General features: G+C 42.5%; 1 protein-coding gene across 1 annotated transcript; it reads right to left on the bottom strand.

Moving 5' to 3' along the window:
• Positions 1 to 9,559: 9,559 nt before the first annotated feature.
• Positions 9,560 to 35,702, bottom strand: LOC132640825 (phosphoglucomutase, cytoplasmic-like). Its single transcript, XM_060357605.1, has 19 exons — positions 35,408 to 35,702; positions 35,193 to 35,281; positions 33,810 to 33,891; positions 27,426 to 27,481; positions 27,079 to 27,192; positions 26,898 to 26,960; positions 25,918 to 26,037; positions 25,720 to 25,820; positions 25,311 to 25,370; positions 25,114 to 25,213; positions 24,850 to 25,007; positions 24,659 to 24,754; positions 24,477 to 24,540; positions 24,288 to 24,369; positions 24,007 to 24,182; positions 23,836 to 23,912; positions 10,191 to 10,323; positions 9,831 to 9,947; positions 9,560 to 9,751 (listed from the first exon to the last, which is right to left on the bottom strand). Exons 1-19 carry the CDS (start codon positions 35,685 to 35,687, stop codon positions 9,680 to 9,682), a joined length of 2,040 nt encoding a protein of 679 aa, XP_060213588.1. The 5' UTR covers positions 35,688 to 35,702; the 3' UTR covers positions 9,560 to 9,679.
• Positions 35,703 to 72,089: the final 36,387 nt, after the last annotated feature.

Genomic DNA, 72,089 nt, shown 5'->3' on the forward strand with positions numbered 1-72,089 from the left:
TTATGTTCGATATGATTTCGAAAAATTATGAAATAAGTTTGGATTTGAAAATGAATGTGTGATTCGGTCTGGGTACCCAGGTAGGGTGCCAGTCGCGGCCCACGGGGCTGGGTCGTGACAAAAGTGGTATCAGAGCGGTTTGTCCTCGGAATGTCTACAGGCCGTGTCTCGTAGAGTCTTGTTTATCGATGTGTTGTGCACCACATCCATAAACGGGAAGCTACAGGGCATTTAGGATGTTACTTTCTTTGGAATCTTAGATCGTGCGATAGAGCTGTGCTATTAGGATGATTTTGATCTGACTCGCCTTTGTGTTTGCAGTGATGCCTCCGAAGAAGGCAACGGCGGCCCAGAAGGGCAAGACGAGGATTGGAGAGACTAGTCAGGCACAGCGAGCTACCCGGGCTCGTGTTTATGATTTGCCTGAGGATGTGCCTCATTCTGAGGGGTCTGCTACACCCCCACTAGTACAGCCTGGAGCAGGACCTTCAGCAGCTCCAGAGGTCCGTGTACCCGCACCCGAGACTCCAGCTCCTCAGCCAGGGGCGGATGATAGGACCTTGAGAGAGGCTGTACAGTTGTTGACTACCATGGTGGCAGGGCAGGCTCGCAGACGCAGGCGGAGGGATGATGATGACAATGACAGGCGGGACAGCCTGAGAGTTCGGGAGTTTCTGTTATGTGGCCCTCCAGAGTTCTTCGGGTCTAAGCCCGATGAGGACCCCCATGACTTTATTCGGGGGATGCGACGCTCACTGGACTTGGTCAGGGCTTCAGAGACCGAGTCAGTTGAGCTGGCTTCGCACCGGCTTCGAGATGTGGCTACCCACTGGTACGAGACTTGGGAGCTGTCTAGGGGAGAGGGTGCCCCTCCAGCCACTTAGGATCAGTTTGTGACAGCATTCACCCGCCACTTTTTGCCACCAGAGTTACGACAGGCACGGGCTGATCGATTCTTACGTCTGCAGCAGAGGGGTCGGAGTGTTCGTGAGTATAACCTTGAGTTTGACTCTCTGGCCCGATATGCACCGGCCGTGGTAGCAGATATGTCCGATCGGATGCACAGATATGTCATGGGATTGGACCGGTATTTGGTAGACAGCTGTATGGCCGTGTCATTGCAGACAGACATGGACATTTCCCGACTTCAGGCCTATGCGATGGGTATGGAGGACCGTCGCAGGTCTGATCCTGCTGGCAGAGATCGAGATAGGAGGCCACCCAAGAGGGCTAGGTCCGCAGGTTATTCTGGAGATTCTCGAGGCGGACAGCCTCAGCAGCAGCAGTCAGATAGGCATTTTCCTTCGTCCGGCCGGATTACTCAGTCAGGCAGCCGGAGATTCGATAGTACAGGACCGTCTGGGGCCGGTCAGAGCTCCAGAGTGGCAGGTTCACAGGTACCCAGGGGTCCCAGCCAGGCCAGACCACCCAGACCCCGTTGTCCTCATTGCGGGAAGTCTCATCCCGGGGAGTGTTACCGAGCGACTGGAGCTTGCTTTTCGTGTGGTGGTCAGGGCCACTTTATGAGAGACTGTCCTTTGACTAGCGGTTCTGGTAGTGCTGCTCAGCAGACAGGGTCAGCCGCCGGTTCTTCTTCTGCTCCATCAGTTGCACGCCCTGGAGGGCGAGGTATTTCAGCACCGGCAGGACGCGGTCGAGGCCGCGGTGGAGCTTCAGGTTCTAGCGGTCCCTCGAACCGCATATATGCTTTGGCCAGCCGCCAGGATCAGGAGGCTTCGCCAAATGTCGTCACAGGTACATTGCTGGTTTTCTCCAGATCTGTATATGCATTGATTGACCCTGGCTCTACTTTATCATATATCTCCCCGCTTGTTGCTAGTAAAATTGGGATAGTGTCTGAGCCTATAGAGCCATTTGAGGTAGCAACGCCAGTTGGGGATTTTGTTATAGCAAGACAGATCTATAGAGATTGTTCTGTGACCATTTATGATCGTAGCACTAAGGCTGATCTGATAGAGTTAGATATGCTTGAGTTTGACGTCATTATGGGCATGGACTGGTTGTCTTCCTGTTATGCTAATGTCGACTGCCAGAAAAAGGTAGTCCGTTTTCAGTTTCCAGGGGAACCAGTCATAGAGTGGTTCGGATCTACAGCATCGCCGAGGGGTAAGTTTATTTCATACCTCAAGGCTAAGAAGATGATCCAGAAGAGGTATATCTATCATTTGGTTCGTGTGCACGATACTGCCGCGGAGGTACTTACCCTTCAGTCCGTTCCGGTCGTCAGTGAGTTTCCAGATGTTTTTCCTGACGAGCTTCCTGGCCTTCCGCCTGAGCGGGAGATTGCTTTTACTATCGAGTTGATGCCGGATACGCAGCCTATATCTATTCCTCCGTACAGAATGGCACCAGCTGAGTTGAAGGAGTTGAAAGAGCAGCTGAAAGATTTGTTGGATAAGGGCTTTATGAGACCCAGCACATCGCCCTGGGGAGCGCCGGTATTGTTTGTCAGAAAGAAAGATGGGTCATTGCGGATGTGTATCGATTACCGACAGCTTAATAAGGTGACTATAAAGAATAAATATCCCCTCCCCCGGATTGATGATTTGTTTGATCAGCTGCAGGGTGCTAGACACTTTTCAAAGATAGATCTGCGCTCAGGTTATCATCCGGTGCGAGTACGGGAGTCAGATATCCCGAAGACTGCTTTCAGGACCCGGTACGGGCATTATGAGTTCAGAGTTATGTCTTTCGGGCTGACTAATGCTCCAGCATTATTTATGGATCTGATGAACCGGGTATTTCGGCCTTTTCTGGATATGTTTGTTATTGTGTTTATTGATGATATCTTGATTTACTCGCGATCAGCCGAGGAGCATTCAGATCATTTGAGGACGGTACTTGGCATTCTCCGTCAGCAGAAGTTATATGCTAAATTCTCTAAATGTGAGTTCTGGTTGACTTCTGTGGCATTCTTGGGCCATATTGTCGGCGCAGATGGTATTCGGGTCGACACGCAGAAGATTGAGGCTGTGCAGAATTGGCCCAGGCCTACTACACCGACAGAGGTGCGCAGTTTTCTGGGATTGGCTGGGTATTATCGCAGGTTTGTGGAGGATGTTTCTTCTATTGCAGCACCACTGACGAGGCTTACCCAGAAAGCAGCAAAATTCCAGTGGACAGATGCCTGCAAGCGCAGCTTTCAGATGCTGAAGGAGAGATTGATTACAGCACCAGTTTTGGCTCTTCCAGAGGGATCTGACGGGTATGTTGTCTATTGTGACGCCTCTGGTATTGGGATAGGATGTGTATTGATGCAGCACGGTCGAGTCATAGCCTATGCTTCCCGGCAGCTCAGACCGCACGAGAAGAACTATCCCACTCATGATCTTGAGTTGGCCGCGGTGATTCATGCTTTGAAGATTTGGCGGCATTATTTATATGGGGTTCATGTTGATATCTATACGGACCATAAGAGTCTCCAGTATATTTTTAGGCAGAAGGAACTAAATTTGCGGCAGCGGAGATGGCTTGAGCTACTAAAGGACTACGACGTTGATATTCTGTACCATCCGGGGAAAGCCAATGTGGTAGCTGACGCGCTTAGCCGCAAGTCCGTGGGCAGTCTGGCTGATGTTCCATCTGATAAGAGAGATTTGGTTCGTGATATCCATCAGCTGGCCAGCCTCGGAGTCCGTTTGGTGGATTCTGGAGATTCTGGGATTTCTGTTCGTCCAGTTGCTGAGTCATCTATTATTCAGGAGGTAAAGCAGCGCCAGTTTGAGGATCCTCTTTTGATTCAGTACAGAGATGTGGCCCTTAATAAAGCAAAGACTCAGTTTGAGATCTCGCCTGACGGAGTATTATTATATGACGGCAGATTCTGTGTACCGGACGTTGCGGGCTTACGGCGGCAGATTATGGGCGAGGCCCATAATGCACGGTATTCTGTTCATCCTGGTTCCACTAAAATGTATCGGGACCTCAGGTGTTTGTATTGGTGGGACGGCATGAAGAAAGATATTGCTGCGTTTGTTAGTCAGTGCCCGAACTGCCAGCAAGTTAAGATCGAGCATCAGAAGCCCGGTGGATTATTACAGGAGATGGAAATTCCAGCCTGGAAATGGGAGATGATTAATATGGATTTCGTTGTTGGATTACCGCGCACTCCATGCAGGTACGACTCTATCTGGGTTGTTGTTGACAGGCTAACGAAATCAGCCCATTTCCTTCCGGTTCGGACTACTTATTCGGCTGAGGACTATGCCAGATTGTATATCAGAGAGATAGTCAGGCTTCACGGAGTCCCTATATCTATTATTACTGACCAAGGTACCCAATTTACAGCAAATTTCTGGAGGTCATTTCAGGAGGGATTAGGGACTCAGGTGAGTCTCAGTACAGCTTTTCACCCTCAGTCCGACGGGCAGGCCGAGCGCACTATTCAGACGCTCGAAGATATGTTGCGGGCCTGCGTTATTGATTTCAGGGGCAGCTGGGACGATCATTTGCCGCTTATTGAGTTTGCCTATAATAACAGTTATCACTCCAGCATCCAGATGGCACCGTATGAAGCCCTGTATGGCAGGAAATGCAGATCTCCTATTGGTTGGTTTGACGTGGGCGAGACTAAGCTGATTGGGCCAGATGTGATCCAGGAAGCTGTAGATAAGGTAAAGCTTATTCGAGAACGATTATTGGCTGCTCAGAGTCGACAGAAAGCTTATGCAGATAGACGACGTCGACCGTTAGAGTTCCGGATTGGCGACTGGGTATTCCTGAAGGTGTCGCCCATGAAGGGTGTCATGAGATTCGGTAGAAAGGGTAAGTTGAGCCCCCGGTACATTGGGCCGTATCAGATCGTGCGAAAGATAGGCGAGGTCGCCTATGAGCTAGACTTACCATCCGACTTGGAGGCCGTACACCCGGTGTTTCATGTGTCTATGTTGCGGAAATGCATTGGTGATCCTTCCAGGATATTCCCAGTTGATGACATTCAGGTGACGGAGCAGTTATCTTATGACGAGCAGCCTGTATCTATTCTGGATCGACAGGTGCGGAGACTACGCACTAAAGAAGTGCCCTCCGTCAAAGTCCTGTGGCGCAACAATAATCGGGAGGAGATGACTTGGGAGGCGGAGGACGAGATGAAGAAGAAATATCCCCACTTGTTTCCGACATCCACAGGTAATCTAATTTCTTTTTTCAGTTTGTTGTGTTGATTGATAAAATGAATTATGTATGTCATTATTAAAAAGGGACACTCCTGCCTTGATCATAAGACCTTATAAGATTAATCTAACATTCGGGGACGAATGTTCTTAAGGGGGGGAGAATGTTATGTCCCGTGTTTTCGTATAATTGGAAACCGAGAAATAATTACGACTTGTGTGCTATAAGGACATAATTTGATTTTAGTGAATGTGACTATGTTGGTTGGGGAATCTTTAATGCTAAGACATCGGGAAAGGCCGAGGGTAAATTCGGAATTTTGAAAATTAGTTTCGGGAATTACAAAACGAGACTTTAACTAATTGGGCCAAGGAAAATTATGACCCAAAGTTGAAGCCCAACAATTGAAGGGGGCCGGCCTTGTCAATTGGCCCAAGCCCACTTTAAAAGGGTCATGTGCTATGCACATGACCCCTAAAAGGATATATACTATGTATGCTTGGTAATTATCAAGATCAAAAGTAAAAATCCAAGAACACCCCATAAAAAGGGCTCTCGGCCGAGAATAGGAAAGAGAGAAAAAGAAATTGTGCTAGCTTGTGTTGTGATCCAAAAATCTTAGTGTCTACATAGTTGTGAAGTGCTCAAGACCCTCTTCAACGGGGTATAATTAGTTTGGCACAAGAGCTACGTTTGCGACAAGTCGGGGTTTCAAGAAAAGGTGAGAATTCTTACACTTTTGTGTTATAGAATTGATATGAATGTGTTAAGGATTGAGAATAGACGAGAACCCCGTAACTTTGATGTGTGAATGAAGCCGTGGGTGTGTGTATATTTTGCAAGGTGGCCGTGTGCCCTTAGGAAGGAGAAATAAATGTGAATTGATCTTGTTTAGTTTGTTTAATGCGTCGTTGTGACCTTTATGTCGTAAGTGAATGATTAATGAATTGAAGTGGCATTGGAAAATGATTTCGGAACGTTATCGGAAAGTATATACCTTTGGTATATTTGCGTATATCATTGTGTATCTTTGATGCTAAAGACTTTAAATATGATTTATGGTTGATATTAATGAATTCGGAATGAAACGATGCAAGTTAGAACGTTCGTTGTAAGTTTTGATGTTTTGAAAGAATTATGGAAAGTAATGAATCTTGGGCAATTTCGTATATGGCTTTGAATGTGCTTGGAATGTGATTGAATAATCTTGAATGAGTGAATGAATACAATTATGTAGATGTAGAATTGGAGTTTTGAAAGTTTGAATGAAAAGTTGCCAACTTAGATAACAAAGTAGATCTTTGAAGCTAGAATGGTTTGATTGTTGTTTGTGTTGTTTGTTGACGTGTGGGCTGTTGTGGTGGATGTATTTTGAGCCGAGCTAAGTCTCGGGGATGTTAGATTTATAGGGGAAATGCTGCCGAAATTTCGGTAGGCAAAAATTGAAGTTAAAGGCATTTTTAAGCCTAAGAATCTCAATTGGTAACTTTGACCATTTGCAGATTTTTGACGAAACGGGACTGGACTTTCGGGAGAGCTTACGACATCTGTGAGGTATGTAAAGCTTCCCACTCCTTCATTTGGCATATCCTAGTATGTTAGTCGAATATGAGACCTTCCGGAGCATTTCTGTTCCTCGAAACCCGATCCACAGAAAAGTTACTATTCATTCAATTCAATTGAAGCTTAAGGGCTCTATTTTGGCTAGAATGCCACCATTCGTCCGAAACCTATCGAAATGTGGTCGGGTAATCTAGAAATGATTATGTATGACCCCTGGCATATAAATGTTCGTAAAAATATGTTCTCCACCTCACTTTGACTCGAGGTGGGCCCGCTAACCCCGAGACGCCCTATTTGTCTTATTGGGCTGTCCTTTTGAATAACGTTTGGAATGGCACCTTCGATGTTGGAATTCCCGTCTATGGGATATGTTTCGACAATTTCGATATGTTAAGCTACGTTCTGAGCTACACATATTATTTTGGAAAAGTTTTGATAAATGAAACTTTATATCGGCTAAGTATCCGACTATTTTGCATTATGATATGACTTATGGGTTTACTTCGTTTTGGGAAACTATTTTGAAGTACGAATTGCATTGGTTTGCTCACGAATCTGCTCGTGCCTTATTATGACTTCGTTCACCGGTTCCCGGGCCGGTTTTGATTCGTGCGCCTTATGATAATTCGGTCGTATGCTGTGTTACGGTTCCCGAGGCTTCGCCATAGGGCCGGGTTCCGTTTGGAGTTATGCTGTGATATGGCTCGTGATGCGATACGCTCACCTATGATTATGTTTGTGTTCGGGGATGTACGGAGATTTGAAACCTTCTGGTGTTATGCTGTGTGTGGCGCCAGCGTCGGAGTGGCGACCACGTTCCTAAGCGTTTGCATGATTTCATTTGCATTATGTATACGTATATGATTTCGATATAGATTTTGACCTACCCATTTGTACTCCACTTTGACATTTGATTTGCTATCGGTTTTGATCCATATTTCTGTACTCCGTGCTTTACATACTCAGTACATATTTCGTACTGACCCCCTTTCTTCGGGGGCTGCGTTTTATGCCCGCAGGTGCAGATATCGGTGATCCTCCGCAGTAGGCTTCACTTCTTGCTATTCCGGAGTACTCCTATTTGATCCGGAGTCCACTTTTGGTACAGACTCCTTTTGCTTTGTATCTGTTTTGTATATTTGACTATTTGGATACGGCGGGGCCTTGTCTCGCCATATGTTTTTATTTCGAACTCATAGAGGCCTGTAGTCATATATGTGGGGTAAGGGTCCTGTATATGTTGGTCTGATTTTGTTTTCTGGTCTTAAAGCGGTCCGTTTGTCATGATGGCCCCAAACGGCCCCTACGCTTATATTTGCACTTTTGACCGGCGATGTCCATTCCGCCGCTCAGTTTGTATTTGATGTGATATTTTGATTTGGCACGACCGCTTAAGACATATTTGATATCAATTATGTTCGATATGATTTCGAAAAATTATGAAATAAGTTTGGATTTGAAAATGAATGTGTGATTCGGTCTGGGTACCCAGGTAGGGTGCCAGTCGCGGCCCACGGGGCTGGGTCGTGACAAGCTATAAGTCATGATTGATGATTCGGTTGATATACCATGACTTGTGTTTGTTTGTGTTTTGGCCTGTATGGACAAGTTGTGCTAGTCCAGAGGACAATTAGCCGCTATGGATCCTAACATATCGCTTTTGAGCATTGTTGTGTCAGTCCAGATGAGGATTGACCTCTGGAAATTAACCCCGGAGCATCTATTGTTGTGCAAGTCTAGAGGACGATTAGCCTCTATAGGAAAATAACCCCGGTGTATCTATTGTTGTGCTAGTCCAGAGGACGATTAGGCTGCAAAGGATGGTAACCCCGATTAATAGATTGATTGTTCGCCCGTGAGTTGGCATGTGTTGATTATTTGGTTGCCTATAAGGTGGCTTGTTGATGATTCTGGATTCGTAAGTGAATACTTAATATAGTGAAGGGTAAATGAGCTAAGCTTGTTTTGTTCTTTGTTATTAGTTTCTTCCCATATGACTTTCGCTAAGTTTACTGGCTTACTCTATCTTTGGATTTCAAACTGTTTTTGAAGAACTAAAGTTAACGAGAACGACTTAAGGATTCAAAGTGATTATTTCTTCATCATTGACTTATACTGGATATTCGTGAGATGTTATCATTTGTTTTGAACCGTTTCTCAGTATTGTTTTCAATTACACTTACGACTTATATATTTTGCTATTAACTATTGCCCCTTAGACACTCACTAAGACCTAGTACTCAGGTATACTATTATTGTTTTTGATAATATGTAAGGTAACAGAGAAGAGCAAGTTCATGATACGCATACAGAATAAGAAAACTTGCTGCTTTCCAAACTTATTGGTGAGCTCACATGTTTATTTAAATTTATTTCTTTTAGTTTCTGGGTTGCGTCCCAAGTTAGTTCATTCATTTATTTATCTTAAAAGCTCTATAGATAGTTGTTGTTGAAGTCTCGTTCAACTTATGGAGGCGGTTGCCACATTTCATAATTGATTATTCATATTAGACTTTCTCTGATTTTTATAAGTATGAGTATGCTTTCAATTAGCCGTAAATGATTGTTTTAAATAAATATTAAAAGACTACTGAAAGAAAATAGATGTTTACTAATTTTATAATGTGCTTCCAGTGTTGTTCATAGCATCGGATGCATGTTGCGCCTAGGGTGGGTTTTGGGTCGTGACAACCCATTTCTATCATTTCGGATCGAGGCACTCAGTTTACATCTCATTTCTAGCGGTCTATGCAGAAGGAGTTGGCACTAGAGTGGAGCTTAGTACAACTTTTCACCCTCAGACTGATAGACTTTGGTGGAGTTTGCTTAACACAATAGTTACCATCCTAGTACTGAGATGAGGTTTGGGAAGAAAGAGAAGTTGTCCTTACTGGTGTTTATCCAGTAAGGCCAGTATGATTATTCAATTATTTAGTTCTTAAGGTACAAAAGCAAGTAACCATACACAAAAAGTTCAAAAAGTTTATGTAATAACAGTTGGGGCAGAACGGCCAGTGCATTCCTGCATTTTTGATAGCTTAAGAGCAACCTCCACCTGTAACAAGATAAATCTCGTTTAGCAGAAACAGAGAAAAATAAGAGGCGTGGACAAAAAACACTCCAACGTTACTTACCAGGGGAGCAAGTGCTTTCTGAGAATCTCTTCCTATCTTGGATGAATCCTTCTCGTACTGCTCAATATAGAGACGGATAGTAGCACCCTCCGAGCCAGTTCCAGAGAGACGGAACACCTAGCACAGTACCAAAAGTTACACTCAAAAAGTCATTATCATATGCACCCAACAACAGTTTCCATAAAAGCTTTTCCTTCACTCCACTTTATAAGGTAGTTAATTCTTTATATGCTAGTTAATTTTTTTAATAAAAAGGAAATCAGCTCAGAACATAATTTGAATCCCCAATTAACTCTATATTTTTCATTCCTAAGCAAAATTCCCATATTTTGAGTAATGCTAGAGCAGGAGCTTCCTTACCAATCGTGATCCATCTTGAAATAGATATCTTATACCCTGATGCTTTGAGACCGAACCATCAACTGGGTCCTTGTACTCAAATTCATCAGCATGCACGACATTCGAAACATCTGAACGGATTCCCTTTAGAATCCTGTATAGGAATTTATCTCAAGGTCAAGTATTACACATTGAAAAGACACATCAATGGCATTGAATCTTTATGTTCTATAATAAGTACCTACATGACAACAGGACATCTTATAATAACTGTTGCCACCTTTAAAATTCGCCATAAAGGTCCAAGAGAGAAAATCCAAGGAAAAAGAATTCTACTGACATTGGAAAGTAATCTTACTTTTAATATGGTAGACATTAAACGGAAAAAAAAAAAGCATGCCAATGTTTTCAACTTCAAAAAGTTTGGTCTCTAATGAGGAAAATCTAACAAATAAAAGTTGGGCTCTCACATTCTTCTAATTATAAAAGGAGGTATATTTTTTTAGTGTCACATTTCTTGTTCTTCGGTAACGCTTGAAACTATCACAATCTTGAATTAGAATATATGCTCTCTAGATTTGGGTTTCAGATTACAAAAGATTAAGCTTCTAACTAAAAGAACATCTATCGCAGTAACATCATTTTCTCCTTTTGATAAGTAGCATAAGAGTAAGGTGATAATGCTGTATGAGTTGGAAAAAGATTAGAACTTTGCATGTATCTAGCATGAAGATCTGGCATAAATTTGTGAACTCGGCAAAATAGAAATGATCAAGCAGCTATCATTTAAGATATTAAATATGGAGAACGCCTAGCTCTTACATACCGGGCTACCAGCAATGGGGCTATATAGATGAAAATGGAAAACTACCAAAAGCATGCCAAGCTGGCAAGCTGCCGATATCTAAAAAGGATCCCAATAAAGCAAGCAAAGAAACCAGACACCTTAAGTCACCATTAAGCAGAGACCACTATAGTGGAAGAACAACCATAGCAAAACTTAATAGACATGGAAACTCAATTAGAGATTAAACCATTCCCGGTCCATTGGTGCAGCTAAATTTGAATAGGGTGAATCTACCACAGAGGAAAAGATGGCCCCTTGGCTGGTCGAATTTGGTTTGGCAGCACCCAAAATCAATCGAAAGCTTATCGATTTGACTCATCACATTTCATTTATTTGGCGCAGGAGATTGTGAGTCATCTGGACAAAGGTTTGCATTGGTTTATTCACAAAATCACCCCTTAGAAAAAAAACCAAGATCTAAACGATTCTTCATTATAGGGGAGAAGGGAGGTGCGGGGCTTAAATGAAAGACCAAACAATGCAACCGGTGCCCACATGTAATAGATTTCTGATTTCTCCTTTTCATGGTATGTATATCATGGAGTAAAAACAACCCCTTTTCATGAAATCCCATTATTTGACATGAGTAGAAGATTATGTTTATGATGACAAAACTATAATACAAATGTACTAAAGACGGTCAAAGATTTGACTCGATGGCCACAACCATGAACCAAGTTTTCAAAAGTAAAAGGTGCTGCAGTTGTCAAACTAATCTATAAAAGGCCTAGGCTCTAAAGTCATCCTGTCAGTTAGAACACTTGATGAAATTAGGGAAGGCATGCAAAAGATTATGATTCGGTATAAAGGGTAGAGGGGCAAGCCAATTATCCACCGAGCTTTGAACTATGCGCCACTGGCCCTCTGGCATTTCTTGGTTATAAAAAATCACTATTTGGTATAGGAAATTCTCCTTTATTTCCTACTACAGAAGGACTTCAGTTTGTAGGAAGGAGTCATAGATCGATTGGGTTATGGGGCAAAACCTCGTCTCCCAAATGACACAGTAGCTCTCAAGTAAATAATAGCACTAGATTTACTTTTTTTTTAAATGGAAAAAAAATACACAAATTCGTTACTGGTCTTTTTGCTATATTCTACCACCTTCGGGTTAAAGGTGCTACAACTGTCAAACTAAGCTAGAAATAGAAGGCTGTGGCTCTAAGATCATCCTGACAGTTAGAACACTTGATGAAAAGTGGAAGACACGCAGAAGATTACAATTTGGTATAGAAAATTCTCCTGAAACTCCTACTACGAACGGCTTTCAGTTTGAGGGAAGGAGTCATAGATAGATATATGCTGGTAAGGGGCGAAAAATCGTCTCCCAAATGACACATCAAGGTCTCTATTAAATAAAGGAGAAGCACTAGATGAATCAACAAAAAGATTTTATTTTTTTAAAAAAAAAAAAAAAACAACACCCACAAATACATTGTGGTACAGGTAGAGCTCTTAGATGATGCTACCTATAACCGCTCCAAGTGTCATTGGGTGCACAGGATCAGTCTAAAATCTCATTGTGTTATTGTTATGTCCCGTGTTTTCGTACAATTGGAAATCGAGAAATAACTATGACTCGGGTGTTAGAAGGACATAAATTAATTTTTGAGAATATGACTATGTTGGTTGTGTAATCTTTAATGCTAAGACCTCGGGGAGGGCCGAGGATAAATTTGGAATTTCGGAAATTAGTTTCGGGAATTACAAAACGGGACTTTTTAAGCATTGGGCCAAGAAACCAAAAATGCTATTGAGGCCCAACCATGGAAGAGGGGATCCGGCCATGTCATTGGCCCAAACCCATTTTTAAAAGGGTCATGTGCTATGCACATGACCCCTAAATAGATATATATGAGAGTACACTTAGTTGTATTCACAAAAACAAAATCATAAGTCAAGAACACCCAAAAGGGCATTCGGCCGAACCACTTAGGAGAAAGAAAAGAAAATTCCCAAGTTTGATTAGTGACCAAAAATCCAAAGTTTTCACATATTTGTGAAGTACTCAAGACGCTCTCCGAAGTGGTATAATTAGTTTAGCACGGGGACGACGTTTTCGACAAGTCGGGGTTTCAAGAAAAGGTATGAATTCTTACCCTTTTATGTTATAGAATTGCTATGAATGTGTTAAGGATTGGAAGTAGACGAGAATCCCGTAATTTAGACGTAAATAGAAAGTCGTGGGTGTGTGTTTGTAGTGTGTTTGGCCGTGAGCCATAGATAGGGAAATTGGTGTGAATTAATCTTGTTTAAGTTGGTAGAATGTGTTGTTGTGGCCCTTATATCGTAAATGATTAATTGGTGAATGAAATTGGCATTGAAAAATGATTTTTGAATATTATCGGAAAGCGTATACCTTCGGTATCTTTATGTATATCAATGTATATCTTGGGTGTTATAGACTTTAGATATGAATCTATATCGATGTTGATGAATTCGGAATGAAACGACGTGAGTTAGAATGTTCGTAGTACATTTTAGATGTTTTGAAGAATTTGGGAAAATAATGGATTTCTATGCAATTTCGTGTATGGCATGGTTTGTAATTAGAATGGGATTATACAAGTTTGAATGTGGGAATGCATACCATTATGTAGATATAGAATTGGAGTTGTGAAGGTTTGAATGAAAAGTTGCCAACTTAAGAAATCATGTAAAACTTTGAAACTAGAATGGTGTTATTGTTGTTTGTTTTGGTTGTTGATATGTGGGCTGTTGTAGTGGATGAAATAGGAGCCGAGCTACGCCTCGGGGATGTTAGATTTATAGGGGAAGTGCTGCCGAAATTTCGGTAGGCAATTATGAAGTTAAAGGCATTTATAAACCTAAGGATCTCATTTGGTAACTTTGACCATTTGCAGATTTTTGACGAAACGGGACGGAACTTTTGGAGGAGCGTACGACATCTGAGAGGTATGTAAAGCTTCCCAATTCTTTATTAGGCATATCTTAGGGTGTTAGTTGAATATGTGACCTTCCGGAGCATTTCTGCTCCTCGAAACCCGATCCACAGAAAAGTTACTATTCATTCAATTCTATTGAAGCTTAAAGGCTCCAATTTGGCTAGAATGCCACTATTCGTCCGAAACCTATCGAATTGTGGTCGGGTAACCTAGGAATGATAATGTATAACCTTTGGCATATAAATGCTCGTAGAAACATGTTCGCCACCTCACTTCGACTCGAGGTGGGCCCGCTACCCCAAAATGCCCGATTTGCCCTTCGGGCCACCTTTGATAATAAATTTGTACATATTACTTCGGATCTTTGGAACATCCTCCTACGGGGTAGGTTTGGGCAATCCGATACGCTAACCTACGTTTTGAATTATATGGACCATTTTGGAAACGTCTTGCGAAATGAAACTTTATGTCGACTAAGTATTCGACTATTTTGTAATATGGTGTCATTTATGAATTTACTTTGTTTTGAAACACTATTTTGAAAGACGATTTGCATTTGTTTGCTCACGACTCCGTTCGTGCCTTATTATGACTTCGTTCGCCGGTTCCCGGGCCGGTTTTGATTCGTGCGCCTTATGATAATTCGGCAGTATGCTGTGTTACGGTTCCCAAGGCTTCGCCATAGGGCCGGGTTCCGTTTGGAGTTATGCTGTGATATGGCTCGGGATGCGATACGCTCACCGATGATTATGATTTTGTTCAGGGATGTACGGAGATTTGAAACCTTCTGGTGTTATGCTGTGTGTGGCGCCAGCGTCGGAGTGGCGACCACGTTCTTAAACGTTTGCATGATTTTACTTGCATTATATATATATGTATATGATTTCGATACAGACTTTGACATCTGATTTGCTTTCGATTTTGATTCATATTTCTGTACTCCGTGCTTTACATACTCAGTACATATCCCGTACTGACCCCCTCTCTCCGGGGGCTGCGTTTTATGCCCGCAGGTACAGATCTTGGTGATCCTCCGCAGTAGGCTCCACTTTTTGCTTCCTCGGAGTACTCTTATTCGATTCGGAGTCCACTTCTGGTATAGACATATGTTGCTGTATATATTTTGTATATTTGGCTGTGCGGGTACGGCGGGGCCCTGTCCCGCCATATGATTCTGTCGGTCTGATAGAGGTCTGTGGACAGGGTTGTGGGTTATGGTCCTTAGGTTCGGTTATGTGAACAGGTCGTTGTGTGATTCTCATATACTGAGGCGGCCAGTCCGCATGTTTTGATTAGGCGATTCTATACGCCGAGGCGGCCAGTCCGCGTTTGATATATGTATATATATATTGTCCTGTTAGCCCTGAGTGGCTTTTGTTGGTATTTTCTGCGTGCAGGATATACTGGGTAGTCCGTAAATCAGAGGAAACTCTGCCGAAATTTTTCCTGGAAATGGTCCAAGTCTGTTTATGTAGCCTTACTGGCTTTGGCTAATCGTTTGTATGTAACTGGAACATGTAACCAGGTCTGGGTGCCCAAGTAGGGCGCCAGTCGCGGCCCACGGGGCTGGGTCGTGACAAAAGTGGTATCAGAGCGGTTTGTCCTCGGAATGTCTACAGGCCGTGTCTCGTAGAGTCTTGTTTATCGATGTGTTGTGCACCACATCTATAAACGGGAAACTACAGGGCATTTAGGATGTTACTTTCTTTGTAATCTTAGATCGTGCGATAGAGCTGAGCTATTAGGATGATTTTGATCTGACTCGCCTTCGTGTTTGCAGTGATGCCTCCGAAGAAGGCAACGGCAGCCCAGAAGGGCAAGGCGAGGATTGGGGAGACTAGCCAGGCACAGCGAGCTACCCGGGCTCGTGTATATGATTTGCCTGAGGATGTGCCACAGTCTGAGGGGTCTGCTACACCCCCACCAGTACAGCCTGGAGTAGGACCTTCAGCAGCTCCAGAGGTCCGTGTACCCGCACCTGAGACTCCAGCTCCTCAGCCAGGGGCGGAGGATCGGACCTTGAGGGAGGCTGTACAGTTGCTGACTACGTTGGTAGCAGGGCAGGCTCGCAGACGCGGGCGGAGGGACGATGATGACGATGACAGGCGGGACAGCCTGAGAGTTCGGGAGTTTCTGCTATGTGGCCCTCCAGAGTTCTTCGGGTCTAAGCCCGATGAGGACCCCCATGACTTTATTCGGGGGATGCGACGCTCGCTGGATTTGGTCAGGGCTTCTGAGACCGAGTCAGTTGAGCTGGCTTCACACAGGCTCCGAGATGTGGCTACTCATTGGTATGAGACTTGGGAGCTGTCTAGGGGAGAGGGTGCCCCTCCAGCCACTTGGGATCAGTTTGTGACAGCATTCACCCGCCACTTTTTGCCACCAGAGTTACGGCGGGCACGAGCTGATCGATTTCTACGCCTGCAGCAGAGGGGTCGGAGTGTTCGAGAGTATAGTCTTGAGTTTGATTCTCTGGCCCGATATGCACCGGCCGTGGTAGCAGACATGTCCGATCGGATGCACCGCTATGTTATGGGATTGGACCGGTATTTGGTAGACAGCTGTATGGCCGTGTCACTGCAGACAGACATGGATATTTCCCGGCTTCAGGCCTATGCGATGGGTATGGAGGACCGTCGCAGATCTGATCCTGCTGGCAGAGATAGAGACAGGAGGCCGCCCAAGAGGGCTAGATCCGCGGGTTATTCAGGGGATTCTCGAGGCGGACAGCCTCAGCAGCAGCAGCCGTCTGACAGATATCTTCCTTCTTCCGGCCGGGGTACTCAGTCAGGCAGCCGGAGATTCGACAGTACGGGACCGTCTGGGGCCGGTCAGAGCTCCAGAGTGGCAGGTTCGCAGGTATCCAGGGGTCCCAGTCAGGCCAGACCACCTAGACCCCGTTGTCCACATTGCGGGAAGTCTCATCCCGGGGAGTGTTACCGAGCGACGGGAGCTTGTTTTACTTGTGGTGGTCAGGGCCACTTTATGAGAGACTGCCCATTGGCCAGTGGTTCGGGTGATGCGGCTCAGCAGACAGGGTCAGCCGCCGGTTCTTCCTCTGTTCCATCTGTTGCACGCCCTGGAGGGCGGGGTATTCCAGCACCGGCAGGGCGCGGTCGAGGCCGCGGTGGCGCTTCAGGTTCTAGCGGTCCCTCGAACCGCATATATGCTTTGGCCAGCCGCCAGGATCAGGAGGCTTCGCCAAACGTTGTCACAGGTACATTACTGGTTTTCTCCAGATCTGTATATGCTTTGATTGACCCTGGCTCTACTTTATCATATATTTCCCCGCTCGTTGCTAGTAAGATTGGGATCGTGTCTGAGCCTATAGAGCCTTTCGAGGTAGCTACGCCAGTTGGGGATTTTATTGTAGCGAGGCAGGTCTATAGGGATTGTTCTGTGACCATTTATGATCGTAGCACTAAGGCTGATTTGGTAGAATTAGACATGTTCGAGTTTGACGTCATTATGGGTATGGACTGGTTGTCTTCCTGCTATGCTAATGTCGACTGCCAACAAAAGGTGGTCCGTTTTCAGTTTCCAGGAGAACCAGTCATAGAGTGGCTCGGATCTACTGCATCGCCGAGGGGTAAGTTTATTTCATACCTCAAGGCTAAGAAGATGATCCAGAAGGGTTATATCTATCATTTGGTTCGTGTGCACGATACTGCAGCGGAGGTACCTACCTTTCAGTCTGTCCCGGTCGTCAGTGAGTTTCCAGATGTTTTTCCTGACGAGCTTCCTGGCCTTCCGCCGGAGCGGGAGATTGATTTTTCTATTGAGTTGATGCCGGATACGCAGCCTATATCTATTCCTCCCTACAGGATGGCACCAGCTGAGTTGAAGGAGTTGAAGGAGCAGCTGAAAGATTTGCTGGATAAGGGTTTTATCAGGCCCAGCACGTCACCCTGGGGAGCGCCGGTATTATTTGTCAGAAAGAAGGATGGGTCGTTGCGGATGTGTATTGACTACCGGCAACTGAATAAGGTGACTATTAAGAATAAATATCCCCTTCCCCGGATTGATGACTTGTTTGATCAGCTGCAGGGTGCTAGACACTTCTCCAAGATAGATCTGCGCTCAGGCTATCACCAGGTGCGAGTACGGGAGTCTGATATCCCGAAGACTGCTTTCAGGACCCGGTACGGGCATTATGAGTTCAGAGTTATGTCTTTCGGGCTGACTAATGCTCCAGCGGTGTTTATGGATCTGATGAACCGGGTATTTCGGCCTTTCCTGGACATGTTTGTTATTGTGTTTATTGATGATATCCTGATTTACTCGCGATCGGCCGAGGAGCATTCAGATCATTTGAGGACGGTACTTGGCATTCTCCGTCAGCAGAAGTTATATGCTAAATTTTCTAAATGCGAGTTCTGGTTGACTTCAGTGGCATTCTTGGGTCATATTGTCGGCGCAGACGGTATTCAGGTCGATACACAGAAGATTGAGGCTGTGCAGAATTGGCCCAGGCCTACTACTCCGACGGAGGTGCGCAGTTTTCTGGGATTGGCTGGGTATTATCGCAGGTTTGTGGAGGATTTCTCTTCTATTGCAGCACCACTGACGAGGCTCACCCAGAAGGCAGCAAAATTCCAGTGGTCAGATGCCTGCGAGCGCAGCTTTCAGATGCTGAAGGAGAGATTGATTACAGCGCCAGTTCTGGCTCTCCCAGAGGGGTCTGATGGGTATGTTGTATATTGTGACGCCTCTGGTATTGGGATAGGATGTGTATTGATGCAGCACGGTCGAGTTATAGCCTATGCTTCCCGGCAGCTCAGACCGCACGAGAAGAACTATCCCACTCATGATCTTGAGTTGGCCGCGGTGATTCATGCTCTGAAGATTTGGCGGCATTATTTATATGGGGTCCACGTTGATATCTATACGGACCATAAGAGTCTCCAGTATATTTTTAAGCAGAAGGAGCTAAATTTGCGGCAGCGGAGATGGCTTGAGCTGCTAAAGGATTATGACGTTGATATTCTGTACCATCCAGGGAAAGCCAACGTGGTAGCTGATGCGCTTAGCCGCAAGTCCGTGGGCAGTCTGGCTGATGTTCCACCTGATAAGAGAGATTTGGTTCGTGATATTCATCAGCTGGCCAGCCTCGGAGTTCGTTTGGTGGATTCTGGAGATTCTGGGATTTCTGTTCGTCCAGTTGCTGAGTCATCTATTATTCAGGAGGTAAAGCAGCGCCAGTTTGAGGATCCTCTTTTGATTCAGTACCGGGATGCGGCCCTTAATAGGACAAAGACCCAGTTTGAGATCTCGCCTGAAGGGGTACTATTGTACGACGGCAGATTCTGTGTACCGGACGTTGCGGGCTTACGACGGCAGATTATGGGCGAGGCACATTGTGCCCGGTATTCTGTTCATCCTGGTTCCACTAAGATGTATCGGGATCTTCGGTGTTTGTATTGGTGGGACGGCATGAAGAAAGACATTGCTGAATTTGTTAGTCAATGCCCGAACTGTCAGCAAGTCAAGGTTGAACATCAGAAGCCCGGTGGGTTGCTACAGGAGATGGAGATTCCAGCCTGGAAATGGGAGATGATTAATATGGACTTCATTGTTGGGTTGCCGCGTACTCTACGCAGGTATGACTCCATTTGGGTTATTGTGGACAGGCTGACGAAATCAGCCCATTTCCTTCCGGTCCGGACTACTTATTCGGCTGAGGACTATGCCAGATTGTATATCAGAGAGATAGTCAGACTTCACGGAGTCCCGATATCTATTATTACTGACCGAGGTACCCAGTTTACAGCAAATTTCTGGAGGTCATTTCAGGAGGGATTAGGGACTCAGGTGAGTCTCAGTACAGCTTTTCACCCTCAGTCCGACGGGCAGGCCGAGCGCACTATTCAGACGCTCGAAGATATGTTGCGGGCCTGCGTTATTGATTTTAGGGGCAGCTGGGATGATCATTTGCCGCTTATTGAGTTTGCCTATAATAACAGTTATCACTCCAGCATTCAGATGGCTCCGTACGAGGCCCTTTACGGCAGGAGATGCAGGTCTCCTATTGGCTGGTTTGACGTGGGCGAGACTAAGTTGATTGGGCCAGATGTGATCCAGGAGGCTGTAGATAAGGTAAAGCTTATTCGAGAACGATTATTGGCTGCTCAGAGTCGACAGAAAGCTTATGCAGACAGACGACGTCGACCGTTAGAGTTCCGGATTGGCGACTGGGTATTTCTGAAGGTGTCGCCCATGAAGGGGGTCATGAGATTCGGTAAAAAGGGTAAGTTGAGCCCCCGGTACATTGGACCGTATCAGATCGTGCGAAAGATAGGCGAGGTCGCCTATGAGCTAGACTTACCATCCGACTTGGAGGCCGTACACCCGGTGTTTCATGTGTCTATGTTGCGGAAATGTATTGGTGATCCTGCCAGGATATTCCCAGTAGATGACATTCAGGTGACGGAGCAGTTATCTTATGACGAGCAGCCTATATCTATTCTGGATCGGCAGGTGCGGAGACTACGCACTAAAGAAGTGCCCTCCGTCAAAGTTCTGTGGCGCAACAATAATCGGGAGGAGATGACTTGGGAGGCGGAGGACGAGATGAAGAAGAAATATCCCCACCTGTTTCCGACATCCACAGGTAATCTAATTTCTTTTTCAGTTTGTTGTGTTGATTGATAAAATGAACTATGTATGTCATTATTAAAAAGGGACACTCCTGCCTTGATCATAAGACCTTATAAGGTTAACTTAACATTCGGGGACGAATGTTCTTAAGGGGGGGAGAATGTTATGTCCCGTGTTTTCGTACAATTGGAAATCGAGAAATAACTATGACTCGGGTGTTAGAAGGACATAAATTAATTTTTGAGAATATGACTATGTTGGTTGTGTAATCTTTAATGCTAAGACCTCGGGGAGGGCCGAGGATAAATTTGGAATTTCGGAAATTAGTTTCGGGAATTACAAAACGGGACTTTTTAAGCATTGGGCCAAGAAACCAAAAATGCTATTGAGGCCCAACCATGGAAGAGGGGATCCGGCCATGTCATTGGCCCAAACCCATTTTTAAAAGGGTCATGTGCTATGCACATGACCCCTAAATAGATATATATGAGAGTACACTTAGTTGTATTCACAAAAACAAAATCATAAGTCAAGAACACCCAAAAGGGCATTCGGCCGAACCACTTAGGAGAAAGAAAAGAAAATTCCCAAGTTTGATTAGTGACCAAAAATCCAAAGTTTTCACATATTTGTGAAGTACTCAAGACGCTCTCCGAAGTGGTATAATTAGTTTAGCACGGGGACGACGTTTTCGACAAGTCGGGGTTTCAAGAAAAGGTATGAATTCTTACCCTTTTATGTTATAGAATTGCTATGAATGTGTTAAGGATTGGAAGTAGACGAGAATCCCGTAATTTAGACGTAAATAGAAAGTCGTGGGTGTGTGTTTGTAGTGTGTTTGGCCGTGAGCCATAGATAGGGAAATTGGTGTGAATTAATCTTGTTTAAGTTGGTAGAATGTGTTGTTGTGGCCCTTATATCGTAAATGATTAATTGGTGAATGAAATTGGCATTGAAAAATGATTTTTGAATATTATCGGAAAGCGTATACCTTCGGTATCTTTATGTATATCAATGTATATCTTGGGTGTTATAGACTTTAGATATGAATCTATATCGATGTTGATGAATTCGGAATGAAACGACGTGAGTTAGAATGTTCGTAGTACATTTTAGATGTTTTGAAGAATTTGGGAAAATAATGGATTTCTATGCAATTTCGTGTATGGCATGGTTTGTAATTAGAATGGGATTATACAAGTTTGAATGTGGGAATGCATACCATTATGTAGATATAGAATTGGAGTTGTGAAGGTTTGAATGAAAAGTTGCCAACTTAAGAAATCATGTAAAACTTTGAAACTAGAATGGTGTTATTGTTGTTTGTTTTGGTTGTTGATATGTGGGCTGTTGTAGTGGATGAAATAGGAGCCGAGCTACGCCTCGGGGATGTTAGATTTATAGGGGAAGTGCTGCCGAAATTTCGGTAGGCAATTATGAAGTTAAAGGCATTTATAAACCTAAGGATCTCATTTGGTAACTTTGACCATTTGCAGATTTTTGACGAAACGGGACGGAACTTTTGGAGGAGCGTACGACATCTGAGAGGTATGTAAAGCTTCCCAATTCTTTATTAGGCATATCTTAGGGTGTTAGTTGAATATGTGACCTTCCGGAGCATTTCTGCTCCTCGAAACCCGATCCACAGAAAAGTTACTATTCATTCAATTCTATTGAAGCTTAAAGGCTCCAATTTGGCTAGAATGCCACTATTCGTCCGAAACCTATCGAATTGTGGTCGGGTAACCTAGGAATGATAATGTATAACCTTTGGCATATAAATGCTCGTAGAAACATGTTCGCCACCTCACTTCGACTCGAGGTGGGCCCGCTACCCCAAAATGCCCGATTTGCCCTTCGGGCCACCTTTGATAATAAATTTGTACATATTACTTCGGATCTTTGGAACATCCTCCTACGGGGTAGGTTTGGGCAATCCGATACGCTAACCTACGTTTTGAATTATATGGACCATTTTGGAAACGTCTTGCGAAATGAAACTTTATGTCGACTAAGTATTCGACTATTTTGTAATATGGTGTCATTTATGAATTTACTTTGTTTTGAAACACTATTTTGAAAGACGATTTGCATTTGTTTGCTCACGACTCCGTTCGTGCCTTATTATGACTTCGTTCGCCGGTTCCCGGGCCGGTTTTGATTCGTGCGCCTTATGATAATTCGGCAGTATGCTGTGTTACGGTTCCCAAGGCTTCGCCATAGGGCCGGGTTCCGTTTGGAGTTATGCTGTGATATGGCTCGGGATGCGATACGCTCACCGATGATTATGATTTTGTTCAGGGATGTACGGAGATTTGAAACCTTCTGGTGTTATGCTGTGTGTGGCGCCAGCGTCGGAGTGGCGACCACGTTCTTAAACGTTTGCATGATTTTACTTGCATTATATATATATGTATATGATTTCGATACAGACTTTGACATCTGATTTGCTTTCGATTTTGATTCATATTTCTGTACTCCGTGCTTTACATACTCAGTACATATCCCGTACTGACCCCCTCTCTCCGGGGGCTGCGTTTTATGCCCGCAGGTACAGATCTTGGTGATCCTCCGCAGTAGGCTCCACTTTTTGCTTCCTCGGAGTACTCTTATTCGATTCGGAGTCCACTTCTGGTATAGACATATGTTGCTGTATATATTTTGTATATTTGGCTGCGCGGGTACGGCGGGGCCCTGTCCCGCCATATGATTCTGTCGGTCTGATAGAGGTCTGTGGACAGGGTTGTGGGTTATGGTCCTTAGGTTCGGTTATGTGAACAGGTCGTTGTGTGATTCTCATATACTGAGGCGGCCAGTCCGCATGTTTTGATTAGGCGATTCTATACGCCGAGGCGGCCAGTCCGCGTTTGATATATGTATATATATATTGTCCTGTTAGCCCTGAGTGGCTTTTGTTGGTATTTTCTGCGTGCAGGATATACTGGGTAGTCCGTAAATCAGAGGAAACTCTGCCGAAATTTTTCCTGGAAATGGTCCAAGTCTGTTTATGTAGCCTTACTGGCTTTGGCTAATCGTTTGTATGTAACTGGAACATGTAACCAGGTCTGGGTGCCCAAGTAGGGCGCCAGTCGCGGCCCACGGGGCTGGGTCGTGACAGTTATATTAACAGTTTAAGGAAAGACCTACTACCCCCTGTTTAAGCTAGTTTCTTCTGGAATTTCCCATAAGAAGGATGGACATCATCAAAATGTAAAGATAAAGAATAGAAATATATAATGAGAGAAAAATTGCCTAAGTCATGCTTTAGAAAAACTGGGTATTCCAGAGGGAAACTTGAAACTAAAGGATAGCTTACTTGTTAACTTCTTCGATGGAAGATTGCAGCTTCACCAAATGAGCCATAAGCTCCTTAGCACCACCAGCATCAACGTTCTGGAAGAAACAAATGAAATTGATTGGCATGATTTAAGTTAAGCCAACACAGAAAAGCTCATTTTACATTAAATAGGAACTGTCGAGCAAAAACCTCATAGTCATATCGAGTGTAATAGTGGCGTCCATAGGTTGCCCAGTGTTGGCGAACAATATCTTCAACAGACACAAGGTTACCTCCCCCGAGGTTGTCCTTATTCTTATAGGCAAGGATAGATAACCAAGCCAAAACAGCCCATATTCCATCTTTCTCTCGAATATGGTCTGAGCCTGTGAAGACATAATTAACAAGATTTAACGCATTCATGTGTCCAATTACATTGGCCAACCTACTTGTATCAAATTAGAAACAAGAATTAAGTCCAGAAAGCCAACCAGTTCCAAAACTTTCTTCTCCACAAATTGAACACATTCCAGCATCCATCAAGTTGCCAAAAAATTTCCAACCAGTGGGTACCTTAACAAAGGCAGATATGGAAAACATAAAATCCAGCATGCCATCAACCCTCCACCAACAAAAGATGAAATAAATAACATATAGAAGTCAATGGAATAATATAGTACCTCAAAAAATTTCAAGTTCAGATGTTTAGCAACTACATCAAGAGCAGCAGATGTGGGCATACTCCTGTAGAAAGGTTAGCATTGCATCACATTAAACTCACAGAGTTCATCACAAGATAAATAGCTGTTGAACAGAAATATTAACAGCATAACAATCATGTACAGCTCAAAGCTATACAGACCTGGCAACACCTTTCAAACCTCCAGAAAAATAAGGAATAGCTTGTACAGCGTTGGCAGCAATTATAGCGACAGAATCAGAAGGAGTCACAAAGAATCTAACAAAAGAAAAAACAGAAAAAACAAAATTCAAGATGCAATTTCAGGCAAGTGACAAGTTGTAGTTCAAAAAAGAATATCAACAAGATGTTACCTTTTCCCTAGGACCATGTTACGGTCTCCATCTCCATCAGCAGCTGCCCCAAATTCTGGTGGATTGGGTTCAGAATGCGTTTTAGACAATCCCATACGTGCAACTAACTCCTTTGCATATGTCAGATTGGGATCGGGATGCCCTCCACCAAAGTCCTCCTATTAAATTACTTATACATGTCATAGAAAGAAAAAAGGAGTCCTAAAATATAGATTTGAAAGAACAGAAAGTCGATCGGTTTAATGCAAAGGAAAACGAGAAGACCTTAGGAACACAATTTACTAGAAAGCTTTCATTTGCACCAAGCTCCTCCACAAATATACGCTTTGCATGTACACCAGCAACACCGTGAAGTGCATCATAGCTACAGGGGGAAAAGATGTGAGTACATAGCTGATACTCCTAGCAGGAAAATGAATTGACTGAGGAATGTACATCAAAAAGGTCTCCTACGTGCATACCAGAAACTAAATTTTGGAGAGGAAAGCAATTTCTGGATAGATGGGAAGTCAAATATTGACCTGGAAACAGATATGCAATGTCAAATTTCGAAAAGAATAACCAAATTAAAGTAACAATCAAAAAAATAGAATAACAAGATGAAAGTTAATAAAGATGAAAATTAGCTGTGGAACAAGGTCCAAAGACAAATGCATGAAGCAATATCCCTTATAAGTGTTCAGTCAAAAACAAGCCCTAGACTCATCACAGATCCCTTACAAATTGGAAGGGAATGATACTCAAAGTTCAGCAATAGCTGAATAGTGCCTTTGCAACAAATTGTTGATTGACCTTTCCATATCGAAGGACATATTTACATGTATAAAGAAGAAAGACATTTATTTTTCCACATAAGAGAAACATTCATACTTCATCAATTTCAGATAATCACTAGTTGAATCAAAAACGTCTACGTCAAATTTCCCCTCTGGACCATCAAAGCTCGATACACCTGTTGTAGATATGTCCACCTACGTTCAAGTTGGGAGATATCAAAACGTTACTTCATCAATCAAATTAAGAACTTCAGGAAAATCAAAAATGTACTAGGGAAGCAGTACATCTTACATCAGGCAGGCCCTCGGCAATCAAGTACTCCTTTATTGTCGTGGTGTTCTCATAGATCTTGTTTGTTACACCTTCTGGAGCAGGTCCACCATTTTCCATGTTGTACTTAATTCCAAAATCCTACAGGTGAATACATATGAGAAACTGTACACTTCAGGAAGAGCTGACAAAATTTATCACCTAGGTATTCTAAAAACTCTAACAGGTATTCCGAACAAGGTAGTCTAAACACTAATAAGAATTCTGAAAAATCTGATAGGATATTACCCATTTTCCCACCACATGCGTTGTCCTCCAAATAAAGCACCTTTCGAGGCTAATAGTTAATTCAAAGGCATTCCAAACTCTCTAATAGGTATTCTATATAATCTAAAAGGAGACCTACAATCATTTCATCAACAATATAGTATTCTCCCACCGTAACTTTTGTCCCCCAAATAATAAAACACGTTTAAAGGGCAAGTACATAGATGTGTGTATATACTTATAGGTTCTTAATCAGCCGCAACAAAGGAATATTTCATCATCTGTCCTCCCCCCCTCACAAAAAATTTAAAAAATAAACGCTAACTCCCTAGAGAATACAAAACAGAACGTGTAAGTTTTGTTTTTCATCTTTAAAATGCAGATATATATTTAGTCCAAACAAGCAATAAACAAAACCAGTTCTTTATCAAAAAAATAGAAGCATACTAATTTTACGAACCTAAAAGCTAAAGGAATGGCTCTGTATGTAGCATGATTTTCAGGTCTCTTAAGAGTACAATTTAGAAAGGCACAAGCCGTAAATTGAAAAGAAAATACTACTTTTTAACTGTGAATGAAACAAGAGCTCATAAAAGGACCATAACATCAATTAATCCTAGAATAGAAATTTAAAACCTTACAATTCAACAATTGGTTATCACATAATGTTGGAGAGATACAGCAAGAAAGCATCAAAAGTAAGAAACTGATTAAGAAAATATTGCCGGTAATACCTCATGCGGGCCTCCTGGGTTGTGACTTGCTGTCAATATAAATGCCCCGGTAGCTTTGGAACCCTGTATCGAGTATAACGTATTATGTTAACAGATACTTGAATCAAGAAAAACAATAACATCGAAAAGGAAAGGAAAGGGAAAAAGAAATTTGATGTAGCTCTAGAGCCAAAGTACTTACATCAGCCCCAACTCTCTCACGCACAACAGCTGATACAGCAGGAGTGGACAAAAGTCCATTTTGACCAATCCAAACACGTCTTACTCCGTTTGCTGCTGCCATTTTTGCAATGATCTGCGATGAAAAAAAGAAAAAAAAAAAAGCGGTTATATTCTTAATTATACCCTTCAATTAAGACATAACCATTAAGCAAGTTAAGTATCGGCCTTCATAAAAACATGAAAAAGAAACTGTTTTGTTTCAGAATGTCCCTTACGCATTAGGGAATTTTTATATTATTGATTGAGTTAAAGCAAACAAACAATCCAAACTAAAGAATTGCATAGGAAAAACTTGATTAATAGTACTTGGATGGCATCCTTCGAATAGTATCGGCCATCACCAGAAACCACAAGCGTAGCACCTACACAACAAAAGTGCGATTAGAAGAAGGGACAAGACAACAAAATCAACAACTGACCCCCCAAAAAAGGGGTATATCTATCAGCTCTTCCATTCAGAGGCGGATCTATGTAAAATGATGTGGGTTCCATGCCACCGGACGCATCGGTTGAAACTGTGTACATATGTATAAGAAATATAATAAACACTAATCATGCCACCCGGAGTAATAGTTGTAAATATGGTGCCAGTAATGAAGGGTCAAATTTCGCTATCAAGGGACGCGATTTTGGAACCCATCTTGTGCACTTTTTCATAAGCTTTTTGTAAAACTTTTAACTTGATCTTTGTTGACCTTTTTTCTATTCTTAATTTTTGCTGACTTTATTTTTCTTCCTTTTTTATTTTAATTATAAGATATAAGTAGTTTCCTTCTTCCAAGTTGTACGTTCTGCGTTAAGTTGTCAATTTTTTTTTATTTTATTTTTTTTGAAATTGGTAACTGTATCTATATTCCATAATGAGCAAAACAGTACATAGGCTGTACTAAAACCATATTTACAAGAGTACTCCAAAAATCTACTGTCATGTTCTATATTGAATCTAAAACATCAATGATAGAGACAGAGTCATTTGAGTATATCTGATTGCACCAAAAACATAGGATCAACAAACAATTCAATTTGACCTTCTGCATACTATTCTCCACATTCTCAAAACATCTAGAATTCCTCTCTTTCCAAATTGTCCACCAGATGCAAGCAAGGACAATCCTCCATCTACCTCTGTTCTTAGCCAGCAAACCTGCTTCCTCCCAACTCTGAAGTGCTTCTGTAATCTTTCCAGGCATAGTCCATGATATGCCTTTAAGATTTAAGAATAATCTCCAAAGTTGTCCTGTAACCTTGCAGTGTAGGAATAGATGGTTAACTGTCTCTGCTTTTTCACCACAAAAGAAACATCTGGAACATAGAAGTATCCCTCTCCTCATCAAATTGTCTTGTGTCAGGACTGCTTCCTTAGCCAGAAGCCACACAAAACATGCAACTTTGTGTAGGATTTTGGTTTTCCAAATGTTTTTCCAAGGTCAGTTATTTAGTTGTTGATTGCGGTGGTTCATCCTGCTATAAGCTAAATTCACCTTGAAAGAGCCCTTATTATTATCCTACCACCATAAAACATCTTGCCCTGTCTCTATTTCATTGAACTGCTCAATTGTGCTGAAAAAATCAGCCACTCTTTGGATTTCCCAATAATTAAGTTGCCTTCTGAAACTAAAGCTCCAACCTTGAGGTGTCCACAATTCTGCTACAGTCCTTTGTCGATGTAAGACTAGACTGTGTATGTCTGGAAAAAGCAATTCCAGATTGCCTGCCTCATGCCAATCATCCTTCCAAAAGTCAGTCTTTTCCCCATTAACCACTTTGATCCTGGTATGCTGCTTGAATTCATCCCACAGGACTCTGATGGATCTCCATAAGCTAACTCCATAAGGTGTAGTAACCTCCTTGGTCATCCAACTATCTTCCACCTCATATTTAGCTCTTATGACATTTCCCCACAAAGGTTGATTTTCATTAGTATACCTCCACAACCATTTCATTCTGAGTGCCTTGCTCTGTATATTCAGATTCTTGATACCCAATCCCCCATATCTCTTTCCTGTCAATAGAGATTTTCACTTGACCAAGTGGTATCCTTTCATTTCTTTGTTCCCTTGCCACAAAAAGTTCCTCCTGATGCTATCCAACCTCTTAATAATCTCTGCTGGTATAGGAAACAGGGACATCATATATGTTGGAAGAGCATCAAGAACTGAGTTAATGGGAGTCAATCTACCACCAGAGACAAATACTGAGTCTTCCATCTTGCAAATTTCTTTTCACACTTCTCAATCATATTATTCCATATTTCTGTGGATTTAGATTTAGCTCCTAGAGGCATTCCAAGGTATATGGTTGGTAAGGTACCAACTTCACCGCCTAAGATTGCATTTAGAAGCTCCATATTTGGTACATCATTGATGGGATACAGAAAACGTTTCCTCCAATTGAAGTGTAAGCCAAATATCCCTTCAAACAGGACCAAGATCAGTCTAAGATATTTCAGTTGCTCATCCTCAGCATCACAAAAAATAAGGGTATCATCTGCATACTGAAGATGAGTTACTTCCAAATTATCTCTGCCAGCTCTAGCAACATCAAACCCTTTTAGCCAACCATTCACATTTGTTGTTTTTACCATATTGTTTAGGCCGTCCATTGCTAATAAAAACAAAAAAGGTGACAAAGGGTCTCCTTGTCTAAGGCCCCTTTGTGCACTGAAAAATCCTGCTGGAGAACCATTTATAAGAACTGAGAAACTCACTGTTGAGATGCAATATTTGATCCAATGGATCCATTTCTATCCAAAACCCATCCTCTCTAGTAAATTCAAGAGATATCCCAAATTAACATGGTCATATGCTTTTTCAATGTCAAGCTTGCACAAAATTCCTGGTATCTTCTGCTTCAATCTGGAATCTACTGCTTCATTGGCTACTAAGACAGCATCCATAATTTGCCTTCCTTTAATGAATGCCATTTGTTGAGAGTCTACAAGTTTAGCCATCACACCTTTTAACCTTTCTGTTAACACTTTTGAAAATATCTTGTAAATGCTGCCTATCAAACTAATAGGCCTGAAGCCCCTCAGTTCTTTAGCACCTTTTTTCTTTGGTATAAGAGCTATGAATGTGGCATTGAGGCTTCTTTCAAATATTTCTTGATCATAGAAGTTCTGGAAAGCACTCATGATATCCTGCTTCAACATCTCCAACACTTGATGAAAAAACCCATAGTGAAACCATCTGGACCAGGTGCTTTGTCAACTGCACACAACTTTAGACCCCTCAGCACTTCATTTTCCTCAAAGTTTCCCTGTAAGAACTCCTTCTCCTCCTCTGTTAACACTGGACAGTTTATGAAATTGAAATCAGGTCTCCATTGAACTGTTTCTCCTTCAATCCTGATTGGATCCTGAGTTAATTCCCCCTGAATAAGCAACTGATCTATGTTGTTGTATCTTTTGTTTGCATTTGCCATTTTGTGAAAGAACTTAGTGTTTCTGTCACCCTCTTTTAACCACAAGGATCTTGATCTCTGCCTCCATGATATTTTTTCATTTTTGATCAATTCCTCATATTCCATAAAAATTGTTGCCTTCCTTACTGTCTCCTCTTCTGTCAACCTTCTATCTTCAAGGACTGCATCCAATTCTGCCATTTTTCCTAACAGATTCTTCCTCTGAGAGCCTAAGTTGCCTTGCTCACTTTTATTCCATTCCTTCAGTTTAACTTTTAGAGCCTTTAGTTTGCAAGCCAATATGAAATCAGGTCTTCCAGAGAAGTTGAAAGAATTCCACCATTCCTTAACTCTCTCGGTAAAGCCTACAGTTCCAAGCCACCAATTTTCAAATTTGAAATAGTTCTTGCTCCTATTCCAGGAACCACCTTGTAAAGCTAGTGGGATGTGATCTGAGGTTAGCCTCTGAAGAGGGATTTGTTTCAAATTACTGAAACTATCATCCCACTCTTCAGAGATCAAAATCCTATCAATTCTGGAGGCTATATCATGATTGTCCCCTTTAAACCAAGTAAAATTTGCATCCTCTAATTGCAAGTCAATTAGTTTCATATCCTCAATAAAATCAGAGAATTCCCTCATTCCTCTTGTTCTCCTAATGCAATTTCTTTTTTTTGAAATGAATCTAGTGACATTAAAATCCCCACACACTGCCCAGGGCCCTCCCATTAATCCCCTGACAGAGCCAATTTCCTCCCAGACTAGCCTTCTTTCAATATATTTGTTAGGTGCATACACCCCTGTAATATGGCAAGAAAAATTCTGAAGTTGTGCCTCAAATTTGCAGGTCAGGGTATAGGCACCTACTTCCAAAATCTCTCCTTTCCAGCTCCTACTATCCCACATCATCATTATCCCCCCTCTTGTTCCACTGGCCTCCAAGCACGCAAATCTCACCCATCTGCCTCCCCATATCTGCATCACCAACTCTCTTATATCCCCCTCCAACTTGGTTTCCTGGAAGCAAATAATGTCTGCATTCCAGTCCATCACCAAACTTTTAACCAATCTTCTTTTGTCTATGTCGTTCAGTCCCCTTACATTCCATGATACAAGTTTGAATTGCATCAAGAAGTAGATAAGATGTTCCTCCCCTTGCTTCTATTCCCACTGCACTTGAATTTGACATCAAAGGCCACAAGACTTTTTAATTCTTGTACACCTTTAAATCTTATCTTCTTACAAACAGCTTCAGGTTCCATTCTTCTTGCTTGTCTGCAACTATCAACTTGTAGTAATAATTCCAAATCCTCCTCTTCATGACCTTTAAAATCTGCCCCCAACAATTTTCCCATTTTAATCATATTTTGCTGAACCCAAATAGATGCCCTCCTCTGTTTATCAAGAATCGATTATTGTTGTTGAATAAGCAGAGGTTCTGCTTCCTCTATCTCCCAATCTTCAATTGTCACAATTTCATGATGATCAGCAGTTTTACTTGGACCTTCTTCACCTCTGTTTCTATCATCAACCTTAATTTTCCCTGACCTTCTGCCTCGTTTATCTACTGCACTTCTCCTGCCAAATCCCCATTTATATTCGCCACTTCCATCTCGTTCAGATTTGGTTGTTCTATGGCTTGCAAGGTCTTCTGCGTTGTGTTCTAGAGAAGACGTTGAATAAGTAGAGGTTCTGCTTCCTCTATCTCCCGATCTTCAATTGTCATAATTGCATTATGATCAGCAGTTTTACCTGGACCTTCTTCACCTCTATTTTTGTCATCAACCCTTAATTTTCCCTGACCTACTGCCTCGTTTATCTGCTGCACTTCTCCTGCCACATCCCCATTTATATTCGCCACTTCCATCTCGTTCAGATTTGGTTGTTCTATGGCTTGCAAGGTCTTCTACGTTGTGTTCTGGAGAAGACGTTGCTCTGTCTCCTCTTCAGTGGCCACCCATCCTCCACAGAGTTGACCAATTTCTTGGAAAACTTTGTTCGACCACAAGTGCATAGGGATTCCAACTGCTTTGATCCAAGTTTCCTTGACATCAATGGAATTTGAAACACATCCCACCATTGGGTTCCACCACTCGAAGCTGAATCTGTATTTCTTCCACTTCCATTGTCCTTGGAGGATTCGTTCGACCACATATCTGTTGGGAAATTCAAAAAGGAACAAGTCTCCATACATCTCATATATGTTTACCCCAATAGCTTTCTTCCAGATCGTTGTCGACCATCTCCTTATCTCGGACAAGGTAGGTTTTTCCTTGGCTTCCACTTCCAAATTCCCAACGAGACATCTTTTCAGCAGCCCGTCCTTTTGAGTGCTAGATTGTGTTTTGACTTCAATGTTGCCTTTCTTGCTTTTCACCTCTGTTTCTCGAAGGTTCTTTGATTGTCATTTACTATCTCGTACAGCCTTTGCATATGGGTAGTTAGCTTCAGTTACTCTTAGAGGACCTACCAGTTGCAGCCTTTTGGGACATTTAATGAAATTCTCTATCTTAAATGCAATGTCGCACCAACCAGCATTTAAGACTGGTTCTGGAATGATGAGTAATGATCTCCCCCCGTTATTTAAGGATAGAATGCTCATATATCTCCCATGTTCATTATGTTTCCTGGTACAGAAATGCTCTGCATCACTTTCTGTGGTTTTCCATCTCCTTTTTGGTCTATTGAGGCTTCTTTCAGCGTAAAACATATCCACTCCATGATCTTGTTGCTCATGGATGACCTTCGCATCATTTTACGACTCCTCTCAACCCATTCAAACCAAACTGCAGTGTCCGATGTCCATCTGGTGATGTCGAAAGACTTGAACCCGGCGTTGAAATATATCCTGTTCTCCCCAATTCTTGAGAAGAAAAAACAAAGGATGAAAAAAGGTAGGGAAGAAAAGCTATCACAGAAGGTGGTAACTTAAGAAGGAAGGAAAGAAATAAGGCAAATTCCAGTAGGAGCCCACCAGAAAGAGGTGGTTCTCTCTCCTAGGAAGGAGGAGAGAGAGGGTTCTTGGGAAGTGTGCCTGGGAGCATTTATTTCTTACTAGCTTTTGAGAAATACATTTTTTCATTTGATCAATTTGTCTATATAAATCCGAACCGAAGCATAAATTGATCAAACCGGCCAATGTTTACTTTATTTGGACCGTGTAAATAGCAACAGCTTTACGTTCAAATGAATGCTCAGAACCTCTAAATTCTAGATTCGCCTCGGCTTCCATTACATGCAAGAAATGTAAAGAATTCATCCAGAAAAGGAAAACACAAAATTCCTTACCTTTAACTCTTTCAGCTCCAAGGGCATTAAAAGTTGCCTGAACAAAATTTTGCAAGTAATGAGGTTGTACGAACACCTTCACCTGAAAGAGTCCATCCAACTTTATGTTAGACAAAAAATCCAAAACCCTTAAGATAGCAGTGCACACCCAGCCAAGACACTCCATATAAGCTAAAGATCATGCAGAACTACTATTTCCAGAAGTTCAGGTTTATTCATGAATCGTGAGTCACCTTAACTACAATTTAAACTACCAACCTTGCAATTATTCAAACAAAATGCAGAAAGAGTTGCGGAGAAGATGAACATAACGCAAAAATTAATCTATTGTTCCAGCTGTCTCCGGAAGAACCACATGAATGTTTGAGGCTCCATCCTTACAGGAATGTGAAGGAAAACAAATCAGTAACAAGCCAATTGGCTAAAAGCGATAAAGTTTAAGAACATCAATGCAACTTTTTGCAGGTCCGGATTTGTGTGCCTGTTTGTGTTTTCCTTTTTAAACCACCCACTCCCTCTTAGTATAACTCAAACTAAAAGAAGATATGTAGGGAACTATGTTTCGTTGACATAATTAGCACTCTTTTGGTGGTTCATGAACACTCCACTCCCTCCATCCCAGTTTGATCGGTGTTTCTAGCTTAGAGAAAATGAATTTGACCAATTCACAGAGATATATCGATCTTCATTAAAAAAATCAAAAAATGGATTTTATGTTAGAAAATTACCACATAAAGTACTATATAAAATTTGCAATATTTTTGGTCACACACAACTGAATCCGATATCTAATGTACGTTTGCAAGTTTAGATTCTAGACCTTCCCAAAAACTATATACTGATTGAGGACTGAGAAAGCCATCATAAACTAATCAACTGCTCTTTGTCCTTAACCATAGTAAAGTAAGAATTCCTTACTAGATCTCATTTAAATAGCTTACTTTATGTCGGAAGAAGCATGCATGAGGACATGTCAACATGATACCAGTAATTTCTAAAAGTTGATGACAAGATGATGCATGCCAATTTCTTTAGCAGAAGCACATTAACTTCCACAGCGGCACTCATCCCATCATTTGATATTTTCATTCCATTATTACAAGATCCCATTCGCTCTTGGATCTGTATCTGCTGATTATTACAATTTGTATACATTAATGCCTACTTTAAGGAGGAAAACATAAAAATTGCAAGCAAATCCAATTGGAAAGCGGATCGATGTCGAGATCAAAAAACAAATAAAAGCAGGTGGAATTTTCACTGATTGGGTGAAAGGGGAAGGAGATAAAACCGGTGCTTGTACACAAAATCAAATAGAAAATGTAGCAAAATTGATAAGAACAGTTACTAGGAAGGAACTGTTTGATTAATTTTAAGATTTACCTTCTTACGGAGTCCGGAAGTACCAGGCTTCTGGCCTTCAAACGGAGTCGTTTCTACGCGAGTAACATTGAACATCACCATTTCTTTCACTGGAAAACCAATCAACAGCACACAGAATTACAAGAAAACACAAATAACACAGAGATCCACACGCTTTTACATCTACATTGGATACATGTACAGACAGAGAAAGTTAGAAAGAGGGAGATGCTTACATCTGAAGATTTGGGAAGATGAATGAGTGAAGGACGTGTGTGTTGTGTGGAGCTTGAAGACAGTGAGACTTATATTAGACGCAAAAATAAAGCAGATGAAAAGAAGGCGAAAAAACGGAAATAAAGGGAATATTATTATGACGAAACAGAGGAAAGATAGGATATTCTGTGGGCTATTTTTTTTTTCTTTTGTTTTTACGAGGTCGTCCGTAAATATGGGAGGGAAAAGCTTTTGGTAAGAACTGAACAGCAAAATAGGAATGCAACCATTAAGGTCCATTTGGTGATTATTTAACAAGAAAGGCCTATTTTCATTTCTCAAACTTAAAAATCTATTTAGAATTTCACCTTAAGGCAAATTCTAGATTTTGAATAAGCAGGAGAACTGAGCAATATAACCTGACAACACAATACACTTGGGATTAGAAAAAGCATAATTTCAATCATCAATAAATAAATATGAGTTTGGAAAGGTATTCAATAACCCATGATACTCAATCAAATCTGTTTTATCAAAATCTCATTCTATGAAAATCAAGTTTTAGCCTACTTATGTAGTATTAGATGTCCTAAAAAGTGTTCAGTTCAAAATATTACGACCATGGCAAAGAACTGAACAAAGAAGTCCATGGAAGTGTAGAAAGAAATTATGCTATAAATGAAAAAAAATATTCAAATTATATATACACACACATCAACACTTAAATATTGTCATGAAAAATAATTTTAAAAGCAAGAGGAGATAAATGGACTCCATTTATTTTTCTTTTTTCTTTGGGAGCTTGTGAACTTCACCCCCAGTTTTGAATCAATTTTTCTTTTTAGCTCATTGGGGGCTCTTTTTGGAGTTTATTTGGCCATGAACATCGTAAAATATTTTCTCTTTTTACACATCCCACTCTTTTTTGGCCTTGTCTCGAGGGGGCAAACTGTTATATCCCGTATTTTTGAACCTCAGATTATCTCCTGGGGTGGGGCCCACACACCGAGATTTTTTTGGAACATCTGAAAAGTCATATGAATCTAATATGTAAAGTTAAACATGTCACGACCCAACCCCGTGGGCCGCGATTGGTATCCTAACTGGATACCCATACGTACCTACTTATCAGAATTGGCGTATTATACAAAAAATATTTGTTTTCAAAATAAGTGTTTACAGATTCGAGCTAATACAGATACGGCACGCGTACACATGTGCAAACCTGAACATACTGAAATCCACAGATAAGCCGATGAGGCTAACATACATACGGAGTTGCAAGATCGTTCGTACCTACCTGAACAGATGTAACCCATAACCCACATATCTATCTACAGGCCTCTACAGACATACAGAATCAGATGACGGGACAGGGCCCTGCCGTACCCAGAGTAACCATACATACAGAAAATACAGAAGACAAAAGATATATACCAAAAGTACACGCTCCGGATCAAAGGGAGCTCTTCCAAACTGCAGAACTGATGCCCTAAACTGGCGGCGTATCTCCAGGTGCGTCTGTAGCTGCGGGCATGTAACGCAGCCCCCGAAGAACCGGGGGTCAGTACAAAAATGTACCGAGTATGTAAAGCAGAAATATATCAAACATAATCATGATCTGGACCAGGAGCACAGAAATATAATAGGCAGAATCATAAGTCGGACGGACAGAGCCATAGTCCCGACAGACGGACAGAATCATGGTCCAGACAGACAGAATCAAAATCCATATGGACATACAGAATCCAAACCCATACGGACAGACAAAATCATAACCAGTCGGACAGATAATCTAGATGGACAGACAGAATCATAACCAGTCGGACAGATAATCCAGACGGACAGACAGTATCATAACCAGTCGGACAGATAATCCAGACGGACAGACAGTATCATAACCAGTCGGACAGATAATCCAGACGGTCAGACAGAATCATAACCAGTCGGACAGATAATCCAGATGGACAGACAGAATCATAACCGGTCGGACAGATAATCCAGACGGACAGACAGAATCATAACCGGTCGGACAGATAATCCAGACGGACAGACAGAATCATAACCGGTCGGACAGATAATCCAGACGGACGGACAGAATCACAACCGGTCGGACAGATAATCCAGACGGACAGACAGAATCGTATATAGGGTACAGGAACGTGGTCGCCACTCCTGCCATTGACACCACAACACAACATATATCAGAAATTCTTCTCCGATCTCCGTCATACATCATAACATAACCACGGTACCCGGGGGCGGACAGATAACACAGCACCCCGAGCCCGGACACATCATACTTCATAATATATCCTCGGTAATCGGGGACGGACATATACCACAGTACCCCGAAACCGGACACATCATACTTCGGAATTCACATATGGGGCTCGGCGGCCCATCCGCACGATATACATACCGGCCCGGGATCCGGTGAAAGGAATCATAGCACATGCACGAACTGATTAATGAAAAACCACATACGTACAGATCGTCGTACAGATTCAACGGAACAGAAATAGGCCAACTGGCAGATCGAATCAAAGTATTCAGATAGTTTTCAAACTACGCACCTACACGTCACTTGGTGTTATGTCCCGTGTTTTCGTATAATTGGAAATCGAGAAATAATTGCGATTTGTGTGTTAAAAAGGAAATGATTTAATTTTTGTGAATATGACTATGTTGGTTGTGAAATCTTTAAATGCTAAGACCTCGGGGAAGGCCGAGGATAAATTTGGAACTTCGTAAATTAGTTTCGGGAATTACAAAACGGGGCATTTCAAGAATTGGGCCAAAGAAATTACAACTCAAATGAAGCCCAAAAAGAATAAAGGGGGCCGGCCATGTCTTTAGGCCCAAGCCATTTTAAAAGGGTCATGTGCTATGCACATGACCCCTAAAAGGATATATACTAGTGAACACTTAGTAATATTCAAGAAAAAAAATCACAAATCAAGAACACCCCAAAGAAGGGCTTCGGCCGAACTCAAGGAGGAAGAGAAAGAAAAATTCCAAGCTTGTGTGGTTATTCAAAAATCCTAGTTTCTACATATTTGTGAAGTACTCAAGACGCTCTCCGACGTGGTATAAATAGTTTGGCACGAGGACGACGTTTTTGACAAGTCGGGTTTTCAAGGAAAGGTAAGAATTTTGCCCTTTTATGTTATAGAATTAATGTGAATGTGTTAAGCATTGGAAGTAGATGGAGATCCCGTAATTTTAACGTAAATAGAAAGTCGTGGGTGTGTGTGTGTAGTGTGTTTGGCCGTGAGTTATGGAAGGAAAGAAATGGTTTGAATTGATCTTGTTTAAGTTGGTATAATGTGTTGTTGTGACCCTTATGTCGTAAATGATTAATTGGTGAATGAAATTGGCGTTGAAAAATGATTTTGGATATTATCGAAAAGCGTATACCCTTGGTATCATTATGTATATCATTGTATATTTAGGGTGCTAGATACTTTAGATATGAACTTATAATGATGTTAATGAATTCGGAATGAAACGACGTGAGTTAGAATGTTCGTCGTGCACTTTTGATTGTTTTGAAGAATTATGGAACATAATGGATTTTGGTGTAATTTCGGGTATGGCTTGAATTGTAGTTAGGTTGTGATTGTATAAGTTTGAATGTGGAAATGAATACAATTATGTAGATGTAGAATTGGAGTTTTGAAAGTTTGAATGGAAGTTGCCAATTTAAATAACAAAGTGGAATTTTGAAGCTAGAATGGCTTGATTGTTGTTTGTGTTGTTTGTGTTGTTTGTTGATGTGTGGGCTGTTGTTGTTGTTGTATTTTGAGTCGAGCTAAGTCTCGGGGATGTTAGATTTATAGGGGAAGTGCTGCCGAAATTTCGGTAGGCAAAAATTGGAGTTAAAGGCATTTTTTTTTAAGCCTAAGAATCTCAATTGGTAACTTTGACCATTTGCAGATTTTTGACGAAACGGGACTGGACTTTTGGAAGAGCATACGACGTCTGTGAGGTATGTAAAGCTTCCCGCTCCTTCATTTGGCATATCTTAGTGTGTCAGTCGGATATGAGACCTTCCGGAGCATTTCTGCTCCTCGAAACCCGATCCACAGAAACGTTACTATTCATTCAATTCAATTGAAGCCTAAAGGCTCCATTTTGGCTAGTATGCCACTATTCGTCCAAAACCTATCGGAATGTGGTCGGGTAACCTAGAAATGATTATGTATGACCCTTGGCATATAACTGCTCGTAAAAATATGTTCGTCACCTCACTTCGACTCGAGGTGGGTCCGCTACCCCAAAATGCCCGATTTGCCCTTCGGGCCATCTTTGAGAATAAAGTTGAAAGTACCACTTCTGATCTTTGGGACATCCTCCTACGGGGTATGTTTGGACAATTCGATGCGCTAATCTATGTTTTGAACTATATGGACCATTTTGGAAACGTTTTGCAAAAAAATGAAACTTTATGTCGGCCAAGTATGCGACTATTTTGTATCCTAATATGACTTATGAGTTTACCTTGTTTTGAAACACTATTTTGAAAGGCGACTTGCATTTGTTTGCTCACGACTCCGCTCGTGCCTTAATATGACTTCGTTCACCGGTTCCCGGGCCGGTTTTGATTCGTGCGCCTTATGACAATTCGGCCGTATGCTGTGTTACGGTTCCCGAGGCTTCGCCATAGGGCCGGGTTCCGTTTGGAGTTATGCTGTGATATGGCTCGTGATGCGATACGCTCACCGATGATTATGATTATGTTCGGGGATGTACGGAGATTTGAAACCTTCTGGTGTTATGCTGTGTGTGGCGCCAGCGTCGGAGTGGCGACCACGTTCTTAAGCGTTTGCATGATTTTGTTTGCATAAAATACATGTATATTATTTCGATACAGATTTTGACATACCAGTTTGTACCCCACTTTGACATTTGATTTGCTTTCGGTTTTGATCTATAATTCTGTACTCCGTGCTTTACATACTCAGTACATATTTCGTACTGACCCCCTTTCTTCGGGGGCTGCGTTTTATGCCCGCAGGTGCAGATATCGGTGATCCTCCGCAGTAGGCTTCACTTCTTGCTATTCCGGAGTACTCTTATCCGATCCGGAGTCCACTTTTGGTACAGACTCTTTTGCTTTGTATATATTTGGTATATCTGACTATTTGGGTACGGCGGGGCCCTGTCTCGCCATATGTTTTTGTTTGAGTTTGTAGAGGCATGTAGTCATATATGTGGGGCGAGGGTCCTATGTGTCTATTGTCTGATTTTGCTTTCGGGTCTTAAAGCGGTCTGTTTGATATGATGGCCCCAAATGGCCCTTTTGTATATATTTGTATTTTGACCGGCGATGTCTATTCCGCCGCTTTGTTTGAGTTTGATTTGATATGACTGATTAAGACATATTCTCGATATAAATTATGTTTGATATAACTTCTTGAAAATTCTGAAATAAGTTTGGATTCGGAAATGAATATGCGATTTGGTCTGGGTACCCAGGTAGGGTGCCAGTCGCGGCCCACGGGGCTGGGTCGTGACAAAAGTGGTATCAGAGCAGTTTGTCCTCGGAATGTCTACAGGCCGTGTCTCGTAGAGTCTTGTTTATCGATGTGTTGTGCACCACATCTATAAACGGGAAGCTACAGGGCATTTAGGATGTTACTTTCTTTGTAATCTTAGATCGTGCGATAGAGCTGTGCTATTAGGATGATTTTGATCTGACTCGCCTTCGTGTTTGCAGTGATGCCTCCGAAGAAGGCAACGGCGGCCCAGAAGGGCAAGGCGAGGATTGGAGAGACTAGCCAGGCACAGCGAGCTACCCGGGCTCGTGTCTATGATTTGCCTGAGGATGTGCCTCATTCTGAGGGGTCTGCTACACCCCCACTAGTACAGCCTGGAGCAGGACCTTCAGCAGCTCCAGGGGTCCGTGTACCCGCACCTGAGACTCCAGCTCCTCAGCCAGGGGCGGAGGATAGGACCCTGAGGGAGGCTGTACAGCTGTTGACTACACTGGTAGCAGGACAGGCTCGCAGGCGCGGGCGGAGGGACGACGATGATGACGACAGGCGGGACAGCCTGAGAGTTCGGGAGTTCCTGCTATGTGGCCCTCCAGAGTTCTTCGGGTCTAAGCCCGACGAGGACCCCCACGACTTTATTCGGGGGATGCGACGCTCACTGGACTTGGTCAGGGCTTCAGAGACCGAGTCAGTTGAGCTGGCTTCGCACCGGCTTCGAGATGTGGCTACCCACTGGTACGAGACTTGGGAGCTGTCTAGAGGAGAGGGTGCCCCTCCAGCCACTTGGGATCAGTTTGTGACAGCATTCACCCGCCACTTTTTGCCCCTAGAGTTACGGCAGGCACGGGCTGATCGATTCTTACGTCTGCAGCAGAGGGGTCGGAGTGTTCGCGAGTATAACCTTGAGTTTGATTCTCTGGCCCGATATGCACCGGCAGTGGTAGCAGATATGTCCGATCGGATGCACAGATATGTTATGGGATTGGACCGGTATTTGGTTGATAGTTGTATGGCAGTGTCATTGCAGGCAGACATGGACATTTCCCGACTTCAGGCCTATGCGATGGGTATGGAGGACCGTCGCAGGTCTGATCCGGCTGGCAGAGATCGAGATAGGAGGCCGCCCAAGAGGGCTAGGTCCGCAGGTTATGCAGGGGATTCTCGAGGCGGACAGCCTCAGCAGCAGCAGCAGTCTGACAGATATTTTCCTCCCTCCGGCCGGGGTACTCAGTCAGGTAGCCGGAGATTCGATAGTACATGACCGTCTGGGGCCGGTCAGAGCTCCAGAGTGGCAGGTTCACAGGTACCCAGGGGTCCCAGCCAGGCCAGACCACCCAGGCCCCGTTGTCCTCATTGCGGGAAGTCACATCCCGGGGAGTGTTACCGAGCGACGGGAGCTTGTTTTTCTTGTGGCGGTCAGGGCCACTTTATGAGAGATTGTCCATTGGCTAGCGGTTCTGGTAGTGCTGCTCAGCAGACAGGGTCAGCCGCCGGTTCTTCTTCTGCTCCATCAGTTGCACGCCCTGGAGGGCGAGGTATTTCAGCACCGGCAGGACGCGGTCGAGGCCGCGGTGGCACTTCAGGTTCTAGCGGTCCCTCGAACCGCATATATGCTTTGGCCAGCCGCCAGGATCAGGAGGCTTCGCCAAACGTCGTCACAGGTACATTGCTGGTTTTCTCCAGATCTGTATATGCATTGATTGACCCTGGTTATACTTTATCGTATATTTCCCCGCTTGTTGCTAGTAAGATTGGGATAGTGTCTGAGCCTATAGAACCGTTTGAGGTAGCTACGCCAATTGGGGATTTTATTGTAGCAAGACAGATTTATAAGGATTGTTCTGTGACCATTTATGATCGTAGCACTAAGGATGACTTGATAGAGTTAGACATGCTGGAGTTTGACGTCATTATGGGCATGGACTGGTTGTCTTCCTGTTATGCTAATGTCGACTGCCAGAAAAAGGTAGTCCGTTTTCAGTTTCCAGGAGAACCAGTCATAGAGTGGTTCGGATCTACTGCATCGCCGATGGGTAAGTTTATTTCATACCTCAAGGCTAAGAAGATGATCCAGAAAAGGTATATCTATCATTTGGTTCGTGTGCACGATACTGCCGCGGAGGTACTTACCCTTCAGTCCGTTCCGGTCGTCAGTGAGTTTCCAGATGTTTTTCCTGACGAGCTTCCTGGCCTTCCGCCTGAGCGGGAGATTGATTTTACTATCGAGTTGATGCCGGATACGCAGCCTATATCTATTCCTCCGTACAGAATGGCACCAGCTGAGTTGAAGGAGTTGAAAGAGCAGCTGAAAGATTTGTTGGATAAGGGCTTTATGAGACCCAGCACATCGCCCTGGGGAGCGCCGGTATTGTTTGTCAGAAAGAAAGATGGGTCATTGCGGATGTGTATCGATTACCGACAGCTTAATAAGGTGACTATAAAGAATAAATATCCCCTCCCCCGGATTGATGATTTGTTTGATCAGCTGCAGGGTGCTAGACACTTTTCAAAGATAGATCTGCGTTCTGGTTATCATCAGGTGTGAGTACGGGAGTCAGATATCCCGAAGACTGCTTTCAGGACTCGGTACGGGCATTATGAGTTCAGAGTTATGTCTTTCGGGCTGACTAATGCTCCAGCAGTATTTATGGATCTGATGAACCGGGTATTTCGGCCTTTCCTGGATATGTTTGTTATTGTGTTTATTGATGATATCCTGATTTACTCGCGATCAGTCGAGGAGCATTCAGATCATTTGAGGACGGTACTTGGCATCCTCCGTCAGCAGAAGTTATATGCTAAATTCTCTAAGTGTGAGTTCTGGTTGACTTCTGTGGCATTCTTGGGCCATATTGTCGGCGCAGATGGTATTCGGGTTGACACGCAGAAGATTGAGGCTGTGCAGAATTGGCCCAGGCCTACTACACCGACTGAGGTGCGTAGTTTTCTTGGACTGGCTGGGTATTACCGCAGGTTCGTGGAGGATTTCTCTTCTATTTCAGCACCACTGACGAGGCTTACCCAGAAAGCAGCAAAATTCCAGTGGACAGATGCTTGCGAGCGCAGCTTTCAGATGCTGAAGGAGAGATTGATTACAGCACCAGTTTTGGCTCTTCCAGAGGGATCTGACGGGTATGTTGTCTATTGTGACGCCTCTGGTATTGGGATAGGATGTGTATTGATGCAGCACGGTCGAGTCATAGCCTATGCTTCCCGACAGCTCAGACCGCACGAGAAGAACTATCCCACTCATGATCTTGAGTTGGCCGCGGTGATTCATGCTTTGAAGATTTGGCGGCATTTTTTATATGGGGTCCATGTTGATATCTATACGGACCATAAGAGTCTCCAGTATATTTTTAGGCAGAAGGAACTAAATTTACGGCAGCGGAGATGGCTTGAGTTACTAAAGGACTACGACGTTGAGATTCTGTACCATCCGGGGAAAGCCAATGTGGTAGCTGATGCGCTTAGCCGCAAGTCCGTGGGCAGTCTGGCTGATGTTCCATCTGATAAGAGAGAATTGGTTCGTGATATTCATCAGCTGGCCAGCCTCGGAGTTCGTTTGGTGGATTCTGGAGATTCTGGGATTTCTGTTCGTCCAGTTGCTGAGTCATCTATTATTCAGGAGGTAAAGCAGCGCCAGTTTGAGGATCCTCTTTTGATTCAGTACAGAGATATGGCCCTTAATAAAGCAAAGACCCAGTTTGAGATCTCGCCTGACGGAGTATTATTATATGACGGCAGATTCTGTGTACCGGACGTTGCGGGCTTACGGCGGCAGATTATGGGCGAGGCCCATAATGCACGGTATTCTGTTCATCCTGGTTCCACTAAAATGTATCGGGACCTCAGGTGTTTGTATTGGTGGGACGGCATGAAGAAAGATATTGCTGAGTTTGTTAGTCAGTGCCCGAACTGCCAGCAAGTTAAGATCGAGCATCAGAAGCCCGGTGGATTATTACAGGAGATGGAAATTCCAGCCTGGAAATGGGAGATGATTAATATGGATTTTGTTGTTGGATTACCGCGCACTCCACGCAGGTACGACTCTATCTGGGTTGTTGTTGACAGGCTGACGAAATCAGCCCATTTCCTTCCGGTTCGGACTACTTATTCGGCTGAAGACTATGCCAGATTGTATATCAGAGAGATAGTCAGACTTCACGGAGTCCCTATATCTATTATTACTGACCGAGGTACCCAGTTTACAGCAAATTTCTGGAGGTCATTTCAGGAGGGATTAGGGACTCAGGTGAGTCTCAGTACAGCTTTTCACCCCCAGTCCGACGGGCAGGCCGAGCGCACTATTCAGACGCTCGAAGATATGTTGCGGGCCTGCGTTATTGATTTCAGGGGCAGCTGGGATGATCATTTGCCGCTTATTAAGTTTGCCTATAATAACAGTTATCACTCCAGCATCCAGATGGCTCCGTACGAGGCCCTTTATGGCAGGAGATGCAGGTCTCCTATTGGCTGGTTTGACGTGGGCGAGACTAAGTTGATTGGCCCAGACGTGATCCAGGAGGCTGTAGATAAGGTAAAGCTTATTCGAGAACGATTATTGGCTGCTCAGAGTCGACAGAAAGCTTATGCAGATAGACGACGTCGACCGTTAGAGTTCCGGATTGGCGACTGGGTATTCCTGAAGGTGTCGCCCATGAAGGGTGTCATGAGATTCGGTAAAAAGGGTAAGTTGAGCCCCCGGTACATTGGACCGTATCAGATCGTGCGAAAGATAGGCGAGGTCGCCTATGAGCTAGACTTACCATCCGACTTGGAGGCCGTACACCCGGTGTTTCATGTGTCTATGTTGCGGAAATGCATTGGTGATCCTGCCAGGATATTCCCAGTTGACAACATTCAGGTGACGGAGCAGTTATCTTATGACGAGCAGCCTGTATCTATTCTGGATCGACAGGTGCGGAGACTACGCACTAAAGAAGTGCCCTCCGTCAAAGTCCTGTGGCGCAACAATAATCGGGAGGAGATGACTTGGGAGGCGGAGGACGAGATGAAGAAGAAATATCCCCACTTTTTTCCGACATCCGCAGGTAATCTAATTTCTTTTTCAGTTTGTTGTGTTGATTGATAAAATGAATTATGTATGTCATCATTAAAAAGGGACACTCCTGCCTTGATCATAAGACCTTATAAGATTAGTTTAACATTCGGGGACGAATGTTCTTAAGGGGGGGAGAATGTTATGTCACGTGTTTTCGTATAATTGGAAATCGAGAAATAATTGCGATTTGTGTGTTAAAAAGGAAATGATTTAATTTTTGTGAATATGACTATGTTGGTTGTGAAATCTTTAAATGCTAAGACCTCGGGGAAGGCCGAGGATAAATTTGGAACTTCGTAAATTAGTTTCGGGAATTACAAAACGGGGCATTTCAAGAATTGGGCCAAAGAAATTACAACTCAAATGAAGCCCAAAAAGAATAAAGGGGGCCGGCCATGTCTTTAGGCCCAAGCCATTTTAAAAGGGTCATGTGCTATGCACATGACCCCTAAAAGGATATATACTAGTGAACACTTAGTAATATTCAAGAAAAAAAATCACAAATCAAGAACACCCCAAAGAAGGGCTTCGGCCGAACTCAAGGAGGAAGAGAAAGAAAAATTCCAAGCTTGTGTGGTTATTCAAAAATCCTAGTTTCTACATATTTGTGAAGTACTCAAGACGCTCTCCGACGTGGTATAAATAGTTTGGCACGAGGACGACGTTTTTGACAAGTCGGGTTTTCAAGGAAAGGTAAGAATTTTGCCCTTTTATGTTATAGAATTAATGTGAATGTGTTAAGCATTGGAAGTAGATGGAGATCCCGTAATTTTAACGTAAATAGAAAGTCGTGGGTGTGTGTGTGTAGTGTGTTTGGCCGTGAGTTATGGAAGGAAAGAAATGGTTTGAATTGATCTTGTTTAAGTTGGTATAATGTGTTGTTGTGACCCTTATGTCGTAAATGATTAATTGGTGAATGAAATTGGCGTTGAAAAATGATTTTGGATATTATCGAAAAGCGTATACCCTTGGTATCATTATGTATATCATTGTATATTTAGGGTGCTAGATACTTTAGATATGAACTTATAATGATGTTAATGAATTCGGAATGAAACGACGTGAGTTAGAATGTTCGTCGTGCACTTTTGATTGTTTTGAAGAATTATGGAACATAATGGATTTTGGTGTAATTTCGGGTATGGCTTGAATTGTAGTTAGGTTGTGATTGTATAAGTTTGAATGTGGAAATGAATACAATTATGTAGATGTAGAATTGGAGTTTTGAAAGTTTGAATGGAAGTTGCCAATTTAAATAACAAAGTGGAATTTTGAAGCTAGAATGGCTTGATTGTTGTTTGTGTTGTTTGTTGATGTGTGGGCTGTTGTTGTTGTTGTATTTTGAGCCGAGCTAAGTCTCGGGGATGTTAGATTTATAGGGGAAGTGCTGCCGAAATTTCGGTAGGCAAAAATTGGAGTTAAAGGCATTTTTTTTTAAGCCTAAGAATCTCAATTGGTAACTTTGACCATTTGCAGATTTTTGACGAAACGGGACTGGACTTTTGGAAGAGCATACGACGTCTGTGAGGTATGTAAAGCTTCCCGCTCCTTCATTTGGCATATCTTAGTGTGTCAGTCGGATATGAGACCTTCCGGAGCATTTCTGCTCCTCGAAACCCGATCCACAGAAACGTTACTATTCATTCAATTCAATTGAAGCCTAAAGGCTCCATTTTGGCTAGTATGCCACTATTCGTCCAAAACCTATCGGAATGTGGTCGGGTAACCTAGAAATGATTATGTATGACCCTTGGCATATAACTGCTCGTAAAAATATGTTCGTCACCTCACTTCGACTCGAGGTGGGTCCGCTACCCCAAAATGCCCGATTTGCCCTTCGGGCCATCTTTGAGAATAAAGTTGAAAGTACCACTTCTGATCTTTGGGACATCCTCCTACGGGGTATGTTTGGACAATTCGATGCGCTAATCTATGTTTTGAACTATATGGACCATTTTGGAAACGTTTTGCAAAAAAATGAAACTTTATGTCGGCCAAGTATGCGACTATTTTGTATCCTAATATGACTTATGAGTTTACCTTGTGTTGAAACACTATTTTGAAAGGCGACTTGCATTTGTTTGCTCACGACTCCGCTCGTGCCTTAATATGACTTCGTTCACCGGTTCCCGGGCCGGTTTTGATTCGTGCGCCTTATGACAATTCGGCCGTATGCTGTGTTACGGTTCCCGAGGCTTCGCCATAGGGCCGGGTTCCGTTTGGAGTTATGCTGTGATATGGCTCGTGATGCGATACGCTCACCGATGATTATGATTATGTTCGGGGATGTACGGAGATTTGAAACCTTCTGGTGTTATGCTGTGTGTGGCGCCAGCGTCGGAGTGGCGACCACGTTCTTAAGCGTTTGCATGATTTTGTTTGCATAAAATACATGTATATTATTTCGATACAGATTTTGACATACCAGTTTGTACCCCACTTTGACATTTGATTTGCTTTCGGTTTTGATCTATAATTCTGTACTCCGTGCTTTACATACTCAGTACATATTTCGTACTGACCCCCTTTCTTCGGGGGCTGCGTTTTATGCCCGCAGGTGCAGATATCGGTGATCCTCCGCAGTAGGCTTCACTTCTTGCTATTCCGGAGTACTCTTATCCGATCCGGAGTCCACTTTTGGTACAGACTCTTTTGCTTTGTATATATTTGGTATATCTGACTATTTGGGTACGGCGGGGCCCTGTCTCGCCATATGTTTTTGTTTGAGTTTGTAGAGGCCTGTAGTCATATATGTGGGGCGAGGGTCCTATGTGTCTATTGTCTGATTTTGCTTTCGGGTCTTAAAGCGGTCTGTTTGATATGATGGCCCCAAATGGCCCTTTTGTATATATTTGTATTTTGACCGGCGATGTCTGTTCCGCCGCTTTGTTTGAGTTTGATTTGATATGACCGCTTAAGACATATTCTCGATATAAATTATGTTTGATATAACTTCTTGAAAATTTTGAAATAAGTTTGGATTCGGAAATGAATATGCGATTTGGTCTGGGTACCCAGGTAGGGTGCCAGTCGCGGCCCACGGGGCTGGGTCGTGACACTTGGGGAGGCACGACAGATCATAACCCGAACTAGATTTTCAGATATCAAAACCATATTGTGAGATTTATATAAAAACAGTCATATTATGTTCAAAATGATAGTTCAGATGTTGCCTGTGAAAAACGGACGGAAATGAGGCAATTTAGATCATTCACGGGGTATCGGGGCTCCGTGGGCCCACCTCGGACCAACTCGAGGCAAGATACATAAATTACTGATAAAAGACCTTATGAGGTCATCCATAATCATTCGAAAGTATTCCGACTCCGTTTAGGAAGGTTTCGTACAAAAGCATACTTTAAAGATATTTTATAAGGACATAGTTTCAATCTTACTCAAGGAATTGGAGCAGATTTCCATATCGAATTCCGAGGAACGGAGTCGTATTTAAGGCTCGCGGCCGAGCCTATTATGTTCAGAACATGCCTAAGAATGAAGCGAAAGAATTTACATACCTTAGCTACGTCTTACGCTTGTCCAAATTCAATTCCCGTTTCGCTCAAAATCTACAAATGGTCACATTTACCAATTGTCAATAGTAAGACTTTTAGCATTCTTTAATTCACTATTTGTCTACAGAAATTTGGGCAGCATCTCCCCTGCTTATATGCCTAGCCCGAATTTTTAATTCAGCAGTCAACAACACAACAACAATACCAACATCAATAATATCCTTTTTCATATCAACATATTCCATAAAACAGCCCACACGCTGTTTTCCAACTTTTATAAGTAATTAACTCAGTATACAATTATTTAATCGCGTCTTCTTCGTAAATAAACTAGTATTAACACAAATAGGAAGAGATTCATACCTTTCTCCTTTTAATATTGTTGTATCTTCCCTTTTTCACCTTAGTTTTATGCCACAACGCACTGCCATACGATTCTGCAGTGAAAACTATACGCTATCCGGACTGAAATTGGGAAATTGTACCTGGTTTGGGCTAAAATTTGGTGGTGGAAAGTTGGGAAATTTTCTGGGATTTTTGGGGTGGTGTTCGTGGTTTTGGACTGAAAATGAGGGGGTCTCCCCCTCTTTATAATTGTTTTGGAAGCTGCCAGAAGCAGCTGGAAAAGTGCTCATCGCGATCGCGCTTCCTTCTGGCGCGATCGCGTAGAGTTAAATGATTTCCTTCTGCGCGTTCGCGCCCCCTCTGGGCGCGTTCGCGCAGGGTTAAAATTTCTGACTGGATGTTCGTTCAGTAAAACGGTCATAACTTTTGATCCCGATATCGTATGAGGGCCTACGACCTATGGATGGAAAGATAATTCAATTATCTACAACTTTTAGTTCTGGACGTTTTCCCAAATTTCAAACGTATAATACCGTTTTTGCCCCTAGAAGTCAGATCATCCGAAAATGCTTCCTTAAATTGTCCTTTTGGAGGGCTTGCACTTTGATTTGGCCCAAGGGTCCTTCTTGAGTTGTGTTTAACTTCACATATGTGATTCATATAATTTGTCACATGTCCCAAAAAAATCTTGACGTGTGGGCCCCACCTCAGCTTACAAATAATTCGACGTTCGAAAATGCAGGATATAACATTCTCCCCCCCCCCCCCCTTTTGAACATTCGTCCTCGAATGTTCGATTGACCTTAGGGGGTCTCGTGACACTTCGGGGAGGTTCCTTTCTTTCCTTCAAAATTCCTTTCAACGTTACGATTGCCATCAACATCTTTCACCTCTTGTCACACTTCTCGGTTCCTTACAACGTTATCATAATTTCACGTTACATCAAACAGGTTCATAACTAGAGCCAGACGCACAAAAGCATATCGGACAGATCCATAATCAGAGACAGATGTACTGCACTATGTCGGACAGATTCGTAGTCGGAGTCAGACGTATAGAATTATATCAGACAAATCCACGATCAGAGTTAGACGTACAGAGATGTACCAGACAGATTCGTATCCAGAGTCAGACATACAGAGGCGTGTCAGACAGATTCGTAATCAGAGTCAATCGTACAGAGGTACGTCAAACAGAAACGTGTTCAGAATCAGAAGTGCAGAAGTATAACAAACAGATTTTTGATCAGAATCGGACCACTCTTATTAAGGCTCCAGTGGTTTATGAAAATTTCCCTTATCGATATTTCATTATTAATCCCGACAATAATACCACAGGTTTTTTTTTTTTTTTTTTTTTTTGTTTCCTTCCCAGGGGGGTCACCCATCCCAGAATTACTCTAGCCTTAGCACGCTTAACCTCGAAATTTTCATGCATTTTGATGCGTTACGACTAGTATAATTTCGTCGACCGCCCCGCACGACCTTTGTCACGTAATTTAGGGCAAATCAGGATCTTGGTACATTTTCGGAAAATTCTCGTAGTGGGTCCCACCCCGGGCTAAACCGTACAGTTATCATTTCGCCCTTTCGAATCCTCGGTGTCTATCGAGTTAGACATTACCTTACCCTTACTAGTACCCGGAAGAAGGAAATCACATGACGTAACAAAATACAGACTTGTTCATACTCATATCCCTCAAAAGAGATCAGTAGCATACTTGGGTGTGCACTGGAAGACGCTCCTGGGTCCTGCCGGCCGGTCAAAGCAAATACGCGGTTCGAAGGACCGCTATAACCCGAAGCTGCACCGCGACCTCTGCCACGACTTGCTGGCGCTGGTGCTGGTGCTGGGGCCCCTCGCCCCGTGGGGCGTATGGCTGCCAAAGGAGGGGATGAGCTAGCAACTGACCCGGTAAGCTGGGCTGAACCACCTGGACCACCCCTATATGGACACTCTCTCATCGTATGGCCTTGTTGGCCACAAGAATAGCAGGCACCAGTGGCACGATAACACTCACCGGGGTGGCGCCTCCTGCAATGAGGACACCGAGGTATGGATGGCCCCATCTGACTGAAACTCCCATCTACTCGCGAACTCGAAGCCATGGAGTTCTGTCCCGAAAACTGTGGGGGCGTACTGTATGCTGGCTGGGACGGATACCTGCTACCCTGCCACTGAGAAAACTCACCCTGGAATCCCCCTGAATACCCGGCCGATCTGGCTCTCTTAGGCCGGCTCCTGTCGGGACCCCTATCAGGCACGCTCCCTACGCCGGTCCTCCATGCCCTGGGCATATGCCTGTACCCGGGCAACATGCATCCCTGGCTGGGAAGCCATCGCCAGGAAACCATCAATCAAATAGGGGTCTAGCCCCATCACATACCGGTGCACCCTGTCGGCCATCTCTGCTACTATAGCGGGTGCATACCTAGCCAATGAGTCGAACTCCAGGCTATACTCTCGAACACTCCTACCGTTCTGTTTCAGATGCAAGAATCGATCAACCCTGGCTCTCCGTAGCTCTGGAGGTAGAAAATGCTCAAGGAAGGCCTTAGTAAACTCGGCCCATACTGCTGGGGGAGCTCCGTCGCCCCTGGAGAGCTGCCAAGACTCATACCAGTTCGCCGCTACCTCGTATAACCGATACGAAGCCAACTCAACGGACTCAGTCGGCGAAGCCTTAATCAACCGTATCGTGCTCTCCATCTTTCTAATAAACTCCTGGGGGTCCTCCTCAGGTTTTGTCCCAGAGAATTCTGGAGGATTACATGTCAAGAACTCACGAGCCCTGGAGCTTTCATATCTGTCCGCACGACCACCCCCAAATCCATGTCTACGAACCTGCTCTGCCATCAGCGTGGTCAACAACTGGACCGCATCTCGCATAGCCCTGCCCTCCGCCCCTGCCTGTGGAGCTGGAGGCTCGGGCACTGGAACCTCGGGAGCTCGCGGTGGAGCCGTCTCCTGATCAGCAGCTTCTGCTGCTCCGATATCCTCCGGCAAGGGGGGTGTAACAGATCCAGATGATGGGGGCACATCCCCAAGTGCAGGCTGCACACTGGCCCTGGTAACTCTCTGGGCCCGGCTGGTCTCTCCTGCCTCAACCCCTGCCTTGCCCTTCTGGGCAGCTGTTGCCTTCTTCGGAGGCATCGCTGAAAACATAACAGATCGTTAGGAGAGGATCATCCTACTAATACAGTTCTATCGCACGATCTAAGATCCAAAGAAGGGTAACATCCTAAATGCCCTGTAGCCTCCTGTTTATAGATGTAGTGCACAACACATCGATAAACAAGACTCTACTAGACACGGCCTGTAGACATTCCGAGGACTAACCGCTCTGATACCACTTCTGTCACGACCCAACCCCGTGGGCCGCGATTGGTATGCTAACTGGATACCCATACGTACCTACTTATCAGAATTGGCGTATTATACAAATTTTTTTTGTTTTCAAAATAAGTGTTTACAGATTCGAGCTAATATAGATACGGCACGCGTACACATGTGCAAACCTGAACATACTGAAATCCACAGATAAGCCGATGAGGCTAATATACATACGGAGTCGCAAGATCGTTCGTACCTACCTGAACAGATGTAACCCGTAACCCACATATCTATCTACAGGCCTCTACAGACATACAAAATCAGATGACGGGACAGGGCCCCGCCGTACCCAGAGTAACCATACATACAGAAAATACAGAAGACAAAAGATACATACCAAAAGTACACGCTCCGGATCAAAGGGAGCTCTTCCAAACTGCAGAACCGATGCCCTAAACTGGCGGCGTATCTCCAGGTGCGTCTATACCTGCGGGCATGTAACGCAGCCCCCGAAGAACCGGGGGTCAGTACAAAAATGTACCGAGTATGTAAAGCAGAAATATATCAAACATAATCATGATCTGGACCAGGAGCACAGAAATATAATAGGCAGAATCATAAGTCGGACGGACAGAGCCATAGTCCCGACAGACGGACAGAATCATGGTCCAGACAGACAGAATCAAAATCCATACGGACATACAGAATCCAAACCCATACGGACAGACAAAATCATAACCAGTCGGACAGATAATCTAGATGGACAGACAGAATCATAACCAGTCGGACAGATAATCCAGACGGACAGACAGTATCATAACCAGTCGGACAGATAATCCAGACGGACAGACAGTATCATAACCAGTCGGACAGATAATCCAGACGGTCAGACAGAATCATAACCAGTCGGACAGATAATCCAGACGGACAGACAGAATCATAACCGGTCGGACAGATAATCCAGACGGACAGACAGAATCATAACCGGTCGGACAGATAATCCAGACGGACAGACAGAATCATAACCGGTCGGACAGATAATCCAGACGGACGGACAGAATCATAACCGATCGGACAGATAATCCAGACGGACAGACAGAATCGTATATAGGGTACAGGAACGTGGTCGCCACTCCTGCCATTGACACCACAACACAACATATATCAGAAATTCTTCTCCGATCTCCGTCATACATCATAACATAACCACGGTACCCGGGGGCGGACAGATAACACAACACCCCGAGCCCGGACACATCATACTTCATAATATATCCTCGGTAATCGGGGACAGACATATACCACAGTACCCCGAAACCGGACACATCATACTTCGGAATTCACATATGGGGCTCGGCGGCCCATCCGCACGATATACATACCGGCCCGGGATCCGGTGAAAGGAATCATAGCACATGCACGAACTGATTTATGAAAAACCACACACGTACAGATCGTCGTACAGATTCAACGGAACAGAAATAGGCCAACTGGCAGATCGAATCAAAGTATTCAGATAGTTTTCAAACTACGCACCTACACGTCACTTGGGGAGGCACAACAGATCATAACCCGAACTAGATTTTCAGATATCAAAACCATATTGTGAGATTTATATAAAAACAGTCATATTATGTTCAAAATGATAGTTCAGATATTGCCTGTGAAAAACGGACGGAAATGAGGCAATTTAGATCATTCACGGGGTATCGGGGCTCCGTGGGCCCACCTCGGACCAACTCGAGGCAAGATACATAAATTACTGATAAAAGACCTTATGAGGTCATCCATAATCATTCGAAAGTATTCCGACTCCGTTTAGGAAGGTTTCGTACAAAAGCATACTTTAAAGATCTTTTATAAGGACATAGTTTCAATCTTACTGAAGGAATTGGAGCAGATTTCCATATCGAATTCCGAGGAACGGAGTCGTATTTAAGGCTCGCGGCCGAGCCTATTATGTTCAGAACATGCCTAAGAATGAAGCGAAAGACTTTACATACCCGAGCTACGTCTTACGCTTGTCCAAATTCAATTCCCGTTTCGCTCAAAATCTACAAATGATCACATTTACCAATTGTCAATAGTAAGACTTTTAGCATTCTTTAATTCACTATTTGTCTACAGAAATTTGGGCAGCATCTCCCCTGCTTATATGCGTAGCTCGAATTTTTAATTCAGTAGTCAACAACACAACAACAATACCAACATCAATAATATCCTTTTTCATATCAACATATTCCATAAAACAGCCCACACGCTGTTTTCCAACTTTTATAAGTAATTAACTCAATATACAATTATTTAATCGCGTCTTCTTCGTAAATAAACTAGTATTAACACAAATAGGAAGAGATTCATACCTTTCTCCTTTTAATATTGTTGTATCTTCCCTTTTTCACCTTAGTTTTATGCCACAACGCACTGCCATACGATTCTGCAGTGAAAACTATACGCTATCCGGACTGAAATTGGGAAATTATACCTGGTTTGGGCTAAGATTTGGTGGTGGAAAGTTGGGAAATTTTCTGGGATTTTTGGGGTGGTGTTCGTGGTTTTGGACTGAAAATGAGGGGGTCTCCCCCTCTTTATAATTGTTTTGGAAGCTGCCAGAAGCAGCTGGAAAAGTGCTCATCGCGATCGCGCTTCCTTCTGGCGCGATCGCGTAGAGTTAAATGATTTCCTTCTGCGCGTTCGCGCCCCCTCTGGGCGCGTTCACGCAAGGTTAAAATTTCTGACTGGATGTTCGTTCAGTAAAACGGTCATAACTTTTGATCCTGATATCGTATGAGGGCCTACGACCTATGGATGGAAAGATAATTCAATTATCTACAACTTTTATTTCTGGACATTTTCCCAAATTTCAAACTTATAATACCGGTTTTGCCCCTAGAAGTCAGATCATCCGAAAATGCTTCCTTAAATTGTCCTTTTGGAGGGCTTCCACTTTGATTTGGCCCAAGGGTCCTTCTTGAGTTGTGTTTAACTTCACATATTTGATTCATATAATTTGTCACATGTCCCAAAAAAAATCTTGACGTGTGGGCCCCACCTCAGCTTACAAATAATTCGACGTTCGAAAATGCAGGATATAACAAAACACAACTCATGAAGTGCCCTTGGGCCAAATCAAAGTGGAAGCCCTCCAAACGAATATTTTTAAGAAAACGTTTTCGGGTGACCTGACTTTGAGGGGCAAAAACGGTATTATAAGTTAGGCATTTGGAAAAATACCAAGATATAGAAGTTGTAGATAATTGAATTAGCTTTCCATCCATAGGTCGTGGGTTCCCAGGTGACGTCGGTACAAGGAGATATGAACGTTTTAAGGTGGAAAGGTCAGTGGGCTAGGCCCAACTCGGGACCAACCGAGTTGGCCCAACAAAAATGAAAAGAAAAATTTAGGCCCAAGGTTGAAGGGAGGCCGGCCAAGCCTTGGCCCAACCCACAATATGAAATTGTCATGTGATTAGTCATGTGACAATTATATTAAAAAGGGGTCTTTATCCTTTTGAAGCTTCAAGAAAAATTAGATAAGGAGAAGACAAAAGATGAAGAGCAAGAGAAAGGGGCCATTTCGGCCAAGACCATGGAAATTAGGTGCTTTAAATTTTGTTCCAAAAATTATTTTCTTGTGGTATTTCCACTAATTCAAGGGTCCTTTACAACTTGGTGTAGTTGTTTTGGAAGAAGGAGCACTTATTTCTTCAAGTTGACAACTTTGTCAAGTGAAGAAGATTGGATAAAAAGGTAAGAATCAATTCCTTTTTATTATGTTATGAAGGTTTGTTTGTGTTGTAGTATATGGAAATGAGTAGAAACTATGGAAATATGGAAGTTTGCAAAGTGAGTGTGCATATGTATGTGTGGCCGCGTGTGTGTGTTAATGTATAAGTGTGATGAGTTGAATTTTATGTTGTATTCTAGTTGTGGTTATGGTGAGATTTATATTAGGAATGAAAGTTGAATGAATTTGGTTGAAGTTGGAAATATAGGTGTTAGCCGTGTGGATATGGAAATTGAAATGGAAATGAATTAATGTTGTTTAATATGTTAGTTCTGTTGTGGTGATCCTTGCAATGTAAATGAAGGTAAAATGATATAAGTTTGCATTGTAATGGAATGTAGAAGTTTGTGTCATTTTAGTATGATTTTATGACATTATGGAAATGAAGTTGTTAAGGTGCAAATAATGATGATTTTTGATGTAATAGGAAGATGGAAACATGTTATGAATAAGTATGTTAAAGATTAGAAGTTTTGGATGAATTATGACTTTGGTGGAAAGTTTGTATATTTTGTATATCTTGTGAATATTTTGTGGAAATGATATGAAATGCTTCCAAATTATATTGTGATGACTTAGATTAATGATGAATATGAAAACATTGAGTTTGGTTTGGAAGTGGGAAGTCGGAAGGGAAGTTATTACGTTATGTTGGAAAGAAGACTAGTTGTGTTATATTGTGTTTTATAGTGATTGTTGTTGTTGTTGATGTTGTTGTTGGGTTGTTGTTGATTGTTTTGGCCGAGTTAAATTCTCGGGGAGGCTATATGTATAGGGGAGATGCTGCCCAAATTTCTGTAGGCAAATATGAATAAGGATTGAATACTTAAAGACTTGAAATTGAGAATTGGTAAATGTGACCAATTGCAGATTTTGGGCGAAACGGGAAGTGAATTTGGAAAAAGGTTTAAGGAGCGTATAAGGTATGTAAAGCTATCCCGATTCTTCTTTTGGCATGTCCTAGGTGTACTAGGATCGGATTTGAGCCTCGGAAAATATTCTGTCTATCGAAATCCGCGTTTGAAATTGTCATTTTTTCATTCAATGGAATTGACCCTTTAGGTATGCTTTGTTGAAAGAATTAAGCAAACTTTCATAAATTGTTTAGAAAGTTATGAAATGTTCCTAGGACCCCTATAGGTGACCCCATAAGTTTAAAATACGTAATTTGAGCCCACCGCTTCGTTTGTCCCGAGGTGGGCCCACTATTTCCGATTTTACCCTTTTGTGTTTATGACTTGTCTTTGAGCGGCTTTAAAGGAAACGTTTTAACTGCTCCTCTATCTATTGTTTAAAAATTGTTTTAAATATTCCGTTAAGTCTTATAAACCGTTTTGGATCTTGGAAACGATCTCAGAAAGATTATGCCTCCGTAACCCATTATGACATCCGAAATTCACTTACTATGATTCCGTCCGATTTCATTGCTTTGATTTGTCATTCGATATGCCTCATTGAGTCTCTGGAAATGTATATGGTATTTTATTGCATTTAGTTTCTCACTACTCCATTCGTGGACACCTCAATGTTTCCCACACTGAGCCCGGGCCAGGATATGTTCTCAAGCGTATTCCTCTGCATTGTTCGCCGTGCCTCGATGTGAGGGGGCAGGTATACATGTACATGGGTTGTGGAGTATGTTGTGCCATGTACACACATTATGATATGATATGATCTGATATGGCCATCTGATATGATATGTTATGTTACGGGGTTATTCCCCTTTTTCTGATCCTTATGTGTTGTGGCACCAGCGTCGGGGGTGGCCACGTTCTGTCTGCCGAGTCCCTGGGCAGGGGCCGGATATGATATGGCATATGTTTCTGTACACACTCTTCATGTTTTGAAAATATGCATTTGATACTCTGGATATCACACTCACTTTTCTGTACGTTCTGTTTCGATTATGATTTTGTTCCGTAGTGGGACCAGGTATGACATACGTTTTCTGTAAATACTATTTATGCTTTATGATCAGCATCTTTGCTAATCTGGATATTCCGTTCATTTTCTGTATCTTCTGCTTCGATTATGACTTTGTTTACTACATTCCATGCTTTACATACTCAGTACATATTTCGTGCTGACCCCCTTTCCTCGGGGGCTGCGTTTTCATGCCACGCAGGTACAGACTACAGATTTGCTGATCCGCATATTTAGGACTATATTCTGCCATCTTGGAGTGCTCTATTGTTCGGAGCCTATGTTTGGTACAGTCCTTGCTATGGTACATTTATATGTTATTCAGGGGTATGACGGGGCCCTGTCCCGTCTTATGATTCTGTTATGTTCTGTAGAGGTCTGTAGACATACATGTGGGTTCTGTATATGTTTTGGGTTGCTGTGATCTGTGATGGCCTTATCGGCTTCCACGTGCTATACCTGTTCATCTGCGATATCTAGTAACGCCAACTTACTTTTATTTTGATATACTCTGCTAATATGCTGGTTCGGGTTATTGGGTACGTTTGGGTGTCCAGCACGGACACTAGTCATGGCCTACGGGGTTGGGTCGTGACAAAAGTGGTATCAGAGCGGTTTGTCCTCGGAATGTCTACAGGCCGTGTCTAGTAGAGTCTTGTTTATCGGTGTGTTGTGCACCACATCTATAAACAGGAGGCTACAGGACATTTAAGGTGTTACCTTTCTTTGAATCTTAGATCGTGCGATAGAGCTAGCTGTAGGAAATGAATTCCTTTTTTACTAACCTCTGATTTCAGCTGGAGAACGGTATCGACGTAAGACGGTGACTGATGATATTGGAAGCTACCCAGTACACAGGTAAGCAATTGTGTGGAAGACGTATGCTGGGTAAGGTATTTGAAGTACGATTGACACATAAAGTTGAAAAATTAAAAGGGAAGGTAAACAGGAAAGTCTAACAGGTGCAGTTGAGTTGGGCATGTTAGGTAAGCCTCGGCATCTTTATACTTTTATTTGAAAATGTTAGCCCTGTGTGGCTATGATGCGATATGATATGATATATATATATATACGTATATGTGTTGGCCCTGTGAGGCATGGTTGGTATTTCCTGTGTGCAGGTTTTGGGATAGTAAGAAATACAGAGGAACCTCTGCCCAATTTTTTCTAGAAATACGAAGAGGAAGATGGGATATAAATTCTTAACATGTCTTGAAGGTCGATACCGATAGGGTAAGTCCATTATGTTGGATTAAAGTTTGAGAGGTACCCTCCGTGTCATTCGTAAGAAGTATCATCCTTATTTGGAAAATTTTATCTCGAGAAAGCATATATGAGTAGCAAATTTGCAATTTATTTAAGCGGACCAGAATATGTTCCAACCCCATTTTGCTTTAGAACAGCCTATGTTGACGGGCAAAAGTATGTGGAAGGGCAAAAATGTCCAACGATTAAGTATCCTCTAATTGGAAGAATACAAAGTGTATGGCAGGCCGTTGGGAATTGAGTGGTTCGCTTACGACTCAAAAATATGTATATATATATATACAAATATGGGGGTAATTATGTGAATTAAGTACTGACAGATTCCGCGAAGTTCGTCGGATTCTAGTTTTCTGTTGCTGGTGGTCGTAAGATGCCTTACAGTAACATTTTATCAGTTTTCATCGACTGATTGGAGATGGGACCTGTGGAATAAAAATTTAAACTCGTTAGCTGTCTAAAACTTCATATATACATACATGGAGGATTTGCAGGGGTGACACGGTAACTACATAGTCAGAAAAGTAAAAGAATCCCCTCTAAGTCGGGGTGGGACCCGCTACGAGGGCGTTTTGAAAGTTGTTAAGACCCCGATTTGCCTTAAATTACGTGACCAAGGTCGCGCGGGGCAGTTGACGTGATTATACCGGCCTTAACGCACCTAAATGCATTAAAGTTTTAAGGTTAAGCGTGCTAGGGCCAGAGAAATTTTGGGATGGGTGACCCCCCGGGGAAATGTACCAGAATTTTCACAAACATAGCTATAAGAGACGAATAGGAAATTCAGGGTAACCAAAAGGGAATTAGAATATGTGGAACGGTTAGAAACTTTATAGGGGTCACGTGGGCTGATACGGATTAGATTGGCAAAAAGAAAGAAAAAGCAGCGCAACTCTGAAATTAGAGTAAATTTGAGCAAGTGATTGAAGATGTATTATAGAATAAATGGCAGTGATAGATATACGTATGTGTAGGGCCCCCCATTTATGACTATGTTGATCTATTGGGTGAACCCTATTGGCCAGTGTTGTAATATATGGAAAACATTAACGGGCAGAATTTACGAGAAAAAGGGAAAGGTATGGTACCGATGTTACGAAATAGATTGATATTCATTTTGCTACCGGTTGAGATTGGAAGATTCTAATACAACGATGTTTGGAAAGAAAAGAGAATAATTGAGTGGAAGGTAAGGAGATCAAAATGTCAGAAAAAAGGTGAATCGTGAGAAACGTAGTTGAGCAGAATTTTAAAAAGAGTTGACGGGCAAAGCACGAAGTTAATTGCGAAAACGAACTAAAATGAAATAGTGCAGGGCAAAGGAGAACTTATGGCATGAAATGATGAATCATGTGAATATCAATAATTCGATTATTGAGAAAACAGAACGATAGATAAGGAATGTGTATGAGGGAAGAATGTGATTACTAAGAGATAAACTGCTACGCTAATTATATTACTTGAGTGCCTGCTATCGGATAAGACTTTGTACTACGTAAGCGTGATTATGTTAAGGTCTCGTACGAAGATAATCAAGCTATAGGTTAGAAAGAAAAGACATGGATATGGTATAAGTATAACCCCAAAAGGGGGGGGGGGGGGAGCGGATGAAAGTAAAGTAGGTATAGATGAAAACAATTGACACGTAGAAGATTTATAGAGGACTTTATTTTTACTACGGCACTATTAATGAAGCTAACTCAGAAGGCGGTGAAATCTCAGTGAACAGGTACTCGTGAATGTAGTCCTCGTTGTTAAATGAAAAATTACCAGTTCTAGCTCTCCCTGAAGGGCCAGACGGGCATATTATTTATTGTGACGCTTCCGGTATTGGGACAGATTTTGTATTAATACAGCATGGTCGGATTATAGTTTATGTTCCCCGGCAGCTCAGACCGCACGAGAGGAATTATTTCGTTTATGATCTAGAATTAGCTGCGGTGATTCATGCTTTAAAGATATTGCGGCATTACTTACATGGGGTCTACGTTGATATTTATACGGACCATAAGAGCCTCCAGTATATTTTAAGTAAGAGGAGCTGAATGTGCGACAGAGAAGACGACTTGAATTATTGAAAGATTATGACGTTGATATTTTGTATCACCCTAGAGAAGCTAGCGTTGTGGCAAATGTACTTAGTCGCAAATCTATGGGTGGTTTGACCGGCGTGTATCCGGAAAGAAGGAATTGGTTTAGCTAGCCTTGGAGTCCGTTTGGTCGATTCTGGAGATATTGAGAGTCTGTCCGAGAAATTGTGAATCATTGATTATGGAAGAGGTCAAACAGCGTCAGTCGAGGATTCTGTTCTGGTATGCTACAGAGATATAACCCTTGATAAGGAAAGGACCCAGTTGAGGTCTCACCTGATGGGGTATTATTATACAGAGGCAGATTATGTGTGACTGACGTTGTAGGGCTGCGACGACCAATTATGGGCGAAGCGCATAATGTTCGGTATTCTGTTTAACCTGAATCCACTAAAATGTACCATGACCTCATGTGCTTATACCGTGGAATGGCATGAAATGGGACATCGCAGAGTTCGTTGCCCAGTGACCGAATTGCCAGTAGGTTAAAATTGAACATCAGAAGCCAAGTGGACTTCTGTAACACCCCGTAAATTTGAACTAGATATGAATATGTAAAAAAATAAATCAAGTGTTAAGATTATATTTTATCTATATGAATCCATTCTTGATGAATTCGGGTGGAGGATGGTCGTTTTGAAGTCAAACCAACTAGTGAAGTTCTTGAGGGCTCTTAAATTCGCCTAAGTTTTGGTAGGTATGTCTTCTGGGCGATTTTCGTGAAAATGTATTAAGAATTTGGAAAAACTTCCTCAATGAAAGTTGTACGGCTTTGAAATATAATTCCAACGGTATATTATGGGGGTCAAACGAACCTCTGTGCAAAGAGTTATGCCAGTTTTACTAACGCCTGTCCGCACTGGAAATTTGGTCTGCGTTACGCCCACGTTACGGGCCGTAACTTGGGGCCGTAACGTGCCCAAAATTTCCAGAACCTTACTGGAAATTTGGCCAGTGTTACGCTCCAAGTTACGGGCCGTAACACGTGTTACGGACCGTCCCTTGGGGCGTAACACAGTGAAAACAGTACGTTTTCAGGCGATTCTGACTTCGGGAGGCCATAACCCCATTATTTATTGGGAATTTGGGAAAACTCAAAGAACGAAAGTTGTAGATAATTGAAATACCTTTCCAACCATAGGTCGTGGGCCTCCATGTGATATCGGGATGAGGAGATATGGGCGTTTTAAGACAGGAAGGTCAAGCTGTTGGCCCAACCCAATTCAAAACCGGGTCAGGCCCATTTCCCTTGGTATTTAAGGGAAATGTTCAGCCCTAGCAGCCACATTTCCCCTACCAAACCTTCAAATTTTTAGAGAGAGAGAGAGAGAGGAGATTTAGAGAGAGAAAGTGGTGAATCAATCAAGTTCGAGGCCCCGAATCCCGAGGCTCGTGAAGGATAAAGTGTAGAACAAATTGTTGCCGTCGTTCTAAGCTAAAAATTGAACTTGGGGGAGGTTGTTTTCGTGGTGGCTGCTAATATAAGGTATGTCTAAGTTTTAATGATGTTTTTATCCTTACCATTAATAGATTTGACGAATTAGAATAGAGAAAATGGCATTGAAAGTTCGGTTATAATTTTTGGATACCAAATGACTTGGGGACTGTTTTGGTGTGATTAAATGGATAGTATTAGTTGGATATTGATATGAAATAATTGTGATATTGTTGTGGTTGTTGTTGATAAGTTTTTGTTCTTGAATTTGGAAGTATAAATTTTATTTAAGATCCTTTAATGAATGAAAGGAAAAGCAATCTTTCCATGTTCCTTGAACTCTAATTCATGTCTAAATGGTGGTTAATGTGTGTGAGGGGACAAACCCACATTAAACCTAGTTTGTAACAAACCCTATATATGTATAAGATATTAATAAGGTTTTCCTCTATGAGGGATATTTAGTAATGCTAGTTAATTGTTGGAAATGACCTTCTCATTGGTGAATTGGGACATGACAATCTTTGTAAAGAAGTTGTACGTTTCAAAAATATTTGTTATATCCCGCGTTTTGTGAAATTGGATAATTCAAGATAATCGCGGAGAGACAACAATCAAGGCAATATTTTATGTTGTTTGACACATGGGTTGTTTATGAAAAATTCTAGAAGTGGAGATAATGAGAATGGTTCAGAGCATAAAGGGGAATTCACAAAATGACTTGTGGTAATAATGAGAAGAGTCGAGGGGCAAAATGGGAACTTCACAAAAGTTTTGAAAGTTTATAAAAATTTCCATGTTGGTTGTGTGGCATAAGTATATGCCCACATTGCTTTGGGGGCTAAAGTGTATCAAGAAAAATATTTGGTCTTCTTTGACCAAATAAACCAATCCAAAAAAAAAAGGAGGAAAATCAAGAAAATTGGGGAGTCTTCTAGAGAGGGGCATGTGCCCCTCACATGCATGGGATATATATGGATATATATTTGTATTATCTTCCAATTCAAGACAAGAAAAAGGATAAGAACAAAAAACAAAAGAATAGAAGAAAGAAAAGAAGGAGGGTTCGGCCAACCCTTGGAAATTCAAGATCAAATTGGAGCCATCAAAAAATTAGTGTCTTGGTGCAAACTTGCTAATTGAAAGGTGCTTGTTAACGTGGGAGTGTTGTTAGAAGCGTTGGATTGATCGTTTTCTCTATCTACCACTTTAGGCAAGTTGAGGAGTTGAAGAAGAAAGGTGAGTTTTAATCTTGTTTTGTGTGTTATGAAGGTTTATATGTGTTGTAGTATGCTAAGATGAATGAAATTCATGAAGGAAATAAATGTAGCATGTTGGCCGTGAGGTAGCATATATATATATATGTATGTGTAGGAATCATGTTGTCTAGTGTTTGGTTGTGAATGATATGTAGAAAATGGAAATTTAATGAGTTGGAGAAATTGTAGTGTACATGTATGTGGGAGCTTATATTACAAGTGGAAGCATAATGAACTTAGTAACATATTAGTAGTTGGAAGTTCGTTTCGGAAGGTTATGTGAATCGAATGTTATGTTCTTGCATGTATGAAATGTCATGATATTAGAATGATGTTGTTGGAATGTATATATATAAGGTTGTTATTGACTTTATGGAAGTTGGAAAGTGTTGAAGAAAGTGGTAAATTGATATAATGTATCGTGAGTTGAATATGTGAATTGCTAGGATGATTGTTGATTATGTTAATAGTTTGGCCGGGTTTAAATTCCCGGATTGTGTTTGATGAGAATTTGGCCATGTTGAATATCAAGGATGGCGTATTTACAGAGGAAATGCTGCCGAAATTTCGGTAGCAGAGTGTTTCCTCAAGATTCTAACTCAAAGTATACTAATGAAAGTTTTGGTAAAAATGACCAATTCGCAGATTTTGACGAGATTGTGACGCGAATTTGGAGTAGCTAAAGGAGCGAAAAGAGGTATGTAAGGCGTCACCCTTCTTTCTATGGCATGTCTTGGTTGTAATAAGTCGGGCGCGAGCCTCGGGGACAACTTGGTTCCCCGGAACCTGCACCTAAAGTTTTCAACTTTTCGTTCAATTGAATTGAAGTAGAAAGTGTGCAAAATGATGAAAAGACCTTCTAGACCCTTATAACTTGCCTAAATGGGACCCGATCACCCTAAGAACCATACAAGTAACGTTATGACACGTAATATGGGTAAATTGTATACGCTACCTCATCCGGCCCGAGGTGGGCCCGTTACTCTCGAATCTTTCTATAGCCTTGGTTGACGTACTTGAAGTGAATCCAAAGGGGGCCTCTGATCCCGATTTCGTCACCAAGTGATAAGTACTATGGCTGCTCCAACGAGAGTGTTTCTATGACGATAATGATAACGGCAATGTCAGATAAGAGAAGGTAGCTATGATAAGTACGACCGGAACGACTCTACGGCTAAGCCAAGTACCTAATATAAACATGAAAGCGATAAACTAATTTTTGAATGATATTTATATTTTCTAGTTATAACTTTATTTTCTAAGATTCCAAAACCTATGACTGTCATCTAAAATGCTTAAGATTTCGTTTTCGGTTACTGTAACACTATTCTCCGTTGATAGTCTCGCCTTAAAATACTTGTTCCTTCAAGGTGAGACGAAGCTATCACTAGCATTCCGTAATGTAATCGGAGGTCTCCGACCTTATGTCACTCCGATGGATACATGATTTTCCTTGGCTCTCTTGTGTACTTATATGATATAGGTACATAAAACGGGTATACGTGTATGGGTATGTATATATATATGGTAAAGTAAATGTATATAAGACATGTATATGCATAAAAGATGAGTAAATGTATATGTATGTGTATGTGGGGAAAAAGGGAAGGGCCACTGTTATATCACCACCTGATTCAGCTGGATTCCATCCTGGACGCGGGATGCCCGGACGCGGGATATTGGATGAGCCGTACGCGGCGTCTGTATATATATATGTATATATATAATGTGTGATACATATGTGATGTAATATGTTGGGTCATCGTTGGGGAGGGGGTTGGGAGAGCCGATTGTATTCGGCGTCTGTAAATGTAAATGAAAGATACTGTCTACTGAATTGTACTATTTTCTGTATACATGAATAAGGGACACCGAGGGGGTTGGGAGAGCCGATTGTATTCGGCGTTTGTAAATGTGAGCAAAAGATACCGATACTGAAATGTACTATTTTCTGTACACGAGAATAAGTAATATAAAAATGTTGACTCCTATGCCTATGAAAAGAAATGTTTCAAAGACGAAAAGGCAAGCCTATACGATAGCCAGCCTGAAAAGGGGCCTCCCTATGTACAGGTTACGTTCTTGCCTCGTTATACGCCCTATGGCTCCGTGATATTATTATTGATCGCACTCTATGTTACTGCTTGCATTGTTTTCCATGCCTTACATACTCGGTACATTATTCGTACTGACGTCCCTTCTTGTGGACGCTGCGTTCATGCCGCGCAGGTCAGCAGGTATACGGACCGGGTTTCTAGGGCTCTATCTGCAGCATTGGGCAGCGCTCCAGTCGTTCCGGAGCCTCATATCATTGGTACTATTTTGTGTATGTATTTTCGGGCGCGACAGTACTCGGCCCTTTCTCTGTATAAATGTACTATGTCTAGAGGCTCGTAGACAGATATACACAGACAGTTATGTACAGTCAGTTAAGTACAGTTAGATATATGGTGTTTTGGCATGTTAATGTTGATGTATAAGTGATAACGAAGTTTGTTAGTCTATGTTCAGAATGACGCCGCTAATGTTAATGTTAAAAAAAAATGGCTCTGTTTACATGGCTTGCTAAGAGGTAAAGGTAAAACGATAGACAAGGGGTGCTCGGTACAAGTATCGGGTACTCGTCACGGCCCCTAGACGGGTCGTGACAATATTGCTTGGAATGACTTATCCTTTCGGCATGCATAATGAACTTTAAGTTTATTGATGGTGTGACTACTCTGAGATGAATTGTGAATCGGCTTCTATGCCATAGACTTTGTTGTTGTGTTTGCCTTGCTATTCGGGAGGATGAGTAGCCACTATGGATCCTAGTGTATTAATTGCCTTGCCATTCGGGAGGAAGAGTGGCCACTTCCGGGTTTGCTACCTGGGGTGCATTAATTGCCTTGCTATTCGGGAGGAAGAGTAGCCACCGTGAATCCATATTCCGGTGTATTGCGCAGTGTGCCTTGCTATTCGGGAGGAAGAGTAGCCATCGTGAATTCATATTCCGGTGTAATACGTAGTGTTGTTGATATTGAGTTGGGCTTATATGGGCGGTTGTGATATCCATCTTTATTATGGAACTAAGCATAATTGAAACTGGGATTTTGAAATAGCTTTATAAACTGTGCAATAGGTGATATTAAGAATCATAAAGTGAAATGACAGTTTTTATACTATCTTTTTTTGGAACTGATTTCTTTATGAATTATTATATTTTATTTTTATATTACTTATTTTCCCCGAGGCACTCACTGAGTACGAAGTACTCAGGCATACCATTGTTGTTTTTTATGGTATGTTAGGTAACGGAGGAGAGCAGGTTCTTGGCACTTCAAGCGTCTAGAAAGGACTTGCTGTTGTTGCTGATTTGGTGAGCCCACACGTTCATTCGTGGGATACCCTTTTATTTTGTTCATTTATTATTAGTTTTGGGCTGCGTCCCGATGAGTCAAGCTATTACTTCTTTATCCTAGAAGCTCCCTAGTATACATTCTTGTGGGTAGTTGTTGAGTTTTGTTAACTCTTGGGCGTTTGTCACGTTTTGATTAACTTTTATGATATTAAAGACTTCCGCTGATTTAATTCATGATGTGTTACATTTAATTTATAAACATGTTGGAGGCGAATGTTGAACTTGGCAGGTTCAAGTATTATTATTGTGTTGTTTAGGTTCTTCCGATGTTGTTCATGACGTCGGATGCCAGTCACGTCTAGGGTGGGTTTTGGGGCGTGACAAGCTTGGTATCAAAGCCTAGGTTTAAATACATCCTAGGATTATTGCTGGTGTCTGTGGAGCTGTGTCTAGTGGAGTTTTCCTTGTGCAGCCTGATCACCTGCATGATTGAGAAACTCCCAGGACATTTATAGGTGTTTCCTGTTCTTCTTGATTCTAGATTGTGCTGTAGAGCTTAAAGTCCTTCTTAGGATCGTTCTAATTCGCTCGTAATTCGTGCCTTGCAAAAATGACTCTGACGCGATCCAAAAGTGGTAAACAAGGACGTCCCGCGAAAGTTAACCGAAATCTTGGGGGCGCGAATGCTGGTAATGGAAATGATGCTAGAAATCAAGCACCACCTCCAGCACCGCCTGCTCCTGCTGTCCCTGTTGCGGGTATACCCGATATTGGTACAATGCAAATGGCTATTCAAATGTTGACTGTATTGGTTACTGCTCAGCAACAGCGTGGAGGTGTGGGACCTCATGGTGGAGGCAGATTTAAGCAGTTCCTAGACTTAAAGCCACCAGAGTTCTTTGGGTCACGAGAGGTGGACGACCCCCAACACTTCTTAGATGAGACCTTTAAGGCACTGAGGGCAATGGATGCCCAGGATTCAGAAGCTGTGAGGCTTGCTTCGTATCAGTTGAAGGATGTTGCTCACGTATGGTTTGAGATGTGGGAATCTGAGAGAGGCGACACTGCTTTAGCTCCGACGTGGGCTGAATTTGAGGAGGCGTTCATGGAAAGGTTCTTGTCTGATGAGGAAAGAATTTCTATGGCTACGAAATTTGAAAAGCTGGAGCAGGGTAACAAGTCGGTTCGTGAGTATAGTTTGGAGTTCACTCGTCTGTCAAAGTATGCTTTATACATGATTCCGACTGAAAAGCATAAGTTGACTCGTTTTGTGAAAGGCTTGGTACCACGTATCAAGTCTGCATGTGCTGCTGTTGCTATGTCTCCTACTTGCACCTTCTCATCTCTGGTTGGGTTTGCTGAACAACAAGAAAGTTGGAAAAATGAAGAGAGGGTGGATCGAGATCAGCACAAGAAGGCCCGATCAGCGGGTGGTTTTAGTGGTAATAATTATAAGGGAGGGCAGAGTAAAGGGTATTCTGCACCTGCTCATTCTGGCACTCATTCCCATGCTAGTGTGCTTTCTGGTAGGCAAGGCCAGAAAAATAATAACAATACTGGTAGGTTTTCGCAAGGAAGTAGTCGTCCGCCAGTGTGGGAGGATCGTACCTGTCATCACTGTGGCTTGAGGGGGCATATAAAGAGGAACTGCAGAAAGTGGCTCCTTGAGATGGCTGCTATGAATAATCAAAAGAATGATTTGCCTGCTTCTGCATCTGTTAAAAATTCGTCTGCTGGTAATGCTACCAATAATTATCAGAATGCTCGTAATAATGGCAAGGGAAAAGAAGTTGCTAATACTTCTGGTGGAGGGACAGCTCGACTTTATGGGCTGACTCGTAGGGAGGCAGCTGAGTCTTCTGACGTGGTGGTTACATGTATTCTTACCATATGTACTCATGATGCTTACTCATTGATTGATCCGGGTTCAAATTTATCCTATGTGACTCCTTATTTTGCTCTTGATATGGGTATGAAACCCGAATCTTTGTTGGAACCCTTTGCTGTTGATACGCCTACGGGTGTTCCTGTTATTGCTTCTAGAGTGTATAGAAATTGTGTTGTTATGATTAAAGGCCGTGAGTCCGTGGCTGATTTGTATGAACTTGAGATGGTGGATTTTGATGTAATTATGGGGATGGACTGGTTGTCTGCGTGTTATGCTAATGTGGATTGTCGCCATAAGTTAATTCGTTTTGCTTTTCCCGATGAACCCGTTATTGTGTGGGAGGGTCAAATTGCCAAGCCAAAGGGTAGATTTATTTCCTATCTTAAGGCTCATAAGATGATTACTAAGGGGTGTATTTACCATTTGGTTGCTGTTAATGATACAAAAGCCGTAGTACCCGAATTCGCATCTGTTCCCATAGTGAGTGATTATCCCAATGTATTTCCTGAAGACCTTCCTGGTATTCCTCCTGATAGAGTTATTGATTTTGGAATTGATGTTATTCCCGACACTCAACCTATTTCTATTCCACCTTATCGAATGGCTCCAGTGGAGCTAAGGGAATTAAAGGATCAATTAAAGGACTTGTTGGATAAGGGTTTTATCCGACCAAGTTCCTCGCCTTGGGGTGCTCCAGTTTTGTTTGTTAGGAAGAAAGATGGTTCCTTGAGAATGTGTGTTGACTACCGTCAACTTAATAAAGTGACCATTAAGAATAATTATCCTTTGCCTAGGATAGATGATTTGTTTGACCAACTTCAGGGTGCTAAGTTCTTTTCGAAGATTGACCTGAGGTCTGGATATCATCAATTGAAAATAAAGGAGGAGGATATCCCGAAAACTGCTTTCCGTACTCGTTATGGGCACTTTGAGTTTCTAGTCATGTCCTTTGGGTTGACTAATGCGCCTACTGCATTCATGGATTTAATGAACCGTGTGTTTAAGCCGTATCTAGGCCGCTTCATTATTGTGTTTATTGATGACATCTTGGTGTACTCTAAGAATCGTAAGGATCATGCTAATCATTTGAGGATAACTTTGACAACACTTGAGGAGAACGAGTTGTATGCAAAATTCTCTAAGTGTGAATTCTGGCTTGATTCTGTGGCTTTCTTGGGCCATGTGGTGACCGGGGATGGCATTAAAGTAGACCCTCAGAAAATTGCAGCAGTGAAGGATTGGCCTAGACCCACTAGTGCGACTGAAATTCGTAGTTTCTTGGGTTTGGCAGGTTATTACCGGAAGTTTGTGGAAGGTTTTTCATCAATAGCCTCTCCACTAACTAAATTAACACAGAAGACTGCTAAGTTTCAGTGGTCTGAAGCTTGTGAAAGGAGTTTCCAAGAGCTTAAGGCAAGGTTGACTTCGGCCCCTATTTTGACGTTACCTTCGGGGTCTGGAGGATATGTGGTGTATTGTGATGCTTCTAGAATAGGTTTGGGTTGTCTGTTGATGCAGAACGGTAAGGTGATTGCTTATGCTTCGCGTCAATTGAAAAAGCATGAGAAGAACTATCCGACTCATGATTTGGAGTTGGCTGCGGTGGTATTTGCTTTGAAAATTTGGCGTCATTACCTGTATGGTGAGCATTGTGATGTTTTTACTGATCACAAGAGTCTACAATATATTTTCAAGCAGCGAGAGTTGAACCTCAGGCAGAGGAGGTGGTTGGAGTTGTTAAAAGACTACGACTTGGATATTCTGTATCATCCTGGTAAGGCTAATGTGGTTGCTGATGCTTTGAGTAGAAAATCCATGGGCACGTTGGCTTATTTGCGCGCTCATGACATGCCCATGGGGAAAGAGATTCGAAGACTCGCCAGCCTTGGGGTTAGGCTTGATGAAACTGAAGATGGAGAATTAGTGGGAATCACTCCATCACGGTCTGATATTGTAGAAAGGAT

This window comes from Lycium barbarum, chromosome 5 (assembly GCF_019175385.1).
Source record: "Lycium barbarum isolate Lr01 chromosome 5, ASM1917538v2, whole genome shotgun sequence".
NCBI lineage: Eukaryota > Viridiplantae > Streptophyta > Magnoliopsida > Solanales > Solanaceae > Lycium > Lycium barbarum.

Excerpts from the sequence above, each read along its gene's own strand:
- LOC132640825 (XM_060357605.1), bottom strand. The coding sequence starts at position 35,687 with ATGGACCTTAATGGTTGCATTCCTATTTTGCTGTTCAGTTCTTACCAA. Across the intron at positions 35,282-35,407 it reads ATCTTCCCAAATCTTCAGAT|TGAAAGAAATGGTGATGTTC; the intron begins GTAAGCATCTCC and ends TTGGTTTTCCAG. Across the intron at positions 9,752-9,830 it reads AGAAAGCACTTGCTCCCCTG|GTGGAGGTTGCTCTTAAGCT; the intron begins GTAAGTAACGTT and ends ATCTTGTTACAG.